The sequence below is a fragment of the Amborella trichopoda genome, chromosome 9, assembly GCF_054954075.1.
Source record: "Amborella trichopoda isolate Santa Cruz 75 chromosome 9, AtrichopodaSantaCruz75HAP2 v2.0, whole genome shotgun sequence".
NCBI lineage: Eukaryota > Viridiplantae > Streptophyta > Magnoliopsida > Amborellales > Amborellaceae > Amborella > Amborella trichopoda.
This window is the reverse complement of record NC_142344.1, coordinates 22600605-22672693: the sequence shown is the minus strand read 5'-3', so window position 1 is coordinate 22672693 and position 72089 is coordinate 22600605. Positions and strand designations below refer to the sequence as shown.

Sequence of the window (72089 nt, the reverse complement as noted above, 5' to 3'; positions counted from 1 at the left end):
TAAGATTTTTTTTCAAATCTGGAACGTGTCTAACATCAGTCAAGGTTCTGACAACTCCATCATATATCTTGACAACAATTATCCCAACACCAATGGTCTTGCAAGCTACATCATTCCCCATGAAAACTGATCCATCATCAATGCTCTTATAGAGTTATCACAATTTGTCATGACCGACAACTCATTATTTGTTCCACTTATCAAGCTGTCATCAACTATATTGGCTGCTTCAAAAGCTCATAGTTCTTTCTCTTTGAGTTTCCACTAGTCATTTTTAACATGTCCTTTTTTCTTATAGTAATTGCAATAAATATTATTTTTTCTTGTTTTGGATTTGGATCTAGACCAGCCATGTTTTTCATGCCTCTTTTCACTTATTTAAACAAATGTCCCTCTAGCCATTAAACCATCTACTTGTGGCTGAGCATTATCATGTCTCTTTCTCAAATTATTAGAGAGAAGAGCCGAAGTCACATCTTCCATCGCTATGGTATCTTTTCCATGGAGCAATATTGTGACTAGATGCTCATATGAATGAGGGAGTGAGGATAACAAAATTATAGCCTTATTCTCATCATCAATATTAACACAAATATTCAATAATTCATAAATAATTTTATTAAAATAATTTAGGTGTTCATGGATATCTGTAGCTTCATTCATCCGTAGGGTGCACATTTTTTGCTTAAAAAACAATCGATTTGTGAGGGACTTCGTCATATACAAACTCTCAAGCTTCGACCAAAGGCTTGATGTCAAATCCTTATTGATGACATTAAATTGTGCTTACACAATCGAATAGTGCTCATAGGCTTCATATCTAAGTCTTCCTAGTCCTCATCAGACATGGATCCTGGTTTCTTCGATTTTCCTTTCAAAGCTTTATGTAAACCTTGTTGCACTAGCAAATCCTAAACATTGATTTGCCAAATTTTAAAATTATTTTTACCATCAAATTTCTCCACCTCGAATTTTGCATTCGAAACTTTAACTGCCATATCGACAACCCCAAACCGAGCTCTGATACCACTTGTTCCACGCGGAAGCTTTAAACCTGATGGGTTGATTTTTGGCAAATAAAGTACAAGAACAAAGAATCGATAAAAACAAACTACAAGCAAACAAAAATAAAGTAAGAAATAAATAACAGAAAAAAAGTAAAAAATAAATAACATAAGATAAATACCAAGATTTACATAGTTCGGCACAGATGTAAGACGTATTTTGGAATACAAAATAAGTAATACTTATTTTGGAATACAAGATAAATCAACACTCTCCTTGTGCTCCCCAAGCCCAATTCTTTCACTCTCCCCATGGGTCTCACTCTTTCACCACACCCCAAAGGTATGTCACTTTCTCTCTCTAGCTTTCTCTTGACATTCTCTCTTTAGTTTTTGAAAACCATAGAAAGATACCCAAAACTCCATTAAAGCTTCTTCAAAGAGAAACCCTAAACAACCCTAAAAAGATTTTTGTGCATCTTTTCTAAACCAATATTTCATCGCCATTGACCATTCACAATATCGTTGCAGAGAAACCCCAAAACGAGCTGTTTATAATATCTTTGAAACTCCATTTGAGCATCATCAGAGCTCTGCATCTTTTCATTCATGGCCTATGTTTTGGAAGTCACTAAACATTATGATATTAAAGAAATTGCAGACATCTCATACATAATTGCAAGCTCTTACAAGGAGAATACCTTCTATTCTTTTCAATCTGTTAACATTTTTTGGTGCTAAATGAAAATTCTAAGCATGAAATTTCATTTCTATTTTGCACTTGGAGTGATGTTTTGAAAGCCATGAAAGTATCCAATGTTGAATTATATCAATATTTTTTTTCGGATTCTTCGGGTTATGAGAAAAGTGCTTCAGAATGAGTAACTAGAAGACTATGAAGCACCAAGCAATTATCAACTTGATACACAAATTGTAGAGCCCAATTTGACTATCATCCATCTGAAAGCTCATGTCTCTGAACATTGAACATGAAGAAATAAGAGTTGTCTTTTCGGCCATTGAAGACACTGAAACTCCATTAAAGCTTCTTTATCGAGCTGGCATTACCGTCACTAGCTAAAGTTGAATCCTTGATAACTCACTGCACTTTCATCATGGAAACTTATAGCTCTATCCATTTCTTTACTTGACCCAAACTGTAAATTGATTTGGTTTCCTTCCAAGAATGAAAACAATATTGTGACCATCCGTTCAACTTAAGAAGAGGGGTATGAAGAGTGGGCCATTGAACATAGTGAAACTCCATCAAAGCTTATTTAAAGCTAAAGCCGTTTGCGTTTGACAGAAAGAGTTGGGGAGCACATAGTTGGAAGCACAGTGAGAGACTGCAACAGATAATTCTCATAGAGTTGGAGGAACAAGGTGAGAGATACGGGTAGAGAAAAAAAGAAGGTAAAAATGGATAAAGTTGGTATAAAAGGTTAAAAGATATAAGATATAGAATCTCACTATTCATTTTGAAACCTTAAGTTGTATATAGAAATAAAATTTAAAAATAAGGTCCACAGATATATGATAACTTTTATAAGTTTTTCCTTTTTAAATTTTTTTGTAAACTAGATCTTTTCATATTTTTAGTTTTCCAATGTTTCTATCACCTCTTTTTTTTAACTACTTTTTAAAATTATCAATTTTGTTTTTGTCATTTTTTCGGTGTAACATGGATATAACTCAGTCAAGTCCACTCGGACTTGGCCTGAGTAACTATCATCGGCGAAGAGCCGAGTACCTTCACTGAGACCAACTTCTAAACCTTGTCGTTTCTTTTTCCGTCTGTATTGGTATTGGTAGTTTGGTTGCAAGTTATGTTGATTTTGCATATGTTTAATGGAATTAGAAGTTCTTAAGACTTTATGTACATACTCTATATTGCTTAATTTTGTATACATTTTTTTGTCAACTGATCATTCCTTATGACAAGTCATCGGATCACAGCAGTGTGGGAAAAATCGAACCACAATGGTTAACCGGACATAGAACCAGAAGCGGTTCAACCGGCTTAAACGGTAAACCGCCAGGTTCAATCGGTCGAACCGGGTAAGTCATGCACCTTCAAAAAAGTGTTAAAAAATACAAAAAAGTTCTAATAAAATATGGAAAGTATATTTAAGATATTATTAAACAAAGAAAATCCAAATTAAGTTGAAAATTAATGAAAAAATAGATTTTAAATAATCAATTTGTGCTCAGGGTTTTTTTGAAATTTTCTAAAAAACATGAAAAAATGTAAAAATAAGTATTAATGGCCAAAACAATTCCCAATCTTTGCTATGAAAAATATTAAAACATGCATTACAAACAAAATCTCTTATTTTTTAGATTTTATATTTTTATTTTATTTTTTTAAAATTGCCCTGCTGATTCACCAAAACCGGCTGAAACTGGAACCATTAGTGGCTAGTTCTGATCTAACTGCATCTAACCAGGTTATTAGAATTTGAACCGCCCGATTTTTCCTATATTAGATGTAAGGTAACGTTCATATGATGTAAATCACAATTTCATTGCATATTCTACTCAATTTTATTGGCTTTTCTCATAATCGAAATCTTCTTGGTTTATTTTGCGCTTGCTTTTCATCGGGTGATGGATCAAACCTGAATCTCAGTTATTTGGTAAATTTCATTTTATGGCTTCTTATTTTTCTCTCATGATGTCTCAACCCATGTGCAGCATATTCATATAGTTTTTTTGGTAGCATATTTGTGGTTCTTTGCTCCATTAGATTATTTGGTTTTTGCTAAGTTAATCTAATTTTTGTATGAATTGTCATTCGTTTTTTCTACTCTATTGGTTGGGAGGCTGAGGCATGGCTTTCTACTATATTAAAGAAGAGATGGAAGAAGATTATTAATTCATTAAGGAATTAAAGATTTGAAGAATATGGAAACTGTTATTTTATATCTACCATAATTTACTATGAATATTCCCCTAGATTCTCAGGTGGGATAACTATTCGAATTGGCAAGAGTTTTACAAGTAGGAAATGTAATTTGAAGGAGATTAATCAAATTTATTTAATATTTTTTGATAATGCATAATGTATTTTAATTTTATTCTTTACTCATGTATCCAACTAAGTTCAATGGACTTCTAACAAATATATTTCTACTATAATAAATAAAATAATTAAAGTACCCAGCACATAAAAAATAAAAGAAAATCAAACTACCTTGCGAAATCTAAAACTTCAAAGGCATTTCAGTTATTTTAGTTCTTTTAAAATCTGTTCGTATTTCTACAATTGTGAGACAATAAGAAGTGTGAACTACTGCTCTTAATCACTATTCATGTCGAGTACTGTAGTAGAAAAATATATTAAAATATAAAAATAAAACATAAAGAAAATCCAAATAAAGGAAAATATATGTATATTAAATTAAACAAAACACATTTAAATATGATAAAAAAAATAAATAAAAAATAAAAAAAATAGCTAAAAAATATATTTTAAAAAACGGATTTATGACTTGGGAATACTTTCAAAATTTTCTTAAAAAGAATGAAAAATGTAAAAATAAATATTATGGCTAAAATATTGTCAAACCTTTGCCAAAATGATAGATAATATAAAAATAAAAAATAAAAATAAATCTCTTATTTTTTGAGATTTTTTTAATTTTCTTAATATCCCTGAGCTGAACCCCCAACTCACGATGACTCTGCCTCGGCCACCGAATGAGGCAGAGTAACTCGGCCAAGTCCTACCTGACTTGGCCAATATATCAAAAACTTATCAAATCTGCAGATAGCTATATGGAATTTATGGATGAAAGCGAGAAGAAAGGTGAGGGAGATGATGAGTACATTGAAAATGAGGAAGTGTCTATGAAAGGTGAGACAGGAGGAGGTTAAATTGCGCTCATTGAAGAAGGTTGAAGCTGATAGCAGATGATGAAGTAGATTATATTGGAGAAGAGATGGAAGATGATAGGTTTTCATCTATCAAACATTTGGACGCGGTTGAGGCACCATAGCAATGGCAGATTAATGGGAAGAACATGATTAGATTGAAAATGTGTATGGCGAATTATGAAGATGATTTTATGAAAGAAGATGAAGCCATTGGATCATTTAAAGAAGATGAAGCCCTTGCATCGAGTATTGATGAGTTCATTACAGAAGGTGAAGGCTAGTATTGACGCCTTAGGAAGAAATGATGAGTTCATTAAAGAAGATGAACGCTAGTACTGACGCCTTAGGAAGAATTGAAGGTCGCAGTCAGCGTTCTAAAACTCGAACGAGGCAACTCGGATTCGTCTGAGTAACTTGGCCTCACCCTATAGGCGAGACGATTTTTGGACAAATTAGTTGTACACAATGTTTTTAAATTTTAACTATAATATTACGGAAATTTCATATCAAATGTGTTAGAATTGTATGCTGATTAGCTCGTTGAATAAAACGTCTAATAAAGAGCTTCCTTTTATATGGAAGCACATGAAATAAAACGTCTTATAAAGAGCTTCCTTTTATTTGGAAGAACTAGCCAGCACACTGGTTTCTTATGTTGTGAGCACTTATAATATATTACCACTATTTTTTTCATTTTCTTTTAAAAACAATGAGCTAGACTCCGGGTCATTATTCGAACTTGCTCGAGTAAATTGCCTCGGCTAGGTTCGGGTCATTATTCGGACTTGCTCGAGTAAATCACCACGGCCAGGTCCCCAGTACCTTTGCCAAGTCGATTTTTTTAAGTCGTAGTTAAGAACTTGAAGGGTGGAGATTTTTTCTTTTTTATTTTATTTTATTGTTTTGTTGTTGAGAACTTGAGGTAATTTAGTGGGGATAACGAGCCCATGCCAGTTTTTAAAATCATTAGTGACTTTTGAATGCGTTAAGTGAGAATGGAAACGTAGACCTTACCTGAGACACACGTAGTACTACCACCACGCCCCCAACCCCATTCTCAAAGGTGGAGATTAGATGCAAAGGGGAACACATTTGCAGTGTGTTATATTTGAAATTTGCATTACACTTTTGATTTGAGTGCCATGCCATGTGGGTTTCAAGGATTGCATAAGAATTGTCGATTCATGCCTACATGATTGTTTCTTATTTTTCATCTCGTCCTAAAGGTTATGAGATTTTTAAAGTTAAACTACCTTTTCGGGTATTTATTTTAGGTGTACCTTCTATAATATAAAATTGACATATTGATGCAGGACAATAGAGATTTTTTTTTTTTCTTTCAAGAAATCATCAAAATAGGCCAGATTTGAGTGATTCGGGCTTCTTTAGACAAAAGTGGTCCCAAAACCCTAGATATGCTTACGGTTACTACTTACAACCTGGTTTTACTATTCACACTCCAAAAGAAACCTAAATACTTTAAGTCCTTTTATTACATTATAATAGAAAACACCAAAACAACTTCTATTTAAATTAAAACATAATAAAAATACGCCACAAGTCCTTTCACTTAAAACAAAAACCATAATAACAATGTTATCCTAATAAAAATAGGAAAAATTACATAAACATCCGTTTTAGTTTCCGTTATTATAAAAATATGCAAAACTTTATGTTATAATGCATATCCGTTCTTTGAACTTTATAGATTTTTCGAAAACCAAAATGGTTCAGTTTTTAAAAACTGATAATAGCCCGTCTATTTAACACTTCGAGCAACCTTCCAGTCCCTAAACTCCTGCTCTGTGCAATTCTCTCTCTCCCTCTCTCTCTCTCCACTCTCTCATATATTTAAGCAGTCTAAAAGTAAATTTCCTTACATATTTTTAGAGATATTTTTCGGCATTAAAACTATATATTCGGCACAATCTGAAGGTGAGATTCACACCTCATATGAGCCGCACCACCATTTCATCATATGGTTTTTAGTTTGAGGAGTGTAGGAATGAACAACTGCTTTGGTTAAATGAGTCTCCCATAGCTTAAACTACTGCAAAATGTTAAAAAGAAATCTTATGATGGCTGAATAAAAATGGGCTCCCTCAACTTTTCTTTAAAAAAAGGGATTCCTCACACAAAAGTTCGAATCACCAAAGAGTTTTGAATGGAGGAATTAAATAAGTGATTATACAAAGTTCATAAAGTTAAATAGAAACATGCAACTAAGAGGAGATGGTGACTTATGGGTGAAGCTCTCAAGAAGACCTTCAAGGCTCTGATGAGTTCATCAAACTCGAAATGTTCTCTCTTCGAATCGAGACTTCCTCACTCTCCCTCTAAAGTCCAACTTTCTCGAGGATATATAAGTACAAACTAGTCTCATCATGCTCTATGCAAAATTCAGATGCTTAGATGATGCCCACAAAGTATTTAATGTAATTATCAAAGCGGCTATTTTTCAATGGACCCTGCTAATTAATGAGTACACAGGGCAGTAGACTCATTGATGTTTTACGGATTTTTTCTTTGACACTAGGAAATGGGAAGACCCTAAATTGCTTCACTTTTGCTAATACCGCAAAGCCATACTCAGGTCGTGGAGACTTGGCCACTGCTAAAGTGATCCATAGATTGGTTTCTCACTGTGGAAGTTTTGAGATGGGGCCATTTTCGGTTTTTTAAAAACCAAAATAAAGCTCATTTCGGTTTTTGAAAAACTAAAAATGTGTAGTTTCTTCTTTTTTAAAAAAAAAACTGTTATGAAGTTCAAAAAATGGACATATATGTAATAATATGAAGTTTTAAGTATTTTAGTAAAAACATAAACTAAAACCGATATTTTACGTAATTTTGCCAAAAAAATAACTCCACTCAAGCCTTTTTGAACATCTCCCAATATCTTAAAAATATTAAAAAAAAAAAGTCCAAAAATCCCTAAAAGAACATAAAAATCCTAACAAAATAACCCTAAATTTTTAAAAATACATCTTAAAATTTCAAAGGCAAGTTAAAAAATAAGAGACATTATGTCTTACATCACACATTATATAAACTTTCTTCTTTTCTAAAAGCAAAATAGTTTTCCCTTTTTCCTTGAGAGAAGATATGCTACAGATACGGCTCCAAAATTTATGCGGACCCCACATCATAAAGTTGATAAAATGGTTTGACATAAAGTTGATAAAATGGTTTGACAAGGTTGCAGCCCCATCAAAATAAATAAATCCTCTAGCTCGTTGAAGATTGCAATTAAAGGAAAGAAAAACCTTTAGATAGATAATATCAGTTTGAACATTATGGTTAGGAAAAAAAAATAGTATTTCAAGCTTTAAAAATAGTATATATAAATTATCTAGATTGTTCATTTTGTGTTAAAAATAAATGTTGATATATATGCAAGATTTGTACTATATTTGGGTGTTTAAAATTGATTTTAAAACCATCATGAAGATTTTCGTTGCCGAAAGTGCTGTCGGGAAGTGCAAGACAGTTACATAGGAGCTCATGCAAGACAGTTATATTGACTCTAATCAATTTTTGTTGATCATTGACAGTGCCATTAATGCGTTGATTAGTTTGCATCTCTTCAAAAAGGATGAAAAATGTTGGGAAGCACCCCTTTTTTATTTTTTCAAAACAGTTAACGAAATATCATTAAGACATTCGAAGAGGCAAAAAGTTGAGGCCTGCTTGCAAACAAAGAGAAAAAGAAGAAAAAAAGAAAAAAATAAAAATAAAAATAAAAAAATTATAAGTCTGTAACTGAAAGTGCCTGCAAGAGAATTCCTCTCTCTATTCAGGTGTATAAACTTGCATGATAATCATTAGACTTTTGATACATGAGGAGATTCGGAGGAGACTTGAAACTCCCAGTTCCAAACTGCAATAGAGAAGTAACTAAGTGATACATTAAGAAAGTATCTTTTACAGGTTCAAACCAGTCAAGAGGTTTACTGTTAAAGAGAGTATAGAGAGAGATGATTATTTTTATGAAAAATATCTCTACACATCCTCTTTTTAGTACAAGGAGACTACAATCGCTCTTGTCTGTTAAATTTCAAATCGGGTGGTTTTGTATGAGCCATTGATTAAACTCAAACTTTTAAAAAAAAAATTTCGAACTTTGATGACTATTAATAATTGTGACCTCCATATATCAAAGATAAATGGTCTCATAATATATAATCCCGATAGATAAATAGACAAGGGAGACGATACCAAATCATGACAATTTTTGAGTACTGCACTCATTTTTAACCAATTTCTTGAAGTAGTGAGGACCCAAAAAGGTCTAAAATCATCCCAACCAAGCTCAATCTGCTGAGAATGAATTGAGACCTCTTAAAAATGCTCCATCTCCGTAGCCGTAATAAATAAACATCGAATCTCCGTAGCCATAATAAATAAACATCGACATTCCATTTCAATAGACATGGATCAATCAGTTTGGAGCTTTCTAGGAGCCCCAAGTCCACTTTGTGGGGTTGATAAGTGGTTTGCAATTTTCGTTTTCTTCTTTTTCATCATTCGGTTGTCAATCTAAGGAAACCATGGCTTTCAAATGTGGCAAGCATTTTGCTGAAACATTAATCCCATATTTATTTTGGCAGATTATAATATGAGAATTTTTATATAAAATTCCCAATTTATATTGTAGTGATTCACACCTTAAAAAGTCCATCAGAAAGTATTGTCCCGATGTTGAAAACTGATTATCAACTTCGAGATGTAGGGACTAGAAAAAACCAACATAAAAGTCCTAAAGAAATAATGCTACTTTATTATACATTATGAGGACCATCCAATTTTAAGGTTTACAAATGTCTATGAATCTGCTCGATCCATATCCTTCAAAGTGGGCCATCAACTTTTCAAAAGTCGCACAAAATCCCCTGAGTCACAACTGCAACGCAAAATTTAGTGGTGAAAAAGCATCACTTTTGCATACCAGACCCAAATTATTCCACAGCATAGTCTTTAATGTTTGATTTACATCAATAGCTGGCCGTACGGCATCACAAAATAAGTGGCTGAGTCACTCTTTCCACACTGAGAGGGACTAGCTGATTTAGTATCTCTCTCATTGCTCTAACAGATATTAAATTTGAAGGTAGAAAACTCCCAATAATTAACAAATCAAGTTCCATACATGTGGCCGAGTAAATCTTAAATCACATGCCAAGCGATATTAAAATTTGAAAATTTTTAGGATCGAGGCTTGACCGATTTATTAGCTTAAAAAATTATAAGATACGAGAAATACATTTCAATGTTGAGATATTTAAAATATTTAGGGTCGGTGTTTAAAAAATCGTTGATTCGGATTGAAATCGTTCAATGTTATTTGAAAATCGTCCAAAGCGATCTAGATCCTATAATATATTGGAATGCTTTTACAAGATTCAAGAGAACCAGGTTGGTTCAGTGTTTAAAAAATCACTTATCCGAATCGAAATTGTTCAATTTAATAAAAAATTGATATCTGGATCCCAAAAAAAATAAGGTTTTTTTAACATTTTTTTAATAAGAGAACCAGGTTTTTTATATTATTTATATATATTTTAATAAAAATTTGGTGTCGGTCGACGGATATTGTATCACAAGTCACAACGTATGGGACCCTCCTGCACACCCTACCTGCTCACAGCCACATAATGAGCATCAAACTTTTATATACTCCTTCAATCGCCCAATATGCGACCGTCCTGCCTACTTTTCAAATGCGATGACAAGGACAGTGCATTTATTATAAAGACTTATTTCGAACGCACGCTTATTTGGACGAACGCAATAACCATATAATATATAAAGACATGCGACAAAATACTTTGGCTAGTTTTTCTATTTCATACCATTTGTTCAATATTTTTTTGTTTCATCAATAAACAGGTTTGGATTTGGGCAACGTCGGTCAATGAACAAGCCATTTTTTTTATTTTTTGAATTTAAACATCTTCGTTTTTTTTTTTTTTTAGTTTTTTTTTTTTTTTGGAATTTTTTAATATTACAATATTAAAATTTCTAGAAGGTTTTATTTTTGTTTTTAATCATATGAAATGAAATGACTTATCAAAAAAGAAAAAAAAAAGAAAAAGAAATATAATCGTTTTCTAATAATTTTATAATCATGTTTATTATAATATAATAATTAATAATTATACAGACATTTAATCAAAAAATAATGTCTCAATATTCATCTATTTTTACAAAGTAATGAAAATACATAATACATCACTTTTAATTTTTTTTAGAAACTAATACAATACTATTTTTAAATATTTAGAATAATTTTTTTAAAATAATTTGAGACAAACTTTGTCGATTCGACCGATTCTCTTATCCGACCCACTGTTCCACTGATCCGATATGGGTATGGGCGTTGACAACTCGAGTCACCGATCTGTCTTCTTAACCATTGTTTAGAGTCATTCGATTCAAAATACAGAGGATCATTGCCCAATCACAAGAGATGGAAAATTGGGATATTTGGCACTTACTTAACTACAGCTCGCTACATGTTATCATGAGTGGTAATTCTTTATTGACAAGTAAGCAAAGAAAATTAATATAAAATTTCATAAGCCTTATTTTTTAAGTTTCTGAATGGTTTTCTATGTTTGATTTGACTTGAAATTAATTATGTTTAAGTCAGCAATGAAATGCGCGAATAGTTCCATGGAAGGGTGAAGACAGAAGGCAGCTATGGAGTATTTATAGCAAACCAAGCACATTGTTGTTTAGAGAGAGAGATGGCGGACATGGTAGTATCAGTTTTGCTTGGAAAATTGGCAGAACTCGTTGTAAAAGAAGCTTACCTCCTTTAAGGGGTGAGAGATGACCTTCAGTGGATCAGAGATGAACTCTCCATCATGAAAGCGGTTCTCTGGGATGCTGATAATATATGGGGGTCTACTAAGTCAATTGAGAAAAATAAATTATTTGATGCTTGGATCCAACAAGTAAGAGAGCTGGCGCGCGATTCCGAGGATGTCATCGACAGTTTCCTGATCCAGATTGCGAGCATACAAAGGAGTAGAGGGTTATTAGGCAAATTGGTCGCACCAGTGTTTTAAAAACCGGCGAGTTGAACCGGACTCACCCGATTCGACTGAGGAACCAAAATCGGAAACCGTCTGGTTTTAGAGGAGAACCGTCGGGGTTCCAATCCGGTTCTGTCCGATTCTATCTAGTTCCCTCCGTGCATGCATGCGACACGTGTGAGGTTACCCTAATATTTCTACACAAACATATTAATCTATATTACATAGGTATTTATATACCAAAGTGGAATACTCATCTTTCGATGTGGGATAATTCCCAAACATCATTAAATGAAAAAAGAATTTAAATATATTCTATTAATCATCAAAATATAACCACATATGGTGAGGTGGCGTGGTGGTTAAGATTTTTGCTTCTTCATGTGATGTCTCAAGGTCGAGTCCCCTCGTGGGCGTTATTATTTTGTGTTGTATAGTTTTTATTTTATATATTGTATAAATATTTTTGTAAATAATATAAAAAGCATAAAAAAATGAAAAATAAAAAAGTTAATTTTTTGTATATCAGTTAATTTTTGTTGTATATAGTGGTATAATTATTTTTTTAAATAATATGAAAAGCATAAAAAAATAAAACATAAAAAGTTTATTCTATTTGAAATCTCCATCTTTCTACTAAAAATCTCTTTCACTAAATTTATTATAGAAACCTAAAAAAATAAATTTTTGAAAAATTGAAGTGTTATTTCCAAAATTTGTACGCATTTTATTAATTTTTACATTGATAACCAAATCTTTTATTTTATTTATTAATTTTTACATTATAAATCATATAATGTACTATTTTTTTTACAGTTGTCAATAATACATTTTAAATTAGATAATATTATAAAATATTTTTAATTTGTTATTATTTGTCTAATAAAATAATTATAAAATGTAAACTAATAACTATAATTTCAGTATATAATATTATAATTAGTTAGGTTTTAATAATTTTGGATTATAGTTAGTTAGGCTGTAATAATTTGGATTTTTTTAGCGGATTAAGGTTTTTCGTAAAACGAGATTTTAATGGCCATTCTTTCATTGATTAGTCTACTCTGTATAATAGTCCATGTATAATTATATATTTTATCTATGATAATTCTATGATTTTTCTTTTATGTGATGCAAATTTAATGGTTAACATAAGTTTATACAGGGAAAGAGCATCTCAATATTCACAAATTGATGAAAAAAATGAAAGTTAATAATGTAGTACCTTCATTTCTTATTGGATTCTTAAAAAACAATACTTATAATAAATTTTAATAATTTTTTCAGATTTTTTTTAAAGCTTTAATCTGACTGATTCAATCGATTCTGGATCTGAATCGTATCCAAATCGATTTTTGAAATGTTCGATCCGGATCACCGATCCGCTTTTTAAACCATTGGGTCGCACCCATACCGGGGAGCTTCCCATAAAGCACGTGTTTGCGTATCAGACAAGGCGTTGAAGACATTGCAAAGAGAGGGACTAATTACCAGCTTCCAACACAGCAAGTACCCATCTCTTCCGGCGGTGAGACTTCAACAACGGATTTTATCCAATCCATTTCCCATTTGAGTGAGGAGGCAGACATCTTCGGAATTGAGGACGAAGTGGAGTATATAGAAAGATGGTTAGTTCACGGTGAGCCGCAAGTACAGGTAATGTCTATTTTCGGCATGGGTGGCCTGGGTAAGCCAGAAAAATTTATACCGGTACACCCGAAAGAAAATTTAACAACCGTCCTAAAAGAGCTTTTTAAAGATAACAACGATGTTTTAGAGGGGTTGGATGGTATGGAAGAAATAAAACTAGTAGAACATCTCCATAAATATTTAGCTGATAAGAAATATGTTGTGATCTTGGATGATGTATGGCATAAAGATGTGCTTACGGTGGTTCACAATTCACTTCCAAAATCAAAAAATGGCAGTCGTTTTATCATTACGACTCGTAAAGAAGACGTTACCGATTCATTTACAAACTCAAACCACTATCAGGCAATGAATGATACAAGAAGGCCTATGGGAATCGCCCTTGTCCCGAGGACTTGGAGAATGAAGCGAGACTTATTGTAGAGAAATGTGGTGGTCTTCCATTGGCAATTGTTGTTATGGGTGGCAGGATGTATGGGAAATCCGATAAATCGAGTTGGCAGGATGCATCCCGGTAGGGTGGGGATGGTGTTGAGCAAAAACGACATGGTTAGCTCTGTTCTGGAACTAAGTTACGATGATTTGGATCCTTCATTAAGGTGTTGTTTCTTAGATTGTTGTTTATTTCCTGAGGACTATGAGATTCCTCTCCCAAGATTTGGTACGGCTCTGGGTTGCAGAGGGTTTCTTGGAAGGTAAGGAGGGAATGACGGAAGAGAAAGTAGCCCATCTTAATTTTTGTGGGCAAGAAGTTTGATTCATTCAACGTATTCAATCAGGTATGTTACCGTACGGGGAACTCGGTCTTTCTTTTGCTAACAAAGAGTTGTATGGAAAGTTTTGCGATCGAGAAAATTGCAAGTTCGGACAAACGCCGATGTGCTTCAGCTCTTCCAAAAGAAATAAAAATGTCTCCCCATCTCCGAACATTTTCAATGTTCCGCGCAACGGACCGAGATTTAAAGCGCCCTCACTTAAGCTTGACTTCTCTGCCACCAAGTTTTTGAGGGTGCTGGACCTTGAAGGCATCTCTGTTAAGCATTTGCCAGATGAAGTGGGAGACCTCATTCATTTGAGGTACGTCGGATTAAGGAATACAGGTGTTACAAAGCTTCCCAAGTCCTTCAAGAACTTAAGACGCTTGCAAACGCTAGACTTTGAGGGATTCTAGGGGAAACTGCCCACTGGAATCTCTAAAGCCAATACTCTGAAATCTTTGATTGTTTCCCGCTTCCGATTTTCACCTGATGGAGGATTTACAAATGGTTTAAGGAGTTCGACGAACCTTCAGACGCTGGGGTGGGTGTATATTAGCTGATTCAAAGATTGTTAGAGGGCTGCGCAAATTAACACTGCTCGAGGAATTACAACTTCAATTAGAGAGGAGTGAGGATGGGAAAGCACTGTGCACATCCATCCAAAGTGTGGCCTCACTACGTTTTTTACTCATAGCATCTAAACATCCTGATTCAACTCCTCTGCAGATTGAAGACCTTTCTCCTTCCCAAACCACTCTCGAACTGTTAGCTCTAAATGGGCCTCTAGCTGGTCAAAAGCTGCCCATGTGTGTTGTCTCTCTTCACTCTCTCGTTGTCCTGCTCTTATCCTATACCAAAATTACCCAGGACCCATTTGCCATCCTTCACAAATTGCCCAAACTCATGGGGCTCCTTTAATTAAAGGAATCATATGAGGGTAAGCATCTAGCAAAATGCAGCGCAGGCAGCTTCCCCAAACTTGAACTTCTCGTTGTAGAACATTTGAGTGAATTGGAATAGTGGGAAGAATTGGAGAAGGGAGCGATGCCATGCCTCAGAGAACTGTACATTGAAGGCATATTGAGAATGAAGCGGTTGCCTCAAGGCTTCCAACACCTCACCACTCTTCAAACCTTGCAGTTCACAGATATGCCTGGTGAGTATATAGAGCCTCTACGTAGAGATTCAGGCGATGAAGAACGCTCCAAGGTAGCACACATCCCCCGTATTCTAGTTTACAACAGGACCAGTGAAGGTTTGGTTGGTAGCGATGTTAGTGGTACCCTAAATGTGCATTTTTCTTTCTAACAGGGAAGTTACTAAGTTTTTGGGGGGTCTTTTGTCTCTATTGCTTTCTATACAATTAACGAAACTGAGATTTAAAAAGGATTTCTTTTTTCTTCTTTCACAGTCATGTATTTGCAGCAAACAGTTTTGATTAATTCCATATAAGAATGTTTCTTTTTTATCTGTTCTTTTCGTTTCTTCTTTTCTTTTTCTGTTTTTCACATAGTGATTGACGAATTCCCCATTTGTTTCTCGTGCGACAAAGTTGGGGTGAGTTCCCCCGCCCTTATGAAGCATATACAAATTTAAAAAAAATAGAATTGCAAAAATGAGAGGAAAAACACCACTGCATTAAAAAAACAGATGGACAAGTTTTCTATGCTTCATGAACTTATGTACTTCCCCTACAACATGTAATAGAGTATTGTATTGAGGGGATAATTAATTTCAACTTTTCCAGAACATATTGAAGTTCACGGATTTGCAGTTTCCGCAGGATGTTATTAGGGAACAACATCCTGATTTCAGTGATATGTGTAGAAGCCTTTTAAATCATAATCCAGTGGAGCGGTTAACATTCTAGGAGTTCTTCAATCACTAATTCTTAGCTCTTAGGCCGTTGCAGGTTCTCCAACATCAGGCACCAGTAACAAAAGGCATGCCTCTAGTTACACGAGGGAAAAAATTAATATAAAGGAAGAGGGAAATTTTTTAGCCCGAGGGAAGAAATTGGATGCATGTAGAATTTTTTACATAGGGTTATCGCTTTTTAGCATCTTCTAAAATTCAATTCCACCCTTTTTTTTTTCTTTCTTTTTTTGGGGATCCTGATATTGGGGCGTTACTCAAATTTTATTAGATTTACTTTGGACCAATCAAACACCACTCTAACCAAATTGAATTTGAAAAAAATAGGATCTTATAATATACCAAAATATCTGTATATTTTGGGCTCATCAAACATACCCTAAATATCTTATGGAATTGTTTACAAAGAGACAATAGATGCAAAATTTCAAAAAAAATTAAAATAATTATGACGTTCATGTACAAAAGATAAATGGTCTCTTTGTAGACAATATCATATCTTATTGCCTTGACTATTACATAAAGTGATGAATATATTGGAAGTTCAACATCCACATAAAGAAACAAAGAAGGAAATAACCATAGTCATTACTAAATTCTTTAAAACCATGGTGAAATACTCCAAAAATCAAATAGAGAGACAGAGCATGTAATAGATGTGTTGGATGTTGTAATTAGATATGGGCTTAGCTCCATTAGATGATTATAATTGTCTTTTAGGCTCTGGCTCAGAGGTAAGTATCCCGGTTTGGGTTATAAGTGTTGGATTAACCCATGATGTGGAGGAAAATGTCAGGAAAATTATAGCCCTCTCTTTTTTTCATGGGTATAGAAAGTCTGATCGCTCCACTAGATATCAATATTTCGCACATAATGACCCATGATCATCAATTATTCACTATAATACAAAAAAACTATAGGCTACTACTAACCAACCTCTAATCAAGACCCACTACTGTAATACACTCATCAGATCAAGATAACCACCCAACTCCCAGTTGTTCAAACAACTCTAACTGAATTCAATTACAGGTTCTTCTACTCTATCACATTCTGCCTCTAATTCTTTTGGTGATCAGAAATCTCAATGTCAATCACCCGGGCCATGGTTATATGCTATAGAATCCGCCCATCAAGTATATAATTGAGGTCAGCATTTGGCTTTGAGAAGAACAAAAGATATATATATATATATATATATATATATATATATATATATATATATATATATATATATATATATATATATATATATATATGTCGTAAAGAACATGGCCTTTTGAGATTCTCATAAGAAGAGGAAAAGGGAATTTGTGTTTCTGATAAGACAGGAGACCTGAATTCTAATTGACCTCTCATGTTCTTAAGTTTCATGGGGTTGAAACTCATGTCAACAAAGAACCCATGTCTTATGGCAATGATATTCATCTCTTGGATTTTACAAAAGATCCAAATAATTTTTTTACAAAAAAATGCAGAGACAAGTGAGATGACAACAAAGTAGCTATGGATCCTTTCATTAGAGGGGAAAAGTCTAGTTAAAAATTTGGGGAAGATATGACCGTTTTGTTTTTTTTTTAGCGTTACCGTTTTGCTTTTTTGGGGACCATTGGATGTCTTCACCACAATAGCTATGCAATTTTAAAGCATTTCCTTCCATTATATTGGTGCCTAAAGGGAAAAAAGATTGTTAATCTTGTCAAGATAATAGACCTTTCATCTCTCTCTTTCTATCGTACAATGATGTCATACTACTAAAATTAAACAAAAATTTAATTTCATGATGTAAAAGTTCTAAATTTAGATAATAGTCAAATTTAGTTCTACATTAGTTGCTAATTTAATTTTAGTCAAATTTAGTTGTCCACCCTTACACCTATTAATTTTACTTGACCAATTCAACGAATGTTATTAAGAAGTCAACTCACTAAAATTAGTCAAGGTGATGTTTTCATGATGTCAACCTCCAAACTAGCGAAGAAGATAATGTTAGTGATCGTTGCTTTTGTATTACTCTCACAATTAACATCGAGGAAAATTACCTCATGGTCTGCATTATCATACATTCAATATTGCTTGGCATACTATTTATCAATTAGCGTTGATAAAATTTAACTTCGTTTCATACTACTGTCGTTTAGTTCTCAAAAAATTATATTTCTGCGATATCTGCCATAAAAGTTTGCTAAAAGTTAATTTTCCATGTTGTTAATTTAGTTATAGAGAAAAACTTTGATTTGCCCAATAATGTTCATTTAATTATATATTACTCAAACAAGCATGAAACTTATGCATAGGTCAAATCAGATATGTAATTATTGGGATAATTGTTCGAGACTCGAACAAAGAAATTTTGGTTTCTATCTTACACCCCCCGGCTCTCTCTCTCCATCGGATTTTTGGGATATTTCACCATGGTTTCAAAGAGTTTAGTGATGATTTATGTTATTTCCTTCTTTGTTTCTTTACATGGATGTTTATTGTACTTTGAAAATATTCAACACTATATTAGTAACGGTCAAGGAAATAAAATATTTAATCAATAATGTGCATAGCACATGACTTGTATTTATAATCATTATCCATTTACCATTCTTTTGGAGGGGCAAATGAGCCTCATTACCTGATTCTTCCCACATTTTTTGAAGCCTTTTAAGTTAAGACTAATCATCTATTTTTGGAAAGATAAATGGAGATTGACATAGGCCTCATTTTCAGGCTCTCTTTTTTCGGAAGAAGAAAGGTGTCATGGCACCGCATTATTCATGAGGTGCACTTAACTTTGATTGTTTACTGGGGTTGGTTCATGCCAACACTGTCTTCCGGCAGGATTTTGTGGTGCACGTAACTTGGACGGTTTAAAGGGGGCGCTTTATATAAACCATACCTTTTTTTATATCCATTCGTCTAATGATGAAATTTAAATCCCCCATTTATCCATCTTGCTGGAATTTGTGATCAATGGCCATGTCAACGATGGACAATCTCTTGACCTAAATGATTTCAGCAAAAATAGTGCATTGCACACTAAAGCCAACCAAGCCATGACCATTTTCATATACTCCAAAGGGGCATCCACAATTTCAAGACCAACTGTGATGTACATGAATGACACGTATGGCCCAAAATGGTTAACCTCCACCGTTCACCATCGAGCAGAGGATGCCCTAGGAGTAAGATATATAATAATCTGTTCAATAGCAGAAAACTAGCCTTTATGAAAAATGCAGCAAAACAAGGTTCAGACTGCAGAAAATGCCCCTTAAATCAGTCCCCTCTCTCTCTCTCAAAACAAGATTCAGAGTGCAGAAAATGCACCCCTCTTGCTATCTCATAAGAAAGAATGTGACGACATTTTATGGAAGACACAAATCACCAGCAATTGCCTTTCGCATCATTCACGTCTCCTAAATGGGTAGAGATAGTCTTACATTGCTGCAGTTCATGGATAGTCTTTCGGCTCCAGACCTTATGACTGAACAGTAGAATTTCTTCTCTCACACAACTCACATTCAAGGTTTGGTACATGAAGCTCATCAAAAGACGGGAGAAATGACTTGAGATGTCCATAACAAGCCAAAAGAATGTCAAGATGGTTGGTTTGGTAATATAGAGGACACAGAAGATACGATTTCAGTTACAATACCCAGTGCATTACAAACTGAAATAGTAGATAAGATGATATGATTTGCCCATTCCCTGTGAAAGATGTCTCTCTCTATCCTCACTTCTCATCTTCCTTTGGAGGTTCATCTTCCTTCTTTTCCTGAATCATGAAATTAACCAAAAACAAATTACACATACAGAAACAAAATTCATGATCTCCTACTTGCACAAGACAATATCTTTGCAAACATTTCTTTTTGGAGATGAGCAGCAATTTAACATGATGATTTCGTAGCACAATAGACAAACTTATCAAACAAAAAAATAACAGCCATACAGTTAGTAAATGAATAGGAAAAACACAGGGAATGAGTGTCTCCATGCACGTTGAGTAATGCATTTGGAAATTCGGTACATCCCTTTGGCAGAACAACCAAGATGTCTACAGAACCTCGCTTTGGATGGATGCAATATTTTATCAAAGATGATATCCATAACACAATATGCATGAGCTATCATAAAAAACTAACAGCCATAAAAAGAAAAAAAGCGAAGAAAAAAACATGAATGCGGGTGTGCTTCATGTTAAGTGGTGCATTTGAAAATTCTCATGTCAACCCCAACAACCACCATCATCTTCTCCACCATAACAAGGAAGTGGGCAAAAAGGTATTAGACTTGTACAAGCATGGGACTTCAAATCTGTCATCCTTTCCATAGCTCAGTTTCCAGCATAACTGAAGTTTCCAGGGGTCTGTCAATATGAATCACAAAAGCACTTAAACCATGTAAGGCGCTTGAAAGTCAATTGATTTGATTCAATTCCCAAGTTTTTTAAAACTATCTAAACTACCAACAGTCTGAATTATTTCTTTCTTGTTCTCGGAATTGTGTGAGTAAGTTCTCTCAGTCAATATCCAAGCAAGCTCCACACAATGAACAGCACATCTTTAAAAAACATTTCCTCAGGAACTCAAAACAGGAGAGTGGCAATTAGAAGCATCCACAGAATTGCTAGATCTCCATTATTGAGAATAAGAAGTAATAGATGAGGCAGATGCACAAAAAAGGCCTCTAATAAATATAATAAACACAAAAAAACAGCTCTTCTAGATCAAATATCTTTTCTACAAACTACCTATCTACGATGGATGCACTATAGAATATGATAAGTACTTTTCTAAGAATACCATTTATAGGTTTCAGGACTTAAATTAAAAGATCCACTACAAAGAGAAACAAAATGTATTGAACGTTACAGTGCATAGGCATACATCATACACTGAACGAATACTTCTTTGTATAGAAGCATCTTTAAAAATTGAAATTGAAGAAATGCTAGCAACATGATGTCAACACAAAATCATCACTAAATTGCATTCCAATGGCATACCTATTCTGAAAACACAAATAGAAAACCACTCTGTGAGTTATGCATAGAATAACCACAATCTTAGGCTCCTAAGCAAACCATCATCATAGACCAACAAGGTTTTCAGCACCCAACTAAGGTCAGTGAGAAGCCCTTGATCTACACAGTACTCACCTCTGTTTGACCTTGCAAAGATGCCAATAAGTCCTTGACTGAAGGATCATTGGGATCAACTCCAGGAAGCTGCAAGAGAAACATCGGATGAGTATATGCAGCGGTGCAAGTAATAAATGTATGTTTCTATAATCGTTGAAATATGGGGAAGTTTATACCGATTTAAGAATAGAAGACACAAAAGTTTGATCTCCCAACACTTTGCTCATGTCAGTTTGAGAAGAAGAATCTTTTGCAGTATCCTGCACAGACATTTGAAGAGCTGCACCAGCAACACACGGAAGAAGATTAGTCTATGTATATGACTAAAATATATAATAAGAGATGTGCCAGCTGCAACAAGGCAAGATGGTCAAAAAGATTATACATTTATCTCCTTAGAAAAATTAAAAGAAAGCAACTTGAACCACACAAGGACCATTATTTGATAGATCCTGAAATGTACAATAAGCAACTCTTAAATAGAGCATCTCGTCGAATTTGGGGGAGCAAAGCAAACAAAAAACATGAGGACAATTCGATGTTGGCAAAATATTCTATAGCAAGAAAGGAACATGGAGACCTATCAGTAGCCAGACAGGGTCATTCATAAAAGCAGTAAACTAGTATCAATTTTCTTTTTCTTTTTTGGCAATGATTGACTTTACATTGATGGAAAAGAGCATTTACAAAATTGCGAGTAAGAAACTCAATCCCCAAACATGCTGAATGACAAAACTCAAAAAACAGTAGTATATAGAAATATAAAAAGAACGAAAAATTCCTTTCAGGCTGAACACTTATTAATCCTTTCCTAGGGCATCATCAGCCACGATGGCCCCTCCATGTGTGCTTGTAGAGGACTTGTTTCTAGATCTCTTTGAATTCTCAAGAGCACAAAAATCTGTTCAAAGAGATCTAGAAACCAGGGGCAGGAGACCGCCTACGAGGCTAATATAATCAAATCGTTTGCGTCTCCTTCCACCATCAGGGAGTGTGCGAACTTGGTGGAGAACAGTAGTTGTCCCAACAAAGCGGTGACCTACACACCCTCGTTGAGTATGTGACCCTAATGCAGCCCAGATAAAAGAGTAAACAGTCACCCCCACTTCTATAGATACCACTGACTTCCCACAAACAAGGCTTGCCAAGTGAGAAACCATCAAGTTTACGTGATGGATGTGGAAAATGTCATCTCCCCAGCACTCTGCATTGTACTCCAGTTTTGGACAAAGTCCAAGCATTACCAGCCTACAAGTTCCTTACTATGGTGCACCCAAAATAACACAGTGGATCTGATTGTTTTTAAAACTTCCAGCGCATCTTCCTTGGCATCAGAATCAGATATTTGAGAGTTTCATTCAATCCATGATGACCAAAGCATAGCCAAAATGATAGCATGCCAAAGAACAACCAGGCCACAAGGAAAGGAGGGGGTCAAAAATAATTGTTGGGCACTTTGGGGCCACACCAACTTCCTCCCAAAGGTACCAAGCCCAAACAAATAGCATAAAACTAGATATCGCAGGTAGATTACCAAGCCTTAGACTAGACTCATTCAGCTTCTCACTCGAGAAAGCCACTCTATTGCCTTCCCAAGGACAGTCCAATAAACACGTGCAAAGCATCATATTCTACCTAAAAAACGCTTCTCAAAGTCTAGAAGTGCCATTGACAAGAGCATTGGTTATTTTCACATTAACAAGCTTGGAATTCTCTTCAGCCACTTTAGTCCACTCAAACACTCCCTTCCTCATAAGGTAAGTTATCGTGCAATAACAATACTAAAATTCTCGCTAAATTGCCTATTGGAAGTGGCCAAACATGGAAACTCCTCACCTCCCCTACAGTTTTCACTGTTGGCCAGTCCACAATTAGTTGTACCTCCACTTGATCGACCTTAACTTCTTCAGTTGAGACTACATATCCCAGAAACACGAAGCTAACACTTCTTCAAATTCACGTACAAGTTCCTCTAACACTTACCTCAAATGTCCTGCACACTCATAAAGGTAATTGGACATTGGACAAGCCGGTATCACCAGCCATTCATACGAACCTCCTCGGTTTTAAAAGCCGTCTTCCACTTATCTCCAGGAAATTCAAATTCAAGGTACCCACTATTCAAATCCTTGAAAAAGATTCAGCAAAAGACAAACAAATTGGAATATTTTAGACCTCAATAACATACCAAGAATATCAAGAAACAGGTACTTTACCATCATCTTATAGATAGCCATACTTTCTATGCACATCCACCAAGAACCATCCTTCGTAGGTGTCAATAGGGCAAGCACTTACTCACCTCAATAACCTGCCTATGCAAATCCTCATGTTCTTTTGCTCTCATATGACAGTGAGGCAAGTTTGGAAGAGTGGCACCAAGGATCAAATCTGTACAATGTGAAACATCACTCATGGGGGTAAACCACTTGGTATTTCCTCGGGCATAAAATCCACAACTTCTTCAACCAGTGGTGTAACAGCAGTACGAGTTAGAACTAAAACATTCTCTTTTTACTACCAGTGCATGCATATCCCTTGTTCATGGCTTTCCTCAAGAAACCGATTTAAAGATCCCCTTCTCAGATTCAGGCTGATGACCGTCCTCCAACAGTAGCAAAGTAATTTTATCCTCATTGTTTGTAAAAGTTTACGTATTGTTTCTCCCATGATGTATATAGCACAACAATCATACTACCATTTGCGATACAATAATATATGGCATGCATCCATAAGCTACACCCCATACCAAACAGACTCCTCATATTTTTTCCAATAGTTAAATTAACTAAACCCCATACCAAACAGACTTCTCACACTTTTGTTTGAACTTGTCCACCATCTCTTGCAACATCATGTTACTGCATCTCCACGATAAATGATAATCATGCAAACCTTGCCCTAGGTTGTGCATCTGGTGCAAAGACTGCAGCTGGGGTTGTTCCACCACCTTCGAGGCTGACAATAGTTGCCTGATCACGAAGAATTCACCCTCCTTGGGGTTGATCATCAGGTTCTTCATCATAAACAGGTCCCATCTCAATATATCTTTTATAATCCTCGTCCCCATCATAAAGATGTGTCGCAGCCAGCCTCTTAGGGCATTGAAAAGAGATCAAGGCTCACCACATGCTTTGGACCTTTTTATTGATTTGAAGAGGCAAGCCCACCACCAGGCTCTTTCCTTCCTTTGCTCCATCTCTGGGTCGAGGGCTCGGGTAAGCTACATCTCGTTGTCTCTAACTAGCAGGGCACCCTTTGAAGATAGAAAAAGATCCCCAATCATAGAGCAATCTAAAAAGCTCCCCTTCAACTTTGTTTTCGACGGTAGGCCTTGTAAAGGCCGAAAATTAGGTGTAAAATAAACTCATCCTGGATCTGAATTTGCCAGTCACTTACATTATGAGGAAAGAGTCGATCATCATTCTCATGAATCTCATTACATCACAGCAATAAATAAAGATTATCAATACATTCTTGCACGCTCTACTCTTTTTGTCGCGGATGATGAAACCTCTTATATAAGTCCGGGGTATAGATTGGACAAACCCCTTCAAGCATGAGTAAATCTTCCTCCAAGTCATGATCTTGTTGTTCCCTTTTCAAACTCAATGTATCTGTACCTGTTGCCACCAGATTAGGGTGTGGTCCACAATTGCATAGCCACAAAGTTTACCTGCTTTCTTCTGATGATTCTTACAAAAGGTTCCATTACTAGTAATTCAATCCAAGAAATCACCAGGTAGCAAACGTCCACTAACTTCAAGCACATCAAAACAAACATTGTTCAAAAATTCAACAGCCCGGTTGATTAGGCAAACTGCCAAGATGGTTTAGGAGGACCTTCGAACCGCATGGGGCTAAGCAGGCGCCTTAATTGGGCATGGGACTAGGCTCTTATCTAGGTGATCGATGCCCTGGCTAGGGCATCCACCTGAACCCAGGCACCTAGGCAGCGATTCAACAACCTTTGTCCAAAGGCTAATTAAGGCCCTTGACCAAGGACAGGAGAAGACTTTCTGACCTTATAAGGAGAAAAGGGTCTTGCAAGCAATTTGGCAGCCGAAAACCATATTAAACCCCTTATTGAGTGAGAAAAAGTTGCCCAAAACTGAGACTTCGAAAAAAATTTAAAGATTCAAAAAGAATTAGTTTTTGATTACTCATTAAATTGAAAAACAATCAATCTGATACTTTTTGCGATTTGAAGGGGTCAAGAAAAAGGTCTTTGGCAACCAACGGTCACCGATTGAAACCACTATCAATATGATATTGAAAGGTCATATACATAAATTTTGGGTTTGGGGTTTGGTGATTTTTGTGAATATTTCTGATTTGTTTTTTTTCTTTTTTTATATTTGGTTGTTGTTCCTCTTTCTTTTTCTTTTTTAATGTTTGGATTTTGGAATTTTAGACAACATTCAAGAATGGTTTACAGTTCGAGTTTATTGGCATTTATTAAGACTTGTAAACCAATCTTAACAGAATGTATCAAACTCAAACCAAATGGATTTTTTTTCCAACTTGGTCCTAGAATTGTCCTTTGATTGAAAAGCAACAATGTGATTTTTCTTTTGCCCTAGAGAGAACTTGACCTGAAGCCAAGTGCATGAGGCTGCTTGAAGATAATTGAGCCCCATGCTGACAACTAAAGCTCAACTTCGACGGCTGCTCCCTAGGCAACCCGGGGCTCTGGAATAGAAAACATCTTCAGATCTTATGACGGCAACACTTTGTTATTCTACTCCCACCCAATAGGCGTAGCAAACTCGACTCTTGCTGAGGCCCTAGCTCTGTTTGAGGGCCTTCGCAAGTTTAACCCTTCTTGGAGTTCTATGCTTACCATGGAAGGAGACTCAAGGAACGTCATTTCATGGCTTCCAATCCCTCCTCTTGCCTGTGGAGACTCGACCATATTTTTGAGGAGATTGCCCAAGTCTCCAGGAATCTCCACATATCATGGAAGCACATATTCAGGGAATCCAACTTCACCGCAGATGCGCTGGCCTTGCCTAGATGTTTTCAGTGTAGTTTTTTATATTGCGGTTCTTGTAATTCATTCTTTGCCCCTCAAGGCAGTTTTGCATAGAAACCCTTTGGCGGGGAGCAATTTTGTAAAGTTCGATATACTTAATACAAGTAAACATTCTCAAAAAAAACTAGATCTCAATCTTGAAGGAAGAGATTAAAGAGAGCAATGGGGGAGGATGAAGACGAAGACTCAGAGGAGACCAGGGAAGATGAAGAATATGTGGAGAAAGGGAATGACTCCGACGATCATGGCATCCTCAGATACAGATGCATCTGATTTCTAGAGTTTGCGATAATGTAGGTAGTGATAATTAAATTCAAATAACAAGTTCAGTTCATCAGATCTGTCGAACTGTTTAGAATTTTGAGTTTTGTTTAATTAAGATTTTAAGTCTTTTGAGAATTGACTCTTGTAAGTTGTGACTTAGTGTTTAATATAGTGATGAAATGATGAAGTAGATTGTTTACAATGGGCTTCAGGCATATTCATATTGGCATGTAATGACAGATCATCTACATGTAATAGTTTATGTGACTCTGTTGTGGCATAATGGATGAATTTCAGGCAACCTTCAATATTTCATAGTTTTAGTATTTCAATTTCAATCTCCAACTCTAGCGCGTATGTGTTTCAAATAGCACAACAAAATAACACACTAATAAGCTGAGACACCATTAAAAAAAACAAATTTTCGGTAAGTTCAATTAGGGGAGTTTGGTATCCAACCCAACCCCCAAACACCATACTCTGGGCATCAAACCAACTGGTCCTCAGGCATGGAAAAACTCTTTCCCTTGCTTATGAAACGGGTTCATCTCCTCCACAGTACCGGATCAAACACTATCATGAACTGAAACTTGTTTAGAGCACGTGTGCACACATCTAATTATGAGTTATAGTACTATGACTGAATCAACTAAAAAACCCATTCAGCAGAAAGAGTGAGAGATCTCATCATTTTCTTTTGAAGTTACAGAGACACTGACCATAAGCTAATTCTTGATCCTCATGAGTCGCTTCTGACATATCCGTATCTCCCATAGATGCAGTACCCGACTGACTAGCTCTAGGATCATCCATGGACATTGCAAGTGCCTGTTCTAACAATGCAGTCTCATCATCCTGTCAAACTCAAACAACAAACAGAACACTATAAGGATCCATTCATTCAAGGAAAATGCTTATAAAAGGGTGAGAAGAAAAAACAACATTTATGAAACTCAGGAACTAGTTAAGGTAAAGAAACTAAACACGAAATATAGAGATGCATCTCAATGAGAAAATGCTTAATTGAGAAAAAAAAATTCCATGAAACTATATTAGCAACGAATAATTTATAATTACATTTAAAGATGAAGGTTATCTTCCTTCCCAACAATTAGTGAATTTTTTTGTTTTTGTGATAAGGTGAAATTAGTGACTATCACCTATCATCAACACAGCAAGCTTGGAAATAAGTATGTAACTCAAGAACAAGTTTCAATTCCTACAACCAGCTACACACCACGTTTTGCAATAATTATCTACAAGAAGTGCAAGGATTTATCAGTCCAATCTAGAAAACAAAAGGTAACCATATCAAGCCAAAGCCAAGTCAGGGTAGCCACCTTCCATAGAAACTAAATCCAGATTCCACGCTAGACTTAGACAAACAAAATAATATAATATAGTTTATATATTAAAAAAACTTGAATAGGTATAAAGTATGCTAAGATCGCATCTGAGGAAGGCACAGAATCCTTTATTTGCCCCCTATGGTTGAGTTTGAAGACCAGTGCATCACAATTCAACTTCTACAAACAAGTGGCTATAGAACATAGTTGATACGATCTCCAAACCTAGGTGGCTTTATAATATTGCACCAGCGCTGCAAGAAAGGGATCTTCAAGGGATCTCGATTTTTAAAGTTAGGATCTCGATCCCCACGGTGAGCGATAACAATCTCCATCTTAAAGACCAAGATAACAGCCATATTGACGAATTTCTTTGCCTATAGCCAACTAGCAATGCAACTATACTTTTAGTTGCATTGCTTACTGATTATAAATCATAGTTAAGGGAACCTTGTGGGTAGGGTGACGATCCCGCTCCAGAACCTCGATCCCACGATTCTTGCAAGGGATCTTGTAGAGACCCTAGTTTTCTGATTTTGGGATCTCGCTTCCAAAAAAAGGGGAACACGTTCCATCCATCAGTGGAATCCAGTTCTGTTTCAAAATAGATCCCCACTCCCATCAACCATGGGCCAAGGTTTTGGTTCATTAAAATCTTGGGTTCCATGTTTGTGGGACCTACTTTTATTAACGGATTATACAAGGTTAGAGATTGCCAGTGTTCCAAGTTCCCATTATTTAGGAAACATAAGTTCCATGATGATAAAATCCAGTCCCTTTTTTCACATGGCACAAAGTTTCATTATCCTAGATTCTTAATTTGAACTAGGTATAGTCCAGGGTGACCCATTGTTTATTAAGTTTTATTGTGTAAGACATCCCTCTTAGTTGTGAGAATATATATTTCATTTAAAATCTCATATTTATGATGTGATATTCTTTTAGATTCTTAAATCACAATGATGAATCCTCTTAGTTGTGAAATGAGAATATATGCTTTCATTTCAAGCTTTAAAAAAGCTTCTTTTACATGAGAGAGAGAGAGTAGTTCATCTTGTCCTCTTGCCCATTCGGAGACTCATCCTTTGAGAAACAATGGAAGCAAAGGAGACTAAATTTGAAGAAGATGACCCCTGAGTGATAGGATTCTTGGTTGCTGGGGCCAACCAGCTGAGGACCTTGATTCCTACACTTTAAGAATCTCGATATTAGAACAAGAGGAACCCCGTTATATAATATACTTAAACCTCTATTCCTTAACAATGGGAACTCATACTAGCTCTATTTGACAACCTCATTTTTATGTATAGTGGAGCATAGATTCGTACTAGTAAAAACATCGAATCCATTGACATGGGATCTCGCTCCCACAAACCTAAGGATCTCGTTCCTTGTCTTGTTCATTGCCTGGACACGATCCAAACCCCAAGAAGCTTCCACTATAGGGCGGTTCGACGAATCCCAAACCAATCCCGCTCCCGCTCCAGTTCCCGTCTCCAACAACTATGCTATAAATTAAGAGATCCCTACTTCAAAAGTATATTCTATTCCTAGACATATATACTCTTAAGGTTGGGAGCAAGATCCCCAAAAGGCTAGGATTGAGATCCCAAAGAGTCAGGATTGAACTTGATAGCTAACATAGGGGTTGTACAGATGCCACTCCCAAATGCCACTCCCAACCATGGGTATCTTCCAACCTGTCAGGATTCTACACTCCCAATCCTGATCCCATTCCCGATTCTGCTCCCAATCTCAACACCTATGCTATAGAGAAAGCTGCTATCGTATACAATGAAAGTAGAACAAGACGATAAATGTCAAAGACTGAAACAAATAAGTCCAAATAACCAAGCTCAAGGGAAAGTGGATTTCACCAAACAATCAGTGCTTTTCCAATCACCATTTGCTCTAAGCTTATGGCTTGCCAATTTGACTTCTATTTTCCTAATGCTGTCCAAAATGTTGCATAAGAAAACTGAAATCCTCCATAGAATATTCCGTTTTCCACCAAACTACCACAAACATCAAGTGAGTTGTCATTCATTAAAAGAAGATAAAAGCGAGCATTGTCTAAGAAAATAAAATCCCTATATCAACAAAGCAACTGCTATTTTCACGTGCGAAGCGTGCCGGACACGCATAATGAAGAACAAGCCCTGTCAATGCACTGTGGAGGACAAGTACTGTCAATCATTCTTCTATTTTGCTTTTGATAACTACACTCTTATTATAAATACACAACGAAAACAAACTAGACCAGAGGTTCCTCTTCAATTGTCATCAGAATTAAGAATAAAATAGCTGAAGGGTGTAAGCTGCAAGTTCCATGCAGTGAAGATGATGCCATTCACCCTATGACACATGCATAAATTTATGATCTGCTTTTACATTCATTTGTCCACCCTCCTAGCCACTTGTGAGCCAAGCCAAGCATTTACTGCTTGGAGATCCATAACTCAACCAGGGAGAAAAGACACATATTCACATATTATATTCATTCACAACCATTCATTTTGAGAACTGCCAACTACAGAACTTCCCCAGAACGGACTTAGAAGCCAGATCCATACTGAGAAAACTAGCACGTTCTACAGTGACCTTGTCAGAACTAGCAATGCAAATTAAGTCAACCATATCAGCAACAAAGTGAGCATCTGCTCATCTTGAAAATGCTCTTTAGAATCTCATCTTTAAAAACTTACTTTTCAAGGTAAGCCTGGTAAGCCACCAATGAGGCACCTGCCCAAATCCGAACAGCTTAAATTACATCACCCAAATTGCAACAAGGATTGGTATTCTCTAAGGTTCTAGCATGCAGATTAGGGAATTGCATAAGGAGTTAAGGACCTCAAACTGTAGACCTTCCTTTGGAAAAAGCACGGATACTATGGAGTACCTTATCCATTCCTATTACCACCAACAATTTTCATAGCCACGATAGGATTTTGCTTACCACAACTCATTGGCCCCTACATAAGGTATCATCATAACAAATGGAATAAAAATTGGCACCTCTGTCCCTAATTCAGTAACACACTAAGGTCGACACTAGATAGCTCTGTCCAGATGACCAGAAAGAGCATTCCACCCCACAGTTTTTAAATGTCCATGAAATAATGAAAATTAATCTAGCATGGCACAAGGTACTCCTGAGATTTCTGCCTCATCTCCTTGAGAGGCGCACATGCTTCTAGGCTAAGTCATGGGATCATTAATTGAGTTGTCTAGCAGCCTCTAATAAAATAGGATGCCAGTGGTGTGATTATTGTTTTTCTACCTATGTTGACCAGCTGAAGAAGTGAAGAAGAATCAGTGTGAACACAAGAAATATTGTTTTTCTACTTATGTTGACCAACTGAAGAAGTGAAGAAGAAACTGTACGAACATAAGAAATATTTTAATTCCCACATTCTGGATTGTACAGTTGGTCAGAACATGTAAACTTAATCCTAGGAATGCATATGGATTCAAGATTGGAAAGTGAGACATAACACATTGAATTTCTTTATTTAAAAAAAAAAATCATCTTTATAAACCTGACCCAATACACCCAACCATGTATTACCTGATGATAAGAAGAAAAGCTCATTCCAATAAACAAAGAGGTACCATGCGAGAATTATTACCTTGTAAGGAAATATAGACCATGTAGGATGGTAAAATTTCCAACTTAATGACAATGATGATATGAACGCATTAAAAGAAAGAGGAACTAGATGCACTCTACCAATAGAGATCTTCAAGCTTCCATTTCGATAAAACAAACCTCAAAGTCAAAAATATCGAGTACAGTAACTGAAAAACAAGATCATACCATGGTATCAGGTCCTTTTGCATCAGTCCCAGGATCCAAAACATTAGTGGGCTCAGCCATGGTGGCATCACGAGAGCTCGAAGACTGCTCACCCCCTTCTTTTTCTTGTCTAGCAGCATCCTCTGCAGCTCGTTTTGCAGCAGCCTCTTGTCTTGCCCTCTCCTCTTCCATTGAAACACGGAGAGCAAGGGCCAGCTCTGGGTCTATGTTAGGATCCACCCCAAAATCAAATGAACCGCCACCAGCAGCTGCCGCTGCTGCAGATGCTGCAAAAGCGCTTCCACCTTCTCCATCCCCGGTGAACACTGGTGTGCTGCAACCAAAGTGGTGTCCAAAACAGTCAAGCAACCAATCAGTACAAAACTCCAAAGGATCAAAATTGACAATCTGGTCTTCTTCATTTACCTCAAAAGAACATCTGAGAGAGCACTAGGACCAGAAGGAACATGAACAATGTGACTGCTGTCATTGTTGTTCACAGCAGTAAGAAGAGCCTTGAGCTTTTCCGGCTTTCCATCATCCTCCTCACCAAAATCAATAATGTCAAGGGCCACGCTGTTCTTTTTTAACTTCTTTCCAATTATCTCCAATACCTTCTTGTCATACTTGACAGGACTGAAATGCAAGGCGGCATATAATCATCAAATTAATAGCTTTAGCGAGTATTTAACACAGCAAAAGAATTAACTAACACTCGAAAAGAACTACCTTCCAGCAAATACAATAATTCTTTGCTGCTGCTTTTTGTTCTGTCGATGCTTGAGTGCTAGCTGAGCTACTTGAATGCCAGCTGTCAAATTCATCTCACCACCAATTTCAAGACCTGCAAAAAGGAAACTACTAAACATACTCTGATTTTTTTTCCTTATAGCTAATCCACTTCCTTTAACTGGCCACCTACATATAAATTCAATTATAAGAAAAATAAAAAAATAAAAAAAATAATCAAAACAGACTAAGAGTCCGGCGGCATATCAGGCCTTAAGGAAAATTAAATTTCTCAAACCCAATCCCACCAAGCCTAAGAAATAACAAGATGTCCACACACTCGGACTCTCCCAAGGGCCATAAACTCATAAGAACTAATACCATGTATGACATCCCTGAATTATTCCAAGATTAAACAGATCATATGGAATAACTTGAAGCTGACAAATGTAGAGTAGGAATAAAAAGAATGTAAGAGGAACCATCCCCTCAGACACAGATGGAAGAAACAAGTGATCATAATTTAAGTCGGTGGGGATGATAGCACAGGTGAAATAAGGAGCAAGAAGGAGAATATTCCAGGCCAGTGCAGAATTTGGATACATGAAAGTTTTCTCAAAGTGTGGGAAAGATATTTCAGTTAGAATGAAGGGCGACCTGCATTTTAAGGACCCAGAAATGCAAGACAGGGGAAGTCCCGGAAGTGTAAGAGAAATTAAGCAGGTTGAGACAAGGATATTAAAAGTCTCGTGGCTGGCAAGAAGAACAATGAGTGAGTGCTGACTGTTAAATGTCATGCAGGAGGAAAGAAGAGTTAAATTGCAAGCCATGAAAAAGAGTGGTGAGTTTTCAATGATATATCCAATCACCATAAGAAGTAGCTTACTGAATTAGTTGCGACACGGATGGGAATACATGCTACAAAAGAACAGGCCAGGTCTTATACATCAACCGTCTACTCTATATCCTTGTACGAGTCCACAATCACTACACGAGATGAACCAGGGTTTGGTGAATCGAAGTTGGCCTTAGGTGTAATAGGACTCCCAGTTACTGTGCACAATCATATACTGAGGTGCTCCCCGCCCGTTGTTGGAACGACACGAGCCAGGCCTCGATTCAGAAAGATGAAGGGATAGAGGTGACTAAATCCCCATCTCATTGGGGGCGGAAAACGAATCGACATCTCGATGTGATACAGCCCTTTCTCTTTTAGTTGGGAAAGAACGACGAAGTCCATCCGAACCGTCCAATGAATAAGAGGAGAGCAAAGCGCCAATGGCGCGTGAAGCGCATGCGAAACGGGCATGGAGAAAAAGAAGTGCGGAGGAGAAGCAGCCGAGCTCATTCCCTTCGCTTCCAGGGCCTAAAGCAGTGCAGTGTTTGCTGGCCAAATCAAGGATTTGGGGCTTCTTGAATATTTCTATAAGATATATAGATCCATAGTAATCTATATGAATAGAAAGATAGATCCATCTATCTATCCTATTTCTATTTATATATATATATAGAAATCATAGATTGAATTCAACGTTTGATTCTGGTAAAGCTAAGGGGGGCAAAAATCCGTCTTCCTTATCCCCAGCCCACGCTAACGGGGCCTTATTTTTTAAGGGTTTTGGGAAGAGAGTGGAACCTCAAAAAGCACTATTGAGAGGAAGATCGTTGGCCCCTCTTCATTCTCTACAGGGGTCTTTGCCCGCATGGAAGCAGAGCAGAGATGGAAGAGAAGGTAGCTTTCTTACCAAGCTCTCAGCCGGCCTACTTATAGCTTAAGCTCTACTCTATTATAGTATAGCCCCCTACTTATTAACTTAACAAAAGCTTCTAATGAAGGGCCTACCTACTTGATGAAAGGCGAGCACTATAAAGAAAGTGAAGCTATCAACGGGCTAGCCCTAGCCCACTGATAGCTGATAGAGTTTGCCCTTGCCCCCACCACAGCCCACTAAGAACTTCTATAATGGCCCTTCTACTTTGGTGTAGTTGAACAATGGTCTTATGAACAGCAAGCCCCACACTTCAGAAAGAGTACCAAAGGGAAGCCGAGTCTTAAATGGAGTGACCGCTTTCTATGGATGTTTATAGGTTAACAAAGTCAACGACAAAGGAGTTGAAAAAGGAGAACAAACAGCCAGCCCCACTTTCCAAAGGCAAACATCTAGTCTCGGTTACCTTTTGAAGTAGCAACGAAAGGAGCCTCCTTTTCTTCATTCTATGTCCTGCCCTCGAGACCAAATGGTGCAGGAGGACCTAGCCTTAGCCGGCCTGCCTGTCTATATTCTAACCATCCATTCCATATTCAATATTCCATAACATACATAATAGTAGATCCTAACGCGTTCGGTCGCGCGTTACTTCGAAACTTGCGTGTGGTATACAACAATAAAAAATGAAATGATTACACTATGGGATACTACCTTATGTTTCATTCGCACACAGGGCGGCGGGCGGTGCCGAGACGGGATAACAACCCCCAGGCACAAACACCTTGCCCGAATAAGACCATCCTTAGCGAAAATCTTCTTTGGTTTTTTGAGGATAATGTCGACCGAGGAGAGAGGCGGCGCGGCGCGGTGCGGTGCGATGCGGTGCGGGTCTGGATGGAAGAGATCGAACATGGGAATAAGAAGCAAGCTCACCTTCCTTTTTTCTCATTTTGATAGAGGGGGATGGAGTGGACAAAACTCCGCCACATTTCTCAGTTGAAGGTTCCTTTTTCGTCTCGACAAAGAGGAAAAGAATCCTATTGAAAACGCTCCTAACCCAACCCCTTCCTTCGTAGAGCCATGTCTTGTATATTAGTGATCCGAACCTGCCCGAAGCGAGCCCCACAGAGAGGCAAGTTCAGTTGGTGAGCCGTATGATGGGCAACTATCTCCTGCGGTTCAGTGAGGACTCAGCAGTTAGATAGTACCCCCTTGGTTTCAGGGCAGTTAATAGCCCATCCTTTGTTGCGGGGGCCCTTTCACTCTATATTATTATATATGCTTAGCGAAAGAATGTTTTTTGATAGACCTAGGACATTGATTCTACATGAACCAATGGATCGTGACAAGTCGTTACTACTAGCAATTATTTCCTCTTTCATTACTTCATCCTTTCCATATCCCTCTCCCCTGTTCTCAGTGACTCATCAAATGGCACTCAGTTCATATCTGTAAGTTCGATCATTGACAAGGTTCAAAGACAGGGTAACCCAAACTTCGTCCCTATCGTTGTGAAATAACTCTGATCTTCTGGGCCCTTCGGCTTTCGAGTTTGCAGTAGGGAACTTAGGTTTTGTTTCGACGAGAATCAAGAGGAGCTTTTTTTTATTTGAGCTAGGCTTTCTTTCTTTATTGTGTAAAGGCTTATAGGGCCGCCATTAAGCTTTAGGCTTTATAATTTCAAGGCTGGTGTTAGGGCTATTGATTTCGAGCTTATCGCAGATGGCATGACTCTTGGGCTTTCGAGATAGATAATTTCTAGGCAAGTCTAGGCTTGCAGTTCCCGTCAAGTTACGCCTTCGGAACGTCGACTCCACAGGGCTTTTAAGGGACGAGAAACCACATCCGAAACTTGGTTATAGCTTTCAAGTTCTGCCTTTTGCTGAGAGGAGTTTCCCATCTTTTCGAGGACTGACAAAGTCGCGTCTTTTCTTCGTCTTCCTAGTTTCAAGTTTGGTGTTACGACTTCGAGTTCCTGTTGGTTGAGTTCCAGGCGAGTTAAAAGTGCTTTAATGGAGGGAGAAAAGTTACAGTAGCATAATAAGTACATAAGTCGAGCTAGTATACAAGCTAGTAGCAGTTCACGAAGTGAGCGAGTGAAGGAGGGATTGGATTTGAGACTGAACGTTGTGAACAGAGAACCGACTAAACCTAGTTAAGTAGGTTCTATACTCCCTTACCTCAATTCATACCACTGACGACTCTCTCTCTCTAGTATATAAAGTCTCGGTCTCGTCTATGATGCATAGTGTATTCAAGAATGGCAAACGTCCACTGTGACTGCGGCGCAATAGTCCTTCTTTCCCTCATTTAGTTGAGTCGGTATCGTCATCGAATCCCAATTAGCAATATCCCGCCCTGCCAGTCAGTAAGTAGAGTTGGTATAAAACAAACCTGCCTCCGTCCCATCGTTAGGCGAGAAGTACTTCTGGTTCTCGAGACTAGGCTAAGTTCGATACTTCTCGGCTTCAGCTAATTCTTCTCTTCTTATCTTCAAGCAAATTCTTCTTTTCTTATCACCTACTACCCTACCCTATAATACTCGAAGTAGGCAACAACATATCCCTTCCTTCTCTCCGCTCGTATTAAGGCTCGCTTCAGAAGCTATTGCGCTGCCTACACACCACAGGCTCGAAAACTAGGAAGAACTAGCTAGTAGCAGTGAGCGACTGCGAACAGATTAGGCTATAGGAACGTAGTGAACGAAACGATGGGTTAAGTTACGGGGGCCTTAGCTTTCAAGCAGGCGAGTGTAGGATACGGAACTAATCGAACTACTTGGGCAGCGAGTGTAGTCGCTCTTACGGAGTGAGCGCCTAACGTTCGGTTCGGCTAAAGTAGTGCAAATGGGGAGATAGGCTCTTCTCTACGGCTTTCGAGGTTGAACAAGCAAAAGCAGAACAAGAACTTTCTAGTCGTTAGAGCATTGCGGCCGCGGGGGAAGAAAAAAGGCTTCCTTGCTGGGCTTTCTTGGGATTCTCAGCAACCAACGAGCAAAGCCTACGAGTGGAGTTGTTAAGCATAACGAGACTAACAGCGAAGCGAGTGCTTTTTTTTTAGTGGAAAGCCTAAGAAAACTGCTTGCTTGAGAGAGGCAAGTTCCGGAACTAGTACTAGTGCGCCAGTGTAGGCAGCGAGTGGTAGTTCATCTCTTTCCTTTCATTAGCAGTTCACGGAGTACAGTGAACGAACAAAGTGAGGTCATGAGTACTTTGTTAGCAACAACGGGAAGGAACGAAGGCAACATAGTAAAGAGAGCATTGGCCAACTACTAGCTAGTGCCAGTCTGGCTAGTGAAGTAGCTTCTAATGTATCCCCGTGTGGAAACAAAATGCTCGAATGCTATTTCTTATTATGCCAGTAGTCTAGCTAGCTCGAGAACTTGTCCTGCGGCTATTAGACTCAATATATACTGGCCCCTACTCGTTAGTAGGTAGCTGCGTTTACCCCACTCGTCTCATTCTGTATCCGAATCGAACTACTTTATGCGAGCGCAGTTTTCTATTGAATTGAAGAGAGAAAATAGAGCTTGAGCCCCTAGGACAAGAACTACTTAGCCAAAAGAGCGTATCCTCCACTCGCCAGACCGAACATCTGTCCTTTTATCCGACTGAACGAACAGAAAGCTAATGGTACTACTTTGTTGTGTCCCTAAAGAAAGTCTCGTCCCTTCGCTCCGTCTCTATCCATAGGCAATCTTATCCTACCGGTATCGGTAAAGAAGAACTATATCCCTTAGTCCCTTAGCTTTGTTCCAGTCTCAGGCTTTAGTGTATCTAAAATCCCAATTAGAATTTAGGTCCCTCCAGTCTCGGAGACAGACTTCCAATTAGTCTTTAGGTCCCTTCGTCCACATATAGTCCCTTAGAGGAGAATCTCGTCCCGTCCAATTAGTCAGTGGGCGGAAGACAGACTTCTTGCTCACTGAACTCTGTCTCGTTCCAGTCCAATCTCGTCTCAGGAGCTGAATCTAGAATCCCTCTGGCTCGTTCCAGTCTCGTCTCAAGCTTTGAGTCCAATCTCGTCTCAAGCGTTGAGTCTAGAATCATTCGACAAAAGAAGAACCGGAACTCTGTTTCACTTTTTTCCAGGCCTCAAGAATTGACCAATTGAAGCAGAAGCTACGGCGGCCATGGCTTCTGGCTCTATTGGTCAGGCGGCCCCGTCGAATGCTGGGTCCGCCTGCCGCTCCTGATGTTCTAGCGAAAGCGCATTATGCTCTGTTTAACTTAACCCATGCCTGTTAGATAGACCAAAAATTGGAAAAGAAGTTCCATTCTTCTCTTCTTCTGCCGGCCGGGGAAGGCCAATCCCATTCGGCCTCTTTGAGTTTGGCCAACTCTGCCCCTACGAACAAGAGAATTACCTCCGCCCATTCCCATTATTGGGATTATCAACCAACCTTCTTCGAGCCCCGGAGATCTCTTCTGAAGCTCTTTCTATTTCAAATAAAAATAGATCTCCATCAATACGCTCCAGCCAGAATAAGCATTCCATCAGATTTACGTATTGTTAATAGGTAGCTTCCTATCCTAGATATCGCGAGGAAGCGCCCCACGCATGAGAGCATAATGTCCCCTGGATCCGGACTCTACAACAGAGTATTGGGATTAGCCATAATTGGATGGATTAAGAAATCCCACTCGGTCGCACGATCGGCAGTCGCACTATAGAATAGGGCTATAGCTTTCGTTCTTTGATCGACAACGCCAATCAAGTGGGATTCGCCAGGGCGGGACGGAAAATGGAAAAAGTAGGGGGGCGGGAAATTTAGGAGGGGCAGGGGGGACGGCCGACCATACTCTTATATAGGGGGGAGCAATAGCAAAGCCTAGAGAGGCAGAAGCGGCAAATCGCTCCTAGGACGAAGCCAAGCCGATACAATAAGCAAAGGAAGCCCCATTTCATAGCACATCGCCCCCGTTTTCTCGAGGATTGGAGAGGAGAGGTGGAATAAAGGGCTCGGAATGGATTTAGGTGTTTTTGTGCGAGCCGTATGCGGTGAGAGTCGCACGTTCAGTTACAAGGGGGGTTCGCGTCTAGACGTGTAGTGTGGTGGTTGGACCTACCCTATTTGTTCCATGATCTATGGGTCTATTGGAGCTACCCATTTCGATCAATTAGCCAAGATTTTGACCGAATACGAAATCACCAGTGCTCGATCTAATGGTATTTTTATGGGGATTCTATCTATCGTTGTAGGATCCCTATTCAAGATCACTGCAGTTCCTTTTCAGGCGGCTGTAAGACAGATGGCCGCCTATAGGTGGTAAAGTAGGGTGGGTGGTCCCGCTCAGATTGCGGCCAATCTTGTTAACCACGTGTGGCCGGGCTTAGAGCGTGCGAAACTCATCACTACCTTGTAAGGGCGTTGAGACCATAGCATGTTACACGAAAGCGCCACTTTCTTTGGAGTGTTGTCACACAGCCGCTTGCCTAAAAGAGCCGCTCGCTCTGTAGTGTTGTAACACAAGATAAGCACGCCGCCCGCCTGCTGGCCGGGCGAATCGAAGTTCTCTTCCGATCAACTGTCCACCCAGTCAAGTGCAAACACAGTGGAATCACGCAACGCACGTTGTTGGTGTGCATCCTGCCCACAAGGAAAGAAGAGCGACAAGGTTAAGATTTGACTGTCTGTTTGCAGCATGGGAGCTGATTACCCAAGAAATCCCTAGGAACAATGAAAAAAAAAAGAGGATATCTCGTTAATGAAAACCATAGGGGGGCTGTATTGGCGAGATCCAACGGTGAACAGCTGCCAAAAAAACCGCCTGAAAGTCCGAGGACCTTTAGTACCGTACCCTACCCCTGAACCAGCAACCTTCGCGTCGAGCAAGACCGCCTTTGTCCCTTTCTCCATTCAGCCTCTTCTTTGTTCCAATAGAGTATGAGGCAAAGCGAAAGTGGTTCGTATGCCTACCTACTTGACGAAAGGGAACAAACCCCGTTTTCGGGTTTATGGATGTAAGTCCAAAGGTAGCGGAACGCCTAAAAAAAGGTTACCAACGAGCAAAGCCAGTGGTAGCCAAGTCTTGTCAAAGCCCAAGTTGAAGAGGGCTTTGACATTGCTACCACTGGCTTGCTCTGCTAGGCTACACTACCACTGGCTTTGCTCGTTGGTACCTAGCGAACGAAGTAGTGGCAAGCAAGGTCTACTTATTGGCTGGGCTTTTTGCTGTTGTGAAGCCCCGTTTTGTCGTTAGCACAACGAGCCCAAATAGGATGGCAAGAAACGAGTTCAGTCGTTAAGCTACACGGGCAAGGAGCAAAGCCCCGAGTGATTTGATGCTATAACTCTTCTCGCTTGGGGATTTGCTCCTTGGTCCTCCTTTTATTCAGTGCTACACAGGGAAGCGCCCTCTTTTTGTCATCCATGTTGCTTCCCAGAGGCTTGCTTTATTCAATGCTATGTTCAAACCAAACACACCCCATAGCGAAAGAATGCCCGCCAGGTTCAGATAAGGGAATGCTTCCCCCAACCACTAAAGGAAAGGCTCGACGAAGGTAGGGAGATGCGGCGGGGGAAGGAAAAAGCTTTCGGATATCGAGATAAGTTTTTCATCGAAAACGAAGAAGGTCGAGGATGGCCGAGGGTGCGTGTTATCTGAAGAGAGAAGATAACACGCTTTTTCGACCCCGGTGGTATGATTGCCGGGCCCTCTCCTCGTTCTGCCCGCTGGCCTATTGGGATAGCAGCCTTCGGCCTTTGCCTGCCCGAGAAAGCGTTGGCTACAACAGAAAGGAAGGAGCCATGTAGCTGTTGCGCCTGCCCACTGAGCAGCAGGTTCGACATCTACTACAAAAAAAAAGAATCCACTAGAGAGAACCACGCCTCTGATAGGCAGCGTGTGGAATGGCCGAGAGCAGACCTTTTGGATATAAAATCCGAGTCGAGAGTGGAGTTACGAGAACAGCTGTCTAATGGAAAAAAACTTCCACGTTCGGTTCAGAGAGCACTTTTTCGTTTCGTTGATAATTCCTCGTTCCCTTTCATGTTCATTCCCCAACGGCGAATTAACAACTCGTGGGGCCCTATCTATTCCATCTCTCGAGCCCTGAAGAAAACCCCCCTCCCCTTCGGACTCCATATCTCTTTTGACTCTATATATGCGGGAACCTGATATCTATGAGGGTTCACCCACCCCGATTACAGCATTCCTTTCTATTGCGCCTAAAATCTCTATTTCGGCAAATATGTCACGTGTTTCTATTTATGGTTCCTATGGAGCTACATTGCAACAAATCTTCTTTTTCTGCAGCATCGCTTTTATGATCTTAGGAGCACTGGCCACCATGGCCCAAACGAAAGTCAAACACCTCTAGCTCATAGTTCGATTGGACATGTAAGTTATATTCGTACTGGTTTCTCATGTGGAACCATAAAAGGAATTCAATCACTACTAATTGGTATCTTTATTTATGCATCAATGACGATAGATGCATTCGACATAGTTCCAGCATTACGGCAAACCCATGTCAAATATATAGCGGATTTGAGCGCTCTAGCCAAAATGAATCCTATTTTGGCTATTACCTTCTCCATAACTATGTTATCATAAGCAAGAATCCCCCCGTTAGCCGGCTTTCGTAGCAAATTCTATTTGTTTTTCCCCGCTTTGGGTTGTGGGGCTTACTTCCTAGCCCCAATGGGAGTAGGGATAAATATGACAATGGATCAATTCCCAAAGTTTATCCATCCCATGAGTTGCTTGATGTGCTGCATAATAGATCTTGTTTTGATGGATAGCAAACAATAAATCATGTACCGAGTAAAACTTACCACCTTCATGTTTATCTAGATGGCGAGGAGGAAACCCCACAATGATTCCAAAAAAGTATGGGACCTATCTTAGGGCACCACAAAGTTACAAACCCATATAAACAAGCACTACATTCAAAATAGTATCTACCTTAATTCTTGTCCAAATAAATCCTACCAACCAACGCTATGGTTCTAGCACCTATGCCCAAAACTAAACAGATGATCTTTTTTTTTAATGAAGATCTTACTTGAATTAATGGTGCCAACCAAATCCAACACAGTCACGACTATTTTCCATGAAAGCCAATTTAACCAAACTGAACAACAAAGCCAGCCAATTGGATTTGTTGCACGGTTCAGCCCATTCTAATAGATCAACTTGGCCAAAAACAAAGAGGTTTTATTAAAACACTTTAACCAATTTATTTCCCACTTATTCACTCTTCCTCGCTTTAGAGCCAACCAATATTTCGAGTTCCCAAGTGAAACTAACAAAGCTATAGTATACATGACAATTTATAGTTAAAAAACCAATTTCTATTTTAAGTTAGTCAAAAGTGAATTTAAAAACATGTAAGTCATAACAAGTAAAAAGAAATAAAATTACAGCAAGTGATAAAAAAGTACCTACATAACTTTCTCATATAAAATATTATGCCTTCTGTACGTTCTAGCAATAGGCTATAAAAAGCATCTGTTATTATGTTATTACATGCACTCAAACAAGTCTTAGACGTATTTTTCACCATAATAATGCTTTGCAAATTTCATAATTTCAATGATTCAATCACACTACAAACTGATCATATAGACGCTACAACCTGTAAGTTCATAATAACTGAGTGGAAGAAAAACATGTGACAAGAAAAATGACAGCCCATAGATCTCCATTATGGGTGGAATTTGCCATTGAGAGACAATGTTTAGCATGTGAACCACCTAGCAGTCCATTCTGAGTCCAAGGAATGGGCCACTTCAAATATGGAATATTGAGTTGAGAGTCATAAAAGATGAGAAAATTAAGAAATTATGTTTAATAGAGCAGAATGGAAGTCCAAGATTGATGTAGCCGACCCCAATTAGTTGGGGTAAGGCTATGACGATGATGACAATGATGATCTTTAAAAGATAAGCAAGTAGCATTTAATTTAACAAAGATGCATCACAGACAGAATCATTCAGCATGCAATGACTGTTCATCCAACATATTTGAAAGTTCCTACTGTTAAGAAGTACGGGTTAAACTACAAAGGAACATTCACTCCAGCTCCCGATTGCCAAAATGGCTATAGAGAGACATATCCTCACCAAATTAAGCATCACATCTTCATCAAGTAGAGGTTATGAATAAATTCCTTGCACTAACATATACAATAAAAGGTATAGTTGGCGGTTCTTCACACTTAAGATGGCAGACTGCATTGGCAGATTGTGTGCGGGCTCTGAAAAGCACTGTGTGGACCACTGTAGGAACTTTGACCAAATTTGGTCATGCCACTAAAGAAGTTGATGGGTCATGAAATCAATTAATTTCCACTTCAGACCAAAGACTCATATGCTAATTTTACCAATTTCACATAGGACACTGCTTGGCTTGGGATGTAAGAAGAAAAAGAATTTGGCACTTCAAGAGAGAAAACAGTGTTTCATAAATAACCAAACAAGCTGAAAGTACTGGGAAAATAACAATAATATTTAAATGATTTAAGAAATACTTTAAAATAACAAGAATTATAAACAACCTCATGATCAATTTAATCAATTCAAAATATCAAATAGATATTGTAACTGTTCACATCCATTGTCATCCTAAAAAAAAAGAGACTGTTCACATCCATTGTCTAACATTTAAAGTATTCAATTTTAAGCTAAAATAAACATTATTGATGGTAAGAAATATTATAAATAGGATAGGAAGTATCAGAAGCAGATTCACAAGTGATGACAGCATAGACTACTGACTTTATCATCATAAGACCAAAACCACCAACAAATGTCCTGACTACTCACCAGAGTGATCCATTTCATTGATCGAATAGCTTAAAGGAGAGGGTTTCACCACTTGAAGATCACCCCTACCCAGCTTAGTTTTCCCTCTTTCTTTCTTTTTTTTCATTTTTAGCATTGAGGGGGTCTAAGGACAATTTTTTGGCCCTAAAAAAGCATCAAAAGAGCAGGGGACATTAACAATCTAGAGAGATTATGGGCTAGACGAATGTGAGCTTTGATCCAAGGACAAAGCTTTTAACCTCTTCAAGACTTCAATAAAGCAGGTAAAAGAAACATACATGTTAGGTATGCATAATTTGGATCCAGTAAATTTAGTCCCCAAAGAAGCAATTCAGCTTCAAAAACACCCAAGAAAATACAAAGCCAAAACAAATGACCTTCCTAGAAAGAAATCCACACCATTATCTTGTTTGTGAGGACCAATCCCATTGAGCTCCACTACTTCGAGAAAGCCCCAAATGAAATAGACAAATGACTTCCACCACTCGTCTACTCAATGTTACTAGAACTTATATTTTTATTTTTATTTTTTTGATAAGCTCCATGTTACTAGAACTTATAATTGTAGTCCCATTTAAATGGGAAGTATGATAATATCATACTTATAGAAACAGAAAATGTAAACATGCAGTACAATAATCTATGTAAACATGCAGTACAATAACCTTTCTGGTACCCAACTAGCAGGCACCCTAAAGATAAGACCTATGAGAGGGACATGAGCTAAATACCACGAACCAAAGAATCAAATTATGGAAGAATCAACAAGTGTTTCTCAGCGAAATAAAAATAAAAACACATAGATCAATAACACACTTACCATGCATGCACGCCAGAATCTTTCCAAGATCACTTGTAGGGGTTACAAGGACACGCACCCCTTTCCCAGCCATCGTCAGCAGCCCCACCGTATTCTCTGGATTGGACTGCAAAAAATCCAAATTCCCAAATCGCTTAGCCAAAAAACAAAGATAAAAAAGAACATATAACCGTGGCACATCATCAACTCTGAATCTAACCATTCAAAGGAACAAGCATCTCAACAAACAGACAAAACCCCACAATTTCAGGAACACAACTATATGAGCACCATAACATAATAAAACTTTAAACGATAAGGACACTAATTTTTGGGACATCAGCAACATTCGACATAAAATTTTAAGCACCGAAGACTAATTATTAGAAAAATAGTATCTTTTTTTTGGGTAAAAGAGTACCAAACATCAAACAACAATACTCATAGCATATCCTCAACTTGGCAATCCATCCATTCATAAAACTAACCAACTAAATAAAAATTAAGAAACCCCATTGTTTCAGGAACAGGGAGATCTGAGAACAACAAAAGGGGCAAATCTTGCACGATCAAAACCCTAAGCTGGGGGCATCACCAACGCTAAACATTACCGCTCAAACACCGAATACAAATCATAGGGAAACCAGCGTCATAGATAATAGATAAAAAGAAGAAAAACCTGTGTTTTGGCTCCACAAATAAGATTTACAGCTTCTGATTGGGCCTGCAATCTCGTGGGGGAGTAATCCCCGTTTCTCATCCACTCCGAGTTGTCAATGCAAATCATCGTAGCCTGAAAATCGCAGAAAAGGAACAAAAATAAATAATGGCAGGGTAGATCGATCTGGTTTAAACCCTTTATTTGAAACGAACATGTCAACATAAAATCAACTGAAGAGAAGAGGAGAGGAATGAAAAACCAGAGAACCCACTTCGAGAACCATGGTGGATTGTGGATTAGTGTAAAGAGAGAAAGAGGTGTGATTCTCCTGAGACCGGGAGAACGACCGGGCTTTAGTTGTGCTTTTCTTGGAAGAAAAGTTTTACTGAAACCTTCGAAGGCCGGGACCCTTGGAATTATGAAGAGATATTTATAATCACCGGCTCAAGCACACGTAATTTGAATAATATTTATGAAAGATTACGAATAGTGAAACAGTGCCTTTCTTTAGTCTCTATCCTTGCGTTCAGAAATTTTGCCCTCCATTAGCACCGGATGGAGATTTACTTGCAAGCATGTTATCGAGAAGTAGGCCTATTTGATTGTAATTGTTGTCATTGATAATTCGCAATTTCAATAACATTATGATAATAAATTATTTGTTCATTGTCAGTTTTCATCATAAAAAATTTTTAGACAAACTTATAAGCAGTTTTACAAATAAGTGCATTTTTAGTTGAAAATTATATTTGTTTGGTCATAAATAGTTAAAAAAAATAGCTATAATTTATTTTAAAAGTTAACTAATTAAAAAATATCTTTTATATTATATATATTTATATTTATACTATCTATACTGCATAATTAAGCAAAAGTTGAGTTAAAGAGTAGATACGTGTCGCGAAAATTAAAAAAGACCCTAATGTTATAGAGGTTATAGGACATATACGTTATATTTAGGAGAACAGAGAGAATAAATTATTAAACAAGAGGTAAGAGGTTTACACATGTCATGAAAATAAGAAGGAACTCTAATGTTATACAAGTTGTAGGATATATACACATATTTAGGGGAAGAGAGACTAAAATTTTGTTCATGTAGAGTAGAGATTTTAAGGAGGGAGAGAATAGAGATTTTAGGAAGAGAGATTGTTTCCATATCTAGGACAATTTTTTTATCCAACCATTTCCTAAAATTTGTGAGTGAAAAGTAGAGAAAAAAATGATATCTACCCTTTCCTAATATTTTATTCATGAAGAGTAACTATTTTAGGAAGAATATAAAAGATAATCTCCTAATACAAGATTTTAGGAAATCAACATTTTAGTAGGATTTATTTGAGAGAATATGCACAAGAGAAAGAGATATATAATGAGAGATTTTGAGGAGAGAGAGAGAGTATGTGCAAGAGAGCCAATGAGAGAATTTAGGAAATCAAAATTTTAATATAATATAAGATATGTATATATTATATATAATATAATAAAGGGATAATCTAAACTTCACAACCTTTAAAATTACAAAGGTTAAAGATAGAGAGAGTGGTGAAGATTATAGTCTATTTTTTAAAAAAAATTATTTTGTGTAATATTTTTTGTTTTCTTTATAAAGGGCAAAGTTTACTAAAAAACAAGGGCATTCTACAAATAAAATTCCAGTATATTCTATTTTTTAAAAAAAATTACTTTTTGTGATATTTTCATTATTAAGTAAGGACAATTTTGTACATATTAGACAAGAGCTACTTTTGTTTTCTTCATAGATTTTTACTAAAAGACAAGGGTATTCTACAAATAAAATTTAGGACACTAACTTCCAAAATATCATTATACTTTTGTAAAAATTTCAAATTTTTCATTGCTTAATGGTTAAGTTACCTATTAAAATAATTTTTTAAACTATCTTTTTGATAAATAAACCCATCACAACCCCTTCTAACTTTAACCTTTATGATTTTAGGGGTTGTTAACTCTAAACAAACCCTATAATAAATTATATATAATAATATATTATTATTACATATAATATTTGCATATTTGTATTATATATAACATATATTATATATAATATAATAAATATATATTATATGTAATTATAATATATTATTATATATAACATATTTAATCTAATAAATATATTATTTATAATATAATAATATAAATATATATATATATATATATATATATATATATATACTACATTATATGCTACATTATTAAGCAAGAGTTAAGGGGTAGACACATGTCTCGAAAATAAGAATGGACTCTAATGCAAGAGTTAAAGAGTGAACGCGTGTCGTAAAAATAAGAAGTGACCATAATATTATAGAGGTTGTAGGACATATATCCCATGTTTAAGAGAAGAGAGAGACTAAAAGTTTGTGCATGTAGATAATAATGTTTTAAGAAAAGGAAGAAAATAGAGATTTTAGGAAGAGATAGATATTGTGTCCATATCTTATTGAGAAATAGGATAATTTTTTTATCCAACCATTTCCTAAAAATTGTGCGTGAAGAGTAGAGAAAATAGGATCTCTACCCTTTTCTAATATTTTATGCCTGAAGAGTATCTATTTTATGAAGAGTATGAGATATAATCTTCTAATACAAGATCTTAGGAAATTAACATTTTAGTAGGGATTTATTTAAGAGAATATGCACAACAGAGAGAGAGATAATGAGCGATTTTAAAAGAGATTTTGGGGAGAGAGTACGTGCAAGAGAGAGAGAATAAGAGATTCTTGGAAATCAAATTTTTAATCTAATATAAGATGTGTATATACTATATATAATATAATAAATATATATTATATATAATAATATATATTATATATAATAATATATATTATATATAATATAATAAATATATTATATATAATAGATTTAATATAATAAACATATTATTTATAATGTAATAATATAAATATTATATAAATATATACGTATATCTATATTACATTATTAAGCAAAGTTAAGAGGTGGGCACTTGTCATGAAAATAAGAATGGATCTTAACGTTATAGAAGTTGTAGGACATATACCTCATGTTTAGGGAAAGAGATAGAGACTAAAATTTTGTGCATGTAGAATAGAGATTTTGATAAGAGAAGGAGAGAAAGTAGAGATTTTAGGAAGAGAGAGATATTGTTTCCATATCTTATTGATAAATAGGAGAATTTTTTTTATCCAACCCTTTCCTAAAATTTGTGCTGGAAGAGTAGATATTTTAGGAAGAGTATAAGAGATCATCCCCTAATACAAGATTTTAGGAAATCAACATTTTAGTATAATTTATTTGAGAGAATATGTACAAGTATCAGCCATGTTTATCTATGGACGCTACAATAGCGTCTAATGTTTTGTTGGTTTCTAGTGGTGGATTGCAGCCTCAAGTTGTGCACGCAGCGGTCAATTCTGGTGGAGTGATCGTTCAGCCACATGATGCTTTCACAGGTCTTTTAGCTAGGGACGTTGTTGCTACTACAACATCCATCATCTTGTTGAACATGATAGAAGGCTCACGTGTAACCCATAAGATGCTAGACTCCTTTTCTAGCAATACCTCTAGAGCTTCTTGCGAGTACGAGTCTCATATGGGTCGTGAGTTGGGTGATCATGATAAGAGAGTGGAGGCTCATCATGATCTTTCTTTGGGTGTTGATGTCTCTTTAAATCTTTCTGTTCATGACGATGTGATTTTTTTCCTACGAGAAAACTATACTAATTTGATACATGATGATGATAATCATAAGAGTAAAGAGGTCAATGTCGATACTCTTAATAGAGAATCTCTAGATATTTTATTTATCAAATTTGGATTAATAAAAATAGATATCTTGATTTAAATATTAAAATATGATTGTGTATCTCTAAAAATACAAAAATAACTTAAATTGCATGAGAACCCTAATAGGTCTTTTGGCCCACTATTGCATATTGGGTAGGGCTCATTATGTGCCCAAATAGGTGGCACGCCCCACCTAGAGAAACATTCTATTTTATGGAGATCAAACTCTAAAGCTTGAGAGATAAGTTTGTGTTGTTTTTAGTAAGCTTGAGAGCTTTGAGAAAAAAATTGAATGATATTTTGGTATGTATGAGAAGACTTTTGTATAAATAATAAAGGATAATATTATGATATGTTAATTTCTTATTTGAATTAACTGATTGGAAAATAGCAGAGGATAATGGCTCTAGCATATTCCATAGGATATTGATGGCTCATCTATAAATTGGACGACTCATATCTTTCACCCCACAAGTCACTCAAGATCAATTGTGCATATTCAATCTCACATGAGTGGCAAGCCAAGGAAAACCCTGAGAAACCCTAATCTTGTTCAAGCACAATAAAAATGGGTTTATTCCAACTCAAATCTCTACACCTTATCTCTTACACCTACAACTTTCCATCTCTCTCTCTCTCTCTCTCTCTCTCTCTCTCTCTCTCTCTCTCTCATCCATGTAAGGTGGGGCACGCCCCACCCTACGAAAATCTCTCTCTCTCTCTCTCTCTCTCGTTGGAAAGCTTCTATCTCTCCTTTATGCAATCAAAGGAGGGCACACCCTACTCTCTCTCACTTCATGGTTCTTCTCTCATCTTCTGTCATCTCATGGTAGTTCTCTCTACCATCTCATGGTGGTTATCTCTACTCTCTCATGGTGTCTCTCATGATTTTTCATCTCTTTTTGGGGTTTAGACTATAGAGTTGTGGCAGAAAAGAGAGCATATCTCTCAAACTAGGTTGCTAAGGGGATTCACTTAAGGCTTTGAGTTTTGTGATCAAGGAGTTCATGTTCCATTGGTGTGGCTTGTCCAAACTTACTTTCCTTGGTTGAGATTGAAAGTTGATCATTGGGTCACGCGTCATCGGAAGGTGATGACTCGATGTGGGGTGTAAGAAGCTTGGTTGAGGTAATCTCCGGTATTCTCTTTTGCTTCTTCCATATTTATTTATTATGTATTTTATTCCCAAGCATAGGTTGTCATTTCTTTGTTAATGGCTTCAAGTTCTTGAGATCCTATTGTATTCCTTTATTTTATTTTATTTGAAGCTGTTATATTGTAAAAGGACTTCTTGTGAGTGATCTAGACTGTGAAGAAAAGAAAGAAAAAAAATTATTATATACTCCGTTTAGATCACACGAGTCCTCTTTTCATTGGTATCAGAGCTATTGATATTTGTTGCCATTAGTACTTTTTTTTCTTTATTTGAGTCTAGATCTAGCATGTGAATGAGATATAAGAAAGCTAATGACCTTCGTGGTCAAGTAATACACCTCTGGTTAAGAATTATTGGAATATTCAAACACCGAAAAAGGCACTCTGTAGAATAAGTATTATGTTCTATTTTGGAGCAGTGATATAAAAAAGACAATGAGTTATTTTCCATTGCATACTTCAGTAATATTATATGTTTTTTAGAGTAGGATCTACCTACAAAATTTCAGTGGTAGATCCTAAGGGAATTGAAAGTTATAGACTCATCAATAAATGGTGTCAGTTCTGACTCTGCAAAATCTAGAAATTGTCCAATTTCGTGATTTTTTTTCTACGAATCATATGATTTTATTTTCGTTGAAGTTTGATTGTAACTCATCAAATTGAGTCTACTTTCAAACAGTGGTTTAAAAAATGGATCGAGGCCCCAGATTGGGCATCCCAAAAACCCATCAGGATCGGTAAATTAGTGGTTTGAATCGGGAAGCGGTTGAATCGATCGGATTCGGTAATAAAAAAAATTCAAAAAAATTATTAAAAATCGTTATAAATGTTGTTTTTTAGGAATTTAATAAGAAATGGGGGTACTACATTATTAACTTTCATTTTTTTGATCAATATGTGAATATTGAGATGTTCTTTCCATGTATGAACTTATATTAACCATTAAATTTACATCACACACAAGAAAAATCGTAGAATTATCATGGGTTAGTATAATCATACATAGACTACAATAAAGCATACAATTCGTAAAATATGACATAAAACCAAAATGAAAAAAGATGTTCCTCTTAATTTTGATCGCGATGTTCCCATTCATTGAATTCATGTGACAGTTCATTGACTCGATCTAGGAATAAATCATCCAAATTAGTGGCCACCTGAGTATCTCTGAGTGTTAGGGTTTTGTTGTGCTACTTGTCTAAAATCCCCAAAGCGTGTACATGCTTCATGCTCACCTACACTATCAGGCTTGCCCCTGACATCTTGTTATTGGATACATAACTTATCCCGGAGAGGATATTATGTGACTTCGTATTAAAAGAAAAACTTATCTCATATTTTGATTTTTTTGGACAAGTAAAGGGAAAGATTTTCAATTGTTAATGAGATACTCGCAGCCTCCAAAACTTTTGTCATCAGAAACAGGTTTAAATTGATATAATACTGATACCTAATGCTATGACAAGCACATCAAAGAAAGATGAAGATAATTTGATTTATAAAAGGTATCGTGATATTCAATAATATAAGCAGCATGCAACAATTTTAAAGATAAAATAAGAAGACATGCAAACATCCTTCAAAGAGAACAAATTGTGACGAAGCCATACGAACAATATTGGACAGCAAGTTGTATTTAAAGAAAGTAAATACTTCTAATGGCATAGCCAAAAATGAAATATTGTAGTGATAGAAAATGTAGGCCCCTTCTTTCTTTTGAACATGAAAGTGCTGCCCAATCAACATAGGAAAGTTAATAGGGAATCTAAATGATACTAACAAAATAAATATTGCAACTTCATTATGAAAACAACGCCACATGATAAAAGCGAGCCCAAGAACCCCAACCAAAAAAACAGAAAGAAAAAAAAAAAAAATTAGTGGAAGAGATTGTTAATAGAGAGAGAGAAAGAGAAAGAGAAAGAGAAAGAGAGAGAGAGATTGATTTCAAATGGCCTCGTTGTATGAACCCTATCTTTAAATTAATATTCCTAAATTTTTATTAAAAGTCACCATGTTATAAAAGAAATTAATATAATTATGCCATTTATTTCTTCGTAAAAAGAAGAAATCGAACAATAGATATTGATATATAAGAGAGAGAGAGAGAGAGAGAGAGAGAGAGAGAAAGAGCTAATGATCCCAACCTCCATAGGGTCCAATGACAAGGTGAATGGGATGAAATATCCCACATCGAATATGTAGAATAAGTTTGACATGTATAAAACCCTCCTCATTACAGTTCTCATATGCGCACTTGAAAAGCATGAATAGTTGATAGGGGCTTATGCCCCCCAGGGGCCTTGAATGACAAGATAGGGGCGTGTGGCCCAAGAAAGGGACCTGTAGGACAAGAAGTAATACTACACGATAGGTGCCCCAATTTTTAAAGAGAATTACAAAAATACCCTCCCGACTTTGAAAAAACAGGTGTGATTGTAGGACCCCATTTTATGGCTGATTCTGAAATGGTCTAGCTGATACCCAATCGGGATCTCTCTATTCCGGAATTGATCAAACAAAAATAGTTTCATCAATAAATTCCTTGTGGTTTGAAAGATATGTTCAATTTAATGACTTAGAAGTCATGATTTTATTTTCATTATTAACATAATATTTTATAGCCAACACTAAGTTTCTAGACTTCCATTTTGAGACTAGTTTCTAATAAAATTTATTTAAGAGAGAAATATTTATTGGAAGAGAGGAATAAAAGATTTCAGGAAGAAATCCTTTGTGAATTGAGAGAAACATTTATTTCATTGAGAGTTGCGCAACCTGATTTTCTGTTGAGAAAATATTGTGACGTGATTGTCACTAAATTATACCCACTAAATAGTGTGATTTTGGAGTGGAAATGAGCACTATTTTATATTTTTTAAGTCTATTTCAATACTCAAAAGCATTCAAAGATAAACTTTTTATGAGTTGAGAAATATCATATTTTTATCATGGGATGCTAATGTTCTATTTTGTAGTAAATTAAAAAATGAGGCATGTTAAGACACATCTTTGGATTCTTCATAATGAAGACCTTTTTAGAGGCCATTTAAAAGTTTCATAGTACACCATGAGTATAGTTTATAATAGTAAAACTTCAGAGATAGGTAATGCAAAGCTAGCTAGATATGACACTCTATGTGAAAAGTATTTGATTTGGGAATAGCAGAAAGAAAAAGAAACACAATACCTATAAAAATATATTGCTTTCTTCGAAATGAATAGATATATAGAGAGACTTGGTGGTTGCATAGAAACACTAAAAATCAGTGGAAGAATCGAAATTTGTGATGTTTGAAATGATGAAATGAAAAAGATTATTTTTTCACGGTGTGAAAAAGGGATAATCCAAGTGCCAAAGATATGGACACTTCGTGAAATGTGAAACCGATAACCAATAAATTATCTATCAGTTGCATGCTCTTCCAAGATCACAAAAACTTGTCAATAAGTAAAAGCAAAGAATCAAGAAAGCCTAGGTACTACACTACATGGTTTTGAGGTATGAATTCTATTCCACATTACACGGTAAGTTCATATAGGGAAAGATGATTCAGTAACCTTTTATTTTATGTTTCATATTTTTCTTTCATTATTTTTTGGCTATTTATTTTATGAATATTTATGGAGTGTATAGACAGTAAGTGATAGGTGCTAACAAATTTGAAAGAGTCGGTTTTGAATACTTAAGGTGCTTGAGTATGAATTACTTAAGGTAGTGATATACATGAAGATGTGGTTTGATCAAGGACTATGATCCGAAATATGAAACGCAAGAGATGGATTTGGCTCATTCAAATATTTAAGCACGAAAGGAGTGTTATGATAGAATTGGGTTTTAGTGACCATCCCCTCAATAATGTCCAATAATATGATGTGCTGCATGTGATGATGATTTTTTGATAAAGTCTCCATATTTACCAATAAAAAATATTTCGTCAGTTTTTTGTAACCATTATTTAGTCATGTTTTATTTTTGATAAAATTATAATATGGCCTTTATGATTTGTTTTTTGTGGCCATGTAGGAAATTAAAGGTGAATGAGATAAAATAATTTTTGAAGAATAAACATGTATTTTAAAATTTAGTTAGATGATTTGAGAAAAAAAACCTAAAGTCTATAAATATAGTTTTGAGAAAACCAAAAGTCTTGCAAGATCCACTGAGTCTTTATGGAAAAACATTCTAAATTGTCATACTATTATCTAACTTTTGCATGTGAATATATATGTATCGTCAATAGTTTTTTTAATTAAAGAGAAACACATTGTGTCTTGAAGGTATTTATAAACTTGGGAGAAAATTGTCATTTATTCATGTACTGGTTTTTAAATACCCATATGCTTTTACCCATGTTTCTAGTTATTTAGAATCATCGATTACCTAAGACCTTGAACCATATACAATGTTGTAGGAAGGTCATCTTGCTAGGCTTCCTTGACACATATTGTGTTGATTAAATAACTTAGTTTGTATGGATTTATTACTAAGAAAACTAGTGTAGTTGAACCTTTGTGGTTTAGGAAGATTTTGCATATTGTGAAACCAACGAGCATTGAATTACTTATTGCATAAGACTTCCTATACTACCTCATGATATATGCATAAAAATGCTAACAATGTATATGTTATATGTGCAATAATTGAGTGGGAGTTGCTATACTCCCACAATTGCTTGAATATTCAGACGTACATGCACTCTATCATGAAAGATCCAGATAAACTAAATATGTCAGTGGGAGAACCTACTAGTGTTTGACAGGCCAGCTGGAACAATATACTATAATGTTGTTCACCCATTGACCTCAATATGTGGTGCTGATTGTATGCTTATAAAAGGGAACAACGTGTTTGGAAACTCCTTTGAGCCCATGAAGATACGATCCCATATGATGAAGGTACGTGATGATCTTCTGTGACAACAGGTTCAGGATTGGCGATGCGTTATGAATGATGGACTATGACCATGTTTAGGATGATATCCGAGCAGCAAAGAGAAAGAGGCGCAGCCTCCATAAATCCTTTTGTAAAATAATTGATGGCGAAAGTCATGATTAATCTATTTAGATAGAATAAATAAACAAAAATGCTTGAGGGAGAAATTGTAATTGAGAGAGATCGATATTAGTTATATACCTACAAAGGTAATGATAGTTGACCCTTTTGCAAATGGGCCTGTACCTAATGATTTTGTGACACATGAGAGAGAGAGACAAGGGTGAGAGAAAGTAAGGAAGAGAGAATATACGGCCTTCAAAGGTCAAGTGAGAAATATTGGGTGAGTGTGACCATGAAAGGCTTTATGAATGCTTATAAATGAATTATATAGTGGAACATGAACTTAGTGGAAGTGTGGTTTCGTATGGATCATACTAAGCAAATAATGTTTATTGATACTGAACTGTGCTTGACATGCTAGGTTGATCTGGTTGGGAAAAACCCATGTTACCTGGGCTAAGAGAAACAAACCGATGAGAGTTATATGGGTATTCCTTGATGAGGTTGGAGTATGCTCGGAAGAGTGAGCTGAGGGACTGTGTCACCCTTGTGTATGATGGAGGCCTTCAAAGACAAAGCCAAAGCTTCATCATTTGTACCATCATATGGTACACACATTGATAACTGTTTTTGGAAAAGCATACCACTTTTCAAAGTCAAGCGTGTGCATGTGCAAGAGATATCCCCTGCGCACCATCAAGCTATGGATTACATCAGGTCATGATGACATTGGTTTCGCCTCTTGGGTGGACCTAAAATCCTATTGGGACTGCGACCCCCTTATCCATTGGCTAGACTTTGGTAACCCACTATTGCATATTGGGTGGGGCCCATTATGTGCCCAAATAGGCGGCACGCCCCACCTAGAGAAACCTTATATTTTATGGAGATCAAGCTCTAAAGCTTGAGAGATAAGTTTGTGTCGTTTTAAGTAAGCTTGAGCCATGAGGAAATTTTGAATGATATTTTGGTATGTATAAGAAGGCTTATGAATAAAATAAGAAAGGATAATATTATGATATATTAATTTCTTATTTGAATTAATTGATGGGGAAATAGTTTAGGAAGTGGGGGATAATGATTCTGACACCTTTTATAGGATGTTGATAGCCAATCTATAGAATGGACGACTCAAATCTCTCACTTCACAAGTCACCCAAGATTAATAGTGCATATTCAATCTCACATGAGTAGTAAGCCAAGGAAAATACTAAAAAATTCTTGTTCAAGCACTATAAAAAGGGGTTGTTCCCAACCAAAATATCTTTATCTCTTACACCCACAACTTTCCATCTCTCTCTCTCTCTCATCCATCTAACGAGGTACCCCCTACTCTACGAAAATTTCCCTCTTTGGAAACCTTCTCTCTCTCCTTAATGCAATCAAAGGGGGGCGCGTTCTACTCTCTCTCATCTCATGGTTATTCTCTCATCTTCTCTCATCTTCTTTCATCTCATGATGGTTCTCTCTACCATCTCATGGTGGTTCTCTCTACTCTCTCATGGTATCTCTCATGATCTCTCAACTCTCTTTGGGATATATACTATACGGTTGTGGTAGAAAAGAGAAGCATCTCTCTCAAGCTAGGTTGCTAAGGGAATTCACTTAAGGGTTTGAGATTTGTGATCGAGAGGTTCATGTTTTATTAGTATAGCTTATCCAAACTTGCTTTCTCGACTGAGATTGAAGGTTGACCATTAGATCTCACGCTATCGGAAGGTGATGACTCGATGTCGGGTATAAGAAGCCCAGTTGAAGTAATACTTGGCACCCTCTTTTCTTTATTCCATATTTATTTATTATATCTTTTATTCGCAAGCATAGGTTGTTTCTCCTTTATTAATGAAAAGTGTGATTTTGAATGGCTTCAAGATGTTGATATCTTATTGTATTCCTTTCTTTTATTTTATTTGAATTTGTTTTATTGTAAAATGATTTCTTGTGAGTGATCTAGACCGTGAAGAAAAAAAAAAAAATTTATTATATAATCCGGCTAAATCACACGAGTCCTCCTTTCACTTATGCATTCAATAGAATCAATAACGATATGTATACAGTGAATGAGTATAGGATGAAGTGCGATATGCATGCAATGAATAAGAGAGACATTAAATTGACTCCCTTCGGAAATATCACCATAGTAACAAAATCCCTACCCAACCAGTAACAGAAATCTCTCTACCATAGTTGTGCCATTTCAGCGTTATGAAATGAACAACTCATAAATTCATGGAACTTGGGTTGTTGATTTCATATCTTATCTCCCCTGGGTTTGTTGATTCAATATCATATTTCTCTCCCCCTTCAATATCATCTCTCTCTCCCTCATCTTATCTTCATTTTCCCTTAACTCCATATACTCATTATCAATTGAAGAAATCGGAAGTTTAGGAACTTAGGTTTCTTAATTTGATATCAGTTCTTTCTCTGTGTATGAACCATGTTGTATCCAATTCCAATTCCGTGTTATCAAGTGAAGAACTCAAAATTCACGAAGTTAGGTGTGCTTTTAGATTTTCTGTGTATTCACGCATTTTGAGTTCTTATTTCTCCTTTATTATTCTCTTACAAAAAATTGTATTGAATTATTTATTTAAACGTAAATATTGAAAAAAAAAAATCTCTTTTTTGTACTGTAAATTTAAAACTTTATTTTTACTATTTATTGAAATAAGCTAAAAAAATGCTTAGTATTTTAATATTAAATTTCTTTTCATATAGTTTTCTCAACTGTTTGAAATTTAATTTATTTTTTTGAGAAATTATTAATCAAAATTTAAATAAAATAATAGAAAGCTAGGCTAATTTCTTTATTTTATTTTTTAAATATTTATATTTGTATATGTAAAATTTTCTGCTTTAAAAGTAGTTAATATGTATAATTAGTTTTCCTTAAAATTAGGTTATAAATTTTTCATCCTTTAAATTGCATTGAGGGGAAAATAACTTTATTTTAAACAATTTAAAATAAGAGGTGAATTTTCAATAAATTTTCATTAAATTTTTTTCTAAAAAAAAAGTCCAAACAAGACAAAGTAAAATCTTTATAATTGTTTTTTAAATTGCTTCTATTTAATTCGGGTTTATTCTTTTTTCCTGGTTTTTTTATTTTTTTCTATTGTTCCATTTTGTCATATTTAAACACTGAAATTGAAAAAAGAAAAGAAAAAAAAGTAACAAACATAAAAAAAATATGTTCCAAACAAGCGAAAAACACAAATTACTTAAATTATTTGAAGTTGTTCTCTATATATATTGTTTACTTTATCTTTCTATTATTATTATTTTTTAACTTTATTGAAAAATGGTTGAGAAAAACTTAGGAATTGAATAACTGAATTTGTGTGTGTTTATCGGAATATTGGATTTCTATGCTACCAATTCTTCGTGTTTGAGTTTTATTGCAATGTAATTTTCTGATTGGATATTATGTTATTTAATCTCTTATTGTAGTTCTTAGAAATTTAGTATTTTTTTTAGAGAAGCTTTTCTAGATGTTTGAATAGGGCCCCAAATGGGCCAGCTTTGGGTTGGGTCAACTTCGACCCAAACCTGAACTAATTGGGTCCGAGTCAGTCGGAACTGATCTAATTATTATATTCTTCTATATTATTCCTATTTTTCCTTTATTTTCATTTTTTGCATTCTCCTCAATGAATTTGAAAAAAAATAAAAAAAAGATCCAAACAAGACAAAAAAATAATAATTCATTATAACTGCTTTTGAAATTACTTCTATTTAATTCATGCTTATTATTTTTTTCTGATTTTTACATTTTATCTATTGTCCCATTTTGGCACATTCAAAACTGAAATTGAAAAAAAAAAAAAAAAAAAGGTAACAAACAGAAAAAATGTTCCAAACAAGTGAATATCTCAAAGATACCTTTCTATTATTTAAATTTTTGAATTCATTGAAAAATTGTTGAGAGAAACTTAGGAATTGAATAACTGAATTCATGTGTATTTGTGAGAATATTTAATATTGCTATATATTCATCGCCTAACATTATTTTGTACAAATAGAAAAAACCTATGTGCCATAACAATATGGGGACAATTAGTCATTGATTTCCTAAAATTTTCTACATCCCCATAGTAATTCTTATCACCAACATCCGAGTATCAACATATAGAGGTAAATATTTGCAAAACATTTCTCTAGAGGGAAAATATGGGATTAGCTCACTAGTTCATATGATCATATGAGCCCAACGTCCCAGATTGAATCTAAGTCGATCTGACAATCATATATGTCTGGTAGTGTTTGAATTTTAGTTTTTTTTTTCTACAAATCCAAATTACTTGAAATTTTAGAAGTGTGTTCATAAAAAATAGGTGAATATTCGAAAAATATCAAAAAAATATTTTACATGAAATAAATTAACCAAAATACCCTTGAAAAGTTTTGAAAGGTATTTTGGTCATTTTATTTTTCTCGGATAATTTTTTTTATATTTTTATTAGGTGTGCCTTGATGAGAAGAATACACATCTAAACTTTCAAGTGATTTTGATTTGTAGAAAAATAAAATAAAATTTAAGTACTATTAGACATCTGTGATCGTCAGATCGGCCAAGATTCAATCTGGGCCGTTGGACTTATATATTCATATGAGCTATTGGACTAATCTCATCTTTTTCCTTCTCTAGATAAATGACTATATTCTTCACATTTTTTTACAATGCGCATTTGTATTGCAAAAGACCTACAAATATCGACAACAAAACTCAATCAGATAATCGACAATGATGATAATAATGATGATGATATCAGTGAATATTTTTATATATTTTGATGCTAATGATGATCATGGTAGATATATATATATATATATATATATATATATATATATATATATATATATATATATATATATATATAGGATTAGGCCACTAGTTCGTATGAACATATGCGTCCAACGTTCCAGATTGATTCTAAGCCGATCTGACGATCACAGATGTCCGGTAGTATTTAAATTTTAGTTTTTTTTATATAAATAAAAATTAAACCTTAAGCATTATCAGACATCCGTGATCGTCAAATCGGCTCATATTCAATCTGAGCTGTTGCTCATTTGTTCATATGAGCTAGTGGGCTAATCCTATCTTTTTCATATATATATATATATATATATATAGGTTTAATTATACATTAAACAAAAGAAATACCAAATAGCTAACAAGAAAAATATCTAGAGTATATTAGTTTTAGATAAGATAACATATTCCAGATAAAATTAATTGCCATCTATGTTGGGTGAGTGTGGCCATTAAAGGCCTTATGAGTGCTTGTAAAATGAAATGATATAGTGGAACATGAACTTAGTGGGAGTGTGGTTCCTCAAGGATCATACTAAGAAACGATGTTTGCTGATACTAAAATATGCTTGATGGTCTAGGCTAGTCGGTTGGAAAACCTATATTATGTGGGCATATAAAATTAACCGATAAGGGTTTTAATTGGTCATTCCTTGATGAGGTCAGAGTATGCTAGGATGAATGAGCCGATGAACTGTGTAACCCTTGTGTGTGATGGTTGCCTTTAGAAACAAGGGCTAAAGACTTATCCACATCCCATCACATGACATCTATATTGATAAACCATTTCAAGAAAGCAAGCCACCTTTCAGGGTGAAGCGTATGCATGTGCGAGATACCCTTATGTGCCATATGAGCTATAGTCACATAAGGTCTAAATGATCTTAATTCACTCTAAGGGAGAACCTGAAATCCACTGACTAGGATTGCGATCCCTTGGCTCATTGGCCAGATTTTGGTGACCAACTAATAAGCCTCTGTATAGACTATGGGTAAAGGGAAACACTGGGTAGATTTGATAAAGCAAGTGTGGTCGGTAGTCCACAGTTGAAGGTGGAGTGCCCCAGTGTTTGATTGATTTAATTCATAGACCATATGGATCATTTTCCCATCTAATGAATTTAATTATGTTTTTTTTATGATATATATGATTTTAGAATTATTATTTGAATGTTTTCTAGATCTTTGGATATTTTATTATCAAATTTGTATTTATAAAATCAGATATACTGTTGATTTAAATATTCAAATAAATTCTAAAATTATTTTATTGATTTTTAAAAATATTTAAAATTGCATGGGGCCTCATTGTGCACATGAGCCCACCATGGCCTAGATGGTGGGGCCTATGAGATCCTCTCATGGGTGGCACGCCCCCACCTATTTAAAAGCTTTTTATTTTTGTGATAAGTGAATTTGGCTTGTAGACTAAGTTGCTACGTGTTTTGGAAAGGTATTAGCTAAATGAAGCTTTGAATGAAATTTTGGAAAGTATGAGAATACTTGTGCATTATTTTGGTATGCTCAATATTATATTTGAAATTATTTGATTTAATTTCTATTGATGGGAAAATAGTTTAAAAAATTGGGATAAATATTCTAGCACCTTTCATAATGTTGATGGCTCATCTATGGAATGGATGACTCAAATCTCTCACCTCACAAGTCACCCATGATCAATGGTTCATATTCAATCTCACATGAGAGGAAAGTCAAGAAAAACCTTAAGGAACCCTGATATTGTTCAAAGCATATAAAAATGATTGTCTCTATCCAAAAGCTATACACCTTATCTTTCTATCTCTCTTATAAGAAATGTTTCTCTCATGAATGCCTGAAGGGGGGCATGCCCCATTCTTTCCACCTCTTGGATATCTCTCACATCTCTCAACTATGGATTTATAGCTAAGGGTTTTAGGTTGTAGCAAAAAGATAATTTATCTCTCTCAAACTAGTTTTCTAAGGGGATTCACCTAACGGTTTGAGATTTGTGATAAAGGAGTTCTTAGTTCCATTAGAGGGTTTGGCTTACACTTATTTTTCTGGTTGAGATTGAAGGTTGATCGTTGATCTCACGCCATCGGATGATGGTGACTCAGTGTGGGGTGTAATAAGCCTGGTTGAGGTAATCTCTGACACTCTCCTTTTATTTCTTATCATATTCAATTATATTGTCTTTATATTCCCAAGCATAAGAATTGTGGAATTTTTCTTTATTCAAAGAAAATTGGTTTAATGACATCAAAGTTTTTAAGATATTGGATTTATTAGTTTTATAAGACTACTTATAAGTGATATTCTAAAAAAAAAGGAATATATATATATATATATATATTCCCCTGTAAAATCGCATTAGTCTTTCTTTCATTGGTATCAGAGCTATTGATACTTGATGTTATTAGTTGGTTTTTCTCGTTATTGAATTTATATCAAGTTTGAGAATGAGATATAAGAAAGATTGACATTTGTGGTCAAGTAATACACCCCCGTTAACGAATTATTGGAATATTCAAATACCGAAAAGGCACTCTGCATAATGGGTATTCTAGGCTATTTTGGAACAGTAATATGAAGAAGATAATGATGCATTTTTCTATTGCATACTTTAGTTATATTGTGTGTCTTTGAGATTAGCATCTACCTGTAATATTTCAATGGGAGATCCAAAAGGAATTGAGAGTTATAGACTCATCAATGAAGGGTGTCAGTTCCAACTCTATTGAGTTTCGTGATTTGTCCTACCAACAATATGGCTTTATTTCTAGCTAAAATTTTATTATAGCTCATAAAATTCAGTCTACTTTTAAATAAAAATAGTTTCATCAAGAAATTCCTTGTAGTTTGAAATATATGGTCTATTTATTGAAAGGTGCACAAGTGTTATTTACTACAATGAAAATTATTTCCACAACTTGGAAGTCAAGATTTTATTTCCATTCTTAACAGAATGTTTTATAGTTCACACTAAGTTTTTTATATTTGCATTTTGAGTCTATTTTCTAATAAAATATATTTGAGAAAGAAATATCCATGAGAAGAGAGAAATAAAATTTTTAGTTTGAAGATAGGCCATCCTGAATTTTCTGCAATTTGGTGTATTCTTTCTTGAGACATAAATAGTTATATTTATCAAGACTACTTAACAGTGCGATATAACGCTTGTGGAAATATATGTGTTACTATTATGTTTCTACTTTCAAACAAAATTATTTTGAAAGGGAAACTCCATGAGGGTAGAGAAAAAAGACAATTTTATTAGATAATGTTCATCTTGGAATGTTGCAGTATGATTTATTTTGTGGCGTGAATGTCACTATTTATTTATCTGAATAAAAATATTATTTGAGATTCACACTATGATGTTATGATTTAGTTTTGAGTTTAGTTTTCAACACCAAAGATTTCAAAAATAAATTCTTTGAGGATTGAGAGAAACAATTTTTTTATTGAGAGGTACTCAACCTGATTTTCTGTTGAGAGAATTGCATTGTGATGTAAATGTCACTAAAATGAAGATTCACTAAATGGTATGATTTAGGGATGGAATTGAGCACTATTTTATATTTTTGAGTCTATTTCAATACTCAAAAGGATTCAGAGATAAAATCTTTATGAGTTGAGAGATATCATATTTTTATCATTGGATGCTCAAGTTCTATTATGCAGTAAATTAAAAGATATGACGTGATAAGGCACATCTTTGGATTCCTAATTATGGAGACCTTTTTAGGGCTCATTTAAAAAAATGTTTTAAAGTATGCCATGAGTATGGTTTATTATAGTAAAACTTTAGAGAGATGTAATACAGAGTGGGCGAGATATGACACTCTAAATGAAGAGTATTCGATCTGGGAATAGCAGAAAAAAAAAAACACACAATATTTATAAAAACATCTTGGTTTTTTCAAGATGAAGGGATACATAGATAGACTTGGTGGTAGCAAAGAAACACTAAAGATCAGTGGGGGAATTAAATTTAAAATGATGGGATGAAGAAGATAATTTCTTCACGGTGTGAGATAGAGAGAATCCAAGTGCCGAAGAGATGGACACTTCATGACATGTAAAACCGATAACCAATTTATTCTCCATAAGTTGCAAGCTCTTCCAAGAGCATAAAAGTTTGTAAAACAAGTAAAAATAAGGAATCAAGAAAGCTCAAGTAATACACTACATGGTTTTGTGGTATGAAATATATCCCACATTACATAGTAAGGTCACATAGAGGAAGATGATTCAATAACTTTTTATTTTATATTTAATATGCTTTGGTTATATTTTGGCTAATTGTTTTATGAATATGTATAGAGTGTATGAACATTAAGTGATAAGTGCTAAAAAATTTGACAGAGCCGATTTTTTAATATCTTGTATTTAAGTAGTTACTACCTCAAGTAGTTAATACAGATGCAAGCTATCTCACGGATCCAGATGATACTAAGTCTATATCTAGATATGTGTTCATGCTTGGAGGGGGTACAGTTTCTTACAAATCAAAGAAACATGATGTGGTGGAATTGTTCAACATGGAGGCATAATATGTGGCCGATTGTTTGGCGGCCAAGGAGGCCGTTTGGTTTAAAAGACTTCCTTAATTTGATTTGACTTTCACCGTGTGTGTTTTGAGGCAGTAAGGATTTTCTGCTACAACATGACGGCGATACGCATGTCAAAGGAGTCATGATTCCAGTGGGAGCACTTGCTAGTATTTGACAAGCCAATTGAAACAACAAACTATAGTGTTGTTCACCCATGGAACCCGGATGTGTGGCGCTGGTTGTATGCCTACAAAAGGGAGCAGCTTATTTGAAGAACTCCTTTGAGTCCAAGAAGATACGACCCCATGCGATGATGATACATAATGATCTTCTACGACAACAGGTTCATGATTCACAATGCGATATGAAAGATGGACTATAACTACTTTTGAGATGAGATCCAAACAACAAAGAAAAAAAAAGTCGTTGCTTTCATAAGTCATTTTGTGAAAGGATTGATGACGAAAGCCATAATTAATGTATAGAGAGAAAAGAAGTGAAAATTCTTGAGAGAAAGATTGTAATTGAGAGAGAGAGAAGGAGATGAGAGAAAGTGAGGAAGAGAGAATGTAAGGCTTTCAAAGACAAGTGAGAGATGTTGGGTGAGTGTGGCTATTAAAGGCCTTATGAGTGATTGTAAAATGAAATGATATAGTGGAACATGAACTCAATGTGAGTGTGGTCTCTTGTGGACCATACTAAGTAAACGATGTTTGTTGAAATCGAACTATGCTTGACAGTTTAGGCCAGTCAGTTGGGAAAAACTTATGTTATCAGGGCATAGAAAATTAACCGATAAGGGTTTTAATGGGTCATCCCTTGATGAGGTTGGAGTATGTTCGAATGAGTGAGTCGAGTGACTGTGTGACCCTTGTGTGTGATGATGGCCTTTAGAGACAGGGCAAAAGATTCATCCATGTACCATCATATGTCATGCATATTGATAGACCGTTTCAGTAATGCAAGTAACTATTCAGGGTGAAACGTATACATGTGCGAGAGATACCCATATGCGTCACAGGAGCTGTGGTCGCATCATGTCTAGGTGACCTTGACCCGTCTCTAGTGGAGAACCTGAGATCCACAAACTAGGATTGCGATCCCTTGGCTCATCAGCCAGACTTTGGTGACCCACTAATGAGCCTCTACATAGATTGTGGTTCATGAGAAACATTGGGTCGGTTTGATAAAATAAGTGTGGTCTGTATTCAACAGTTGACGGTGAAGTGCCCCAGTGTTTGATTTTTTAATTCATAGACCATATAGATTATTTCCTCATCTAATGAATTGAATTATGCTTGTTTTATGATATATACAATTTTGGAATTATTATTTGAATTTTTTCTAGATCTTCGGATATTTTATTTATCAAATTTGAATTTATAAAATCAGAGATATTGATTTTACATTGATTTAAATATTCAAATAAATTCTAAAATTATTTTATTGAGTTTTAAAAATATTTAAACTTGCATAGGGGCCCATTGTGCACATAGGCCCACCATGGCCTAGATGGTAGGGTCCATGAGATCCTGTCATAGGTGGCGCGCCCCACCCATTTAGAAGCTTTTTATTTTTGTGATAAGTAATTTTGGCTTGTAGGCTAAGTTGTTATGTGTTTTGGAAAGGTATTGGCTTGAGGAAGCTTTGAATGAATTTTTGCAAAGCATGAGAAGGCTTGCACATTATTTTGGTCTGCTCAATATTATATTTGAAATCATTTTATTTAATTTCTATTGATGGGAAAATGGTTTAAGAAAGGGGGATAAAGGTTCTAACACCTTTCATAATGTTGATGACCCATCTATGGAATGGCAGGTTCAAATCTCTCACCCTACAAGTCAACCATGATCAATGGTTCATATTCAGTCTTATATGAGATGCAAGCCAAGGAAAACCCTAATCTTATTGAAAACCTATCAAAATGGATTGTCTCAACCTAAAATCTATACACATTATCTTTCTATCTCTCTCTCTTAAGAAAAGTTTCTCTCTCTCATAAAAGGCCGAAGGGGGCACGCCCCACTCTCTCCACCTCTTAGATATCTCTCCTATCTCTTAACAATAGATTTATGGCTAAGGGTTTTAGGTTGCAATAAAAAGATAATCCATCTCTCTCAAACTAGGTTGTTAAGGGGATTCACCTAAAGCTTTGATATTTGTGATAAAGGAGTTAATAGTTGGATTTGGCTTAAACTTGCTTTCCCTGTTGAGATTGAAGGTTGATCGTTGATCCCGCGCCATCAGATGATGGTGACTCGGTGCAAGGTGTAATAAGCCCGATTGAGGTAATCTTCGACATTCTCTTTTTTGTTTCTTGCCATATTTAATTATATTCTCTTTATATTCCCAAGCATAAGAATTGTGTAAATTTTTTTTATTTAAAGAAAATTGGTTTAATGACATCGAGGCTTTTAACATATTGAATTTATTAGTTTTATAAGACAACTTGTAAGTGATCTTTGCCAAAAAAAATAAAAATAAAATAATATATATATATATATATATATATATATATATATATATATATATATATATATATATATTCAAATAAGATCACATTAATCTTTCTTTCAATCCATACCGACCCTATGAGTACACCTTTAAACAGAAAATAATTGTAACTTTTTTCAATTAAAATTATTAGAACTAAAAAATATAAAACTGAGCATTTCCAATAACGTCAATAATCTTCAAAATTAGAGACTTCAATATATATTTACCTCTTAAATACTTATTCTTAACTTTAGATATTTGAATAAAATAAATTATTTATTAAACAAGAGAGTTTAGCTTTATAATTATTTGTGCTGAATAAATTATAAATAAAGGTACTTATTATAGGAGGAAATATTGATTGAATTGGATTAGGGGTACATTATCTTAGACCCACACTTTATAAGTACCCTACTCTAAGTTCGTTTTAATGGTATTTCTAACAAACTCACTCAATGTTTTAAGAGTTTGAGGGCAACGATGACAATCATTTGATTTCATATATTTGATCAGTAAGCAAGTTTAATTGGCTTGAACCGTGTGTTTGTCATTTGAAATTGTCTTATTTAAGCTTTTTGACTGCAATTAACTAGGTAAGCTTGCTTTTTAGCTACAATCATGTTGAACCATTCTCATCTAACTTCCATAATATTCTTTCATGCATTTTGGACACCGTCTATCCTCCAACTACTCCCATCTACTCCACTATTGAAATAGTACATCGACATAGAGTTTTGAGGACTATAAATACCCCAATTTTCTAAAAAAGAAAGGTCTCTTCACAATTTTAAATTACTTTTTTACCGCAATTGTGAAATTGACTTCTCTCTCTCTCTTTCTAAACTATTTCTCATAGAAATTGTTTTAAGGGCAAGCTTTCTGTGTTTCTCTGCAGCATAGAAGTTCTATCCTCCCTTTATCCAACCGTCCATTCTGAATGGAGGGCGAAGATTGCCCCAATCACAATGTCACGTCTCTACACTATTTTATTTTTTCTATAAACTATTTTGACACCAAATTTTGGACGTCCATTCCTCTATTAAACTCGCACTAGCAAAAAACATATATATTTTCAATAAAATAAAATGACCAAAATACCCCTGAAAGATTCAAGTGGTATTTTGGTCATTATATTTTATACAAAAAATATTTTTTTAATATTTTTTATAGGTGCGCCCTAATGAGAAGATGGCACGTATCAAATTTCATATTCATACAATATGTATAAAATAAAATAAAAATAAAATACTTTGAGACATCGGATATAAGATCAAATGGTGAGTGGCTCTCTTGATCAAAATTGGATGGCTGGATGGTAGGGAGAGGATAGAACTTTTATGCTGTAGAGAAAGTATAGAAACCTTTTCTTTGTTTTAATGAGTTTAATATCGTATCCTAGTTCAAACCCAATTAAAATGGAAAATCAGTTTGGCACAAGTTATTCTCAGAAGTTCATTAAATACTTGAAATTCTACTTGGCTTAGTTGTTTTCTTGAGCTATACTCATCTATGTTTGATCACATCTTAGAGATTATGATTCGAGTTAATTTAATACATTGAAGCATCTCATGCCTCAGGCTGCATGGTGAAGCACAACCAAAATCTTTTCCAAAAAGTAGGAGTTTGAGAATCTTCTATTTGCTATTTTGTTTACAGAGAAAAGTTTAGTTTGGATTATGTGGTTGCAGTTTGACTGGCGTATATGAGGTAGGTCTGCATAGAATGATTTTTTGCTCAAGTGTATTGCCCCTATTTCAGTTTTTCTGCTGTAAATATGGTTGAGAGAAGTTATTTTTCATAGTAGTTAAGACAAAACTCAACCCTCAAGTAATTAAGTGAAGGAAAAAGTTTGTATAAGGTTGCAACCTTATAACGTAGAGCTATGGATGCACCTCAAAAATCCATTGGAAAAGATAGTTTTAATGGTGAAAAACCCTTTGATTGATCATCTTCACATCGAGATGTACGACTATGAAAAATAAAAAGATATCAAGTTTCAGAAATAGTGCATAGTACAACATATTACCTACACCGTCCATTTTCAAAAATTTTATATGTTTATAGATCTACTTGATTTTAACCATTTTTGAAATTTAAAATTTTATAATTAGATATAAAAATAGATGTTTGGATAATCCTAAGAACATTTTACATCAAAATTATATACCATGATAAAATTTGAAGGTGCACCTTACCTCTACAGCTACAGATGCATCCGTATGTAAACTGCACCCTTAAGTGAATTGCATAGATTTCCAGGTGTTTTGTGTCGCAATTTGCTACCTATCTAAAGTTTCTAAAATGGGGGTTAGTTTGAAAGAAAACAAATATAGGTTTTAGAAGAAACTAAATGGAGAGATGGTCCACGCTAAAAGTATGTCAAAATATTGCTATCCTAATGCACAACCTAAGTGGTGATTGTTGGAGTTATGGCTTTTTAAGGCTTTGTAATACCGCTATGTTCGAGCTCTTGATCACAAAATGAGTGAAATGAGTGACATGACTCTAGGACCTTGAGGCACTAAGGATCAAGAGTCAAGGAAACCCTAGGATAGTCATGAGGATGATTTTTGTATATATGAGAGACACCATGAGCGTTCCGGGTTGCTTCTAGTTAGGGTCGGTTATTGCTATCGTTATTGAGCTCATTGGGCCTCTTAACTGGATGATTGGGCCAAGGTAATATGATTTTATGTATATGATGTTATGAGCTTGATGATTATCCATACATAGGAAGGTTAAGCCTAATAGAGGGCATTAACCTAAATATCTGACTCGAAGAACCTTCTCATAACATGTGCATAAAAAATTACAAAGCATGGAAGCCAACTCTTCTAGGAATCCATTGAGAAAAGGTATACACATATGCTAGGAGGGGAACCCCCACATCTTGTCTGTGCATGTCCTCTCAAGGTTGCGCCTGAAATCCACTGGTACTTGGGGATTTAAGGTCATTAGTTTATTTTGATAAGCCATATCATGATATCTTAATTGTACATTGTGGGTCATGAGTTTGTTGGGTCGTACTAAGAAGGTAGCTTTGGATTCTGAATCTAGCTTTGGATTCTGGCTAATGGGTATCCACATGGTACCATGGGGGCCTCCACGTCAGCCCCATGTGGAGGTGATGTAATTTCCTATGGTGGCTTTTAAGGCCATTGTGTAATTTGTTATGATGGGGGCATTTTGTACTGTTGGATTTTATGTAATTTTTAAAAATTAGAAAATTAATTTTAGCACATGTTAAATTTGAAAGAAAGTGGGTTATGCACATGTGTTAGCCTTCCAAAAAGGGCATAGGATTTTAAATTAGAATTGAAACCCTAGGGGTAATTGGTAATTGTGCACTTAACCAACTAGCGTATGTGACATGATTTGATTATCTCCACATGCTCTTATAAAATGGAGGGAAGTTTCAAATTTGATTTTTGCTGGAATTTTTGTCAAATTACCTCAAGGTTATACCCTCCAATTTGTTTTTTGAGTTCAATTATATGAAAATATCAAGAGTATTTTCATACAAGAAAAATTGAAGTGAATTTATGGTTATTAAAAAAAAAGGATGATACTAGTGTTTAAACCCATACCATATATCAAAATGGCATGATGGTAGATGATGGGCTAGGATAGAGTCTCTCTTTGTAGCCATGGATGTTGGACTTCGATGACCAAAATTAAATCATATCTGGAAGTATCTCAATGCTTAACACTATAAATATCCTATTGATCTCCTCATTTTGAGCACAACTAAAAAGTGCTATTTCTCTATAAGGGGCATGCCCCTCCTAGTTTTTTACTCTCTCTCTCTCTCTCTCTCTTTCATATTAAAGTTTCTAAATAGAGAAACGACCTCTCAAAAGTATGGCACATCTTTATCCCTTATGATTATCTCTCTCTCTCATAATTATGAGTTACACCCTTCTTCTTCTCATTCTCTCTCTTCATCTCCTTATCTTTAGTGAGAGAATCGCTCTCTTAGAGCGTAGCACGCCCCTTCTTTGTTTCTTCATCATTTTATTAATGAGAGAAACACTTAACGATAGAAAGTAAGAGATGTAAAAATCTAGTGAGAGAATCCTCCTTTGAGGCTCCATTTGAGCTTGATCTCAAGCGTAGATGAAATCGTAGCTCGATGTATACTTGATTCTTTGAAGAGATCATCATTAAAGATCATTATGATTGTTGGACTAGAATGGTCATTGTGGATCCCTATAGATCGATTGGATCGTTATGATTGATATGGCATGTGGATCGATGTGCATCATGTGATGTGGTTATATGATTAAGGCCTCAAAAGGTTAAGTGAGAGAATGTTGGAGTTATGGTCTTTCAAGACCTTGTAACACCAACATGTTATAGCTTTTGATTACTGTGGGAGTGAAAAAACAATAGGACTCTATGATCTTGGCACACTGGGATCAAGAGTCATGGAAACCTTAAGACAGTCATGACGATGATTTTTATATATATGAGAAGTGTTAAGAGGTTTATGGGTTGCCTATAGTTAAGGTCAGTTAATGTTATTTATTGAGCTCATTGGGCCTCATGATTGTCTGTGATGAACTCTATGTTATTTATTGAGCTTACTGGGCCATGGTGATGTGATTTAATGTGTATGACGTGATGAGTTCGATGATTAGCCCTATATGAGAACGTTAAGGCTAACAAATGTCATTAGCTTAAATCGTTGACTCATAGAACCTTCTCATAGCATGTGCATAAACATTTTCAAAGCATGAAAAGCCAATTTTTTCAGGGATCCATTGAGAAAAGATATGCACATGTGCCAATAGAGGAACCCCAACACCTTATGTGTGCATATCCTCTTGAGGGTGAACCTGG

The 72089-nt window shown here is 35.8% G+C and overlaps 1 protein-coding gene, 1 long non-coding RNA gene and 1 pseudogene across 2 annotated transcripts; 1 reads left to right on the top strand and 2 right to left on the bottom strand.

The window, feature by feature from the left end:
• Nucleotides 1-9637: 9637 nt before the first annotated feature.
• Nucleotides 9638-12236, bottom strand: LOC148780459 (uncharacterized). The gene is made up of 2 exons (XR_016040041.1): nucleotides 11696-12236; nucleotides 9638-9783 (listed from the first exon to the last, which is right to left on the bottom strand). It is a non-coding gene; the product is annotated as an uncharacterized LOC148780459 (long non-coding RNA).
• A 1022-nt stretch (nucleotides 12237-13258) lies between these two features.
• LOC148780458 (putative disease resistance RPP13-like protein 2) lies at nucleotides 13259-15794 on the top strand (annotated as a pseudogene).
• A 3781-nt stretch (nucleotides 15795-19575) lies between these two features.
• On the bottom strand, nucleotides 19576-45851 carry RPN10 (regulatory particle non-ATPase 10). Its single transcript, XM_006846487.4, has 10 exons — nucleotides 45720-45851; nucleotides 45467-45580; nucleotides 44809-44914; nucleotides 32508-32622; nucleotides 32205-32414; nucleotides 31800-32112; nucleotides 27356-27491; nucleotides 21514-21617; nucleotides 21356-21424; nucleotides 19576-19969 (listed from the first exon to the last, which is right to left on the bottom strand). The coding sequence occupies exons 1-10, from the start codon at nucleotides 45729-45731 to the stop codon at nucleotides 19928-19930; spliced, it is 1221 nt and encodes a 406-aa protein (XP_006846550.1). The 5' UTR covers nucleotides 45732-45851; the 3' UTR covers nucleotides 19576-19927.
• Between the last annotated feature and the right edge of the window lie 26238 nt (nucleotides 45852-72089).

Bases quoted from the DNA above. Each gene is read 5' to 3' on its own strand.
- RPN10 (XM_006846487.4), bottom strand. The intron at 44,915-45,466 runs GTTTTTCTTCTT...GATTTTTTGCAG, and splicing joins TTTGTGGAGCCAAAACACAG to TCCAATCCAGAGAATACGGT. The intron at 27,492-31,799 runs GTATGATCTTGT...TGAGTTTGACAG, and splicing joins CAAAAGGACCTGATACCATG to GATGATGAGACTGCATTGTT.